The sequence below is a fragment of the Hyla sarda genome, chromosome 1, assembly GCF_029499605.1.
Source record: "Hyla sarda isolate aHylSar1 chromosome 1, aHylSar1.hap1, whole genome shotgun sequence".
In the NCBI taxonomy this organism is placed as follows: Eukaryota; Metazoa; Chordata; class Amphibia; order Anura; family Hylidae; genus Hyla; species Hyla sarda.
In genome coordinates, this window is record NC_079189.1 from 401,064,159 (window position 1) to 401,136,247 (window position 72,089).

General features: G+C 42.4%; 1 protein-coding gene across 3 annotated transcripts; it reads left to right on the forward strand.

Annotated features, from left to right (window-relative positions):
- Nucleotides 1-5,017: 5,017 nt before the first annotated feature.
- Nucleotides 5,018-55,990, forward strand: SALL2 (spalt like transcription factor 2). 3 transcript variants are annotated; one of them, XM_056527730.1, is made up of 3 exons: nucleotides 5,018-5,087; nucleotides 50,055-52,921; nucleotides 53,884-55,990. In XM_056527730.1, the coding sequence occupies exons 2-3, from the start codon at nucleotides 50,282-50,284 to the stop codon at nucleotides 54,259-54,261; spliced, it is 3,018 nt and encodes a 1,005-aa protein (XP_056383705.1). In that variant the 5' UTR covers nucleotides 5,018-5,087; nucleotides 50,055-50,281; the 3' UTR covers nucleotides 54,262-55,990. The 3 variants fall into 3 exon arrangements, with proteins under 3 accessions (XP_056383705.1, XP_056383695.1, XP_056383715.1); XM_056527720.1 differs by lacking the exon at nucleotides 5,018-5,087 and adding an exon at nucleotides 15,217-15,606; XM_056527740.1 differs by lacking the exon at nucleotides 5,018-5,087 and adding an exon at nucleotides 15,223-15,606 and having other exon boundaries at nucleotides 50,055-52,585.
- The last annotated feature ends 16,099 nt before the right edge of the window (nucleotides 55,991-72,089 follow it).

The window sequence follows — 72,089 nt, forward strand, 5'->3', positions numbered from 1 at the left end:
GCTTATTGATGGTTATAGGAAGCGATTGACTTCAGTTATTTTTTCCAAAGGGTGTTCAACCAAATATTAAGTTAAGGGTGCCAATAATTTTGTCCAGCCCTTTTTTGGAGTTTGGTGTGACATTATGTCCAATTTGCTTTTTTTCCTTCCTTTTTAGGTTAAGTTCCAATACACACAAAGGGAATAAACATGTGTATAGCAAAACATGTGTTACTGCAATCCTTTTCTGTGAGAAATACTTAATTTTCTAGAAAAATTTCAGGGGTGCCAACATGAGATGAGATACCCACTGTCCTTCCATTTTGTATTTAGGGTGTGGGAGTTCATCTCAGTAACCTTGGCTGTATATAGGAAAAGTGAGCTGCACCCACTTTATATACGTTTGATTTAGCTTTACTTCTCTTAAAAAATTATAACTTTTTGTGCGAAAATTTATACATTTAAAATGGTCCTCTTCTGACTCCTATAACATTTTTTTTCTGTATATGGGGATGGGTGAGGGCTCATTATTTGCACCATTATCTGTAGTTTTTATCGGTAGTATTTTTGTTTTTATGGGACTTTTTGATTGCTTATTATAATTTTTTTTAGGGTATACAAAATGAGCAAAAATACACAATTTGGGACTTTGGTATGTTTTTTACGTATACGCCATTGACCGTGTATACGCAACTTTTTTAGTTCGGACATTTATGCACGTGGCAATACCAGATATGTTTATTTATTATTATGTTTACATATTATTTTTATTTATTTTTTATTGGAAAAGGGGGGTGATTCAAACTTTTATTAGGGAAGGGGTTCATTCATATTTATAAACTTTTTTTTTTACTTCTATTACGAAATTTTTTAGTCCCCATAGAGGACTATTACATGCAATCTTTGGATTGCACACACTGTCCAATGCTAGGCCATAGCATAGCACTGATCATTGTTATCGCTGCTTGATTGATCAAGGCTGCTGAGGAATCAAGGAGCATCAAAGCACCGATCAGATGGGGAGGTAAGGGACCTCCCTCCACCCCCTGTGCTGATTGTGACACTGCGGTTTTACCGCGGTGAACCTGATTAGCTCCGCTGAGCTGCTGGGAATGTTTTTTTTTCTATTTTAGACTGCACCATCAACTTTAAAGGAAAACTGTCACTTGTTTGCTCCCTCACTAACCACAGGTACTGATAAATAGTGCGGGAGACGCTGATTCCTATGATCCCTACCTTGGCCGGATCCGTTCGGCCGTTCGCCCGCAATCTTAGTTTTATTATATCTGGAAATGTGGCTGTAACTGGCACGGGTGGGGTTTCTGTAGCTTAACTGGCACTGACGTCAGCGCCGCCCGCGCTGTGGTTAGTACGGGAGCAAATATGTGACAGTTTTCCTTTAATTGCGGCGTCTAAGGGGTTAAAGGGGTATTCCAGGCAAAACCTTTTTTTATATATATCAACTGGCTCCGGAAAGTTAAACATATTTGTAAATTACTTCTATTAAAAAATCTTAATCCTTCCAATAGTTATTAGCTTCTGAAGTTTTCTGTCTAACTGCTCAATGATGATGTCACGTCCCGGGAGCTGTGCATGATGGGAGAATATCCCCATAGGAACTGCACAGCTGCCAGGACGTGATTCATCAGAGAGCAGTTAGACAGAAAACAACAACTCAACTTCAGAAGCTAATAACTATTGGAAGGATTAAGATTTTTTAATAGAAGTAATTTACAAATCTGTTTAACTTTCCCGAGCCAGTTGATATATAAAAAAAATAAAAAGTTTTGGCCTGGAATACCCCTTTAATGTCAGGCATTACCACGATCGGCTATGATGCAGGGCAGCTCCTGAGCCTGCCTCATAGAAAGGGAGCAAGCACAGGACGTACAGGTATGCCCTGCATCCTTTAGAGATTAATGGCATAGTTTTGACATTTATATATCTTGGTAACATATCATTTATAATATATATAATTTAATATACACTCATCAGGGGTGTGAAAATTTAATTTAAAATAAACTACTTTTACAATGGACTAAAACGGAGCAAAATCTACTTGTCCCAGATGACTATCCACTTGTCCTGGTACACAAGATAATTTTAACTTTTTCAAATTTTAAATTAATAGTCTGAAAAAAAAAAAGGTCTTTATTAGTTTGTTTATTTATTTAGTTTTTGCACTTTCGTTTTTTCCTCCTCACCATATACAGTAATAGCCATAACTCCTATTTTTTCCATCTCCAGTCCCATATGAGAGATTGTTTTTTGTAGGACCACTTGTGCTTTGTAATGACACCTTTCATGTTTCCATAACATATACTCCAAAACAAAGAAAAAATTATTTGTGAGGTGAAATTAAAAAGAAAAATGCAATTTTGCAAATTTGGGGTTTTTATTTTTTACTTAATTCACCTTGTGGTCACCTTTTTTTTTTGTTTTGTTTCCGTCATGTTTTACCAATTTAAAATTCTGAACTTTTTAGAATCTTTTTTAAATTGCCATTTTCTTACCCCTATAACATTTTTATTTTTCTGTATACCAGGCTGTATGAGGGCAATTTTTTTTGCGCCGTAATCTTCTGTTTTATTGGTACAATTTTGGTATTGATCTGATTTTTGATCGCTTTTTACTTTATTTTTTCTGGATATGATGCTTCTGTAGAAAAACATGTCGTTTTGATTGGTATCATTTTCAGGTACAAATTCCTTTTTTTATTTTGGGGGGAGGCAGATGAACAAAATATCCCCATTATTTTTCCACCATGGGGGATGAGTATTGATATACTTTTAGATTATTGTATTTATTTATTTGGGGGGGAGGGGGGTTCTTTTTATTAAGCTTTATACTTTTTACTTATTCCCAGAAGGGGATTTTCAACAGTGACCTTTGAAAATATTGCTGATATTATACACTATAGAACAGTGTTATGCATTATGCTTAGAGGCAATGTATACTTACATACATACATGGCAGGCCTTGTGCCTTCATAAGGACCCCGGCTGCCATGAAAACACATTGGCACCTGGTGATCATGTTTTCGGGCTGCCGATGGAGTAACAGAGCCCACAAATCCATTACATGCAATGGTCATGATTTGACCGGACATGTAAGGGTAGGGTCACACGGAACAGATCTCGCAGAGTATTTTACGTTGCAGGTCTGCCAATGACCGATCCTACAGTGTGCCCCCAGCTGTGCCTGCTTGTAGAGGCAATCCACCACTTTGAGCAGACACTAAGTGCTCTGCGAGTCGCCGCGCATATGTGTAGTGTACTTGCACACATCGCGGCTGCTCTCTGCCTAGCTCAGCAAGCAGGGGGAGCGGTCGCGATGTCTGCCAGTACACTGTGCATGCTCGCGGCAACTCGCAGATCACTGTGTGTCGGCTCGTTGCAGCGGATTGCCATAAAAAGATAGCAGCCTAGCCCAAATGCCCTTTGTGATCGCTGTTAAAACATGTATGGGCACCACTAAAGGGTTAATGTTCATTGATCTTATTCATGGAATGTTTACAATCATGGTTTGATATTATTTTCTGTATTGAACTAGCCCTGGCCAAATGTAACTTCAGATGATATTCTGTACTAGGTTATGTGCATTGATTCTCTTGAACAATGATTTTATTAGTGTGTCTTTAGAATTTCATGTCTTAGGTATATACTTATGAGTGGCATTAGTCCAGGGTGTGGGGTATAAATAGAGTGGGTGTTGCATGTGCTTGTGGTACTTGTACAGCACGTGTGCGTGGCATGTGTAAATTGTGGGTCTATCATATTGTTGAACACACAACATTTCCCAGAATAGCAATCACCAAAACAAGCTGTATGCAGACAATGAGCCAGTACGATGCTGAAAGGGAAACTCCAGGGAACGCAACTTATGCCTTATCCTTTGTATAGGGGATAAGTATCTGATCATAGGGGGTCTGACACCTTGTGAATGACTGAGTGGGCATTAACTTCTGGTCCTCTTGGAAGGTGAAGGCCAGAGCACACAGAGGACGGGTAAGTTACAGGGCCTTGCACAGGGGATCGTGGGGGTCTGACGGCCGGATCGGGGATAATCTTGGTTCCCCGGACTACCCCTTTAACAATAAGGGTATGTTCACACTGAAGGTTTGGAGAGGAATTTCTGCGAGTAATTCTGCTTGCTTATTCCTCTCCAAATCATTCAACAGTGAAAAACCCCATAATATGTAATGAAATTTCTTCTCCTCAGTTCACACTGAGGAATTTCCGCTAGTGGAATTCTGTCACTGAATTCCGTTCCGCATGAAGAATGAACATGTTCTTTCTTCATGCAGAATTCACGTCCTAACCCCATAGAAGTCAATGTAAAAAAAATGTTCAGGCCGCCACACTTCCGCGTGGAATTCACGCGGAAATTGCACGGATTCCGCGCGGAAAAAAACTGTCATTTCTGAGAGGATTTGTTCAGCGCAAATTCCTCGCACATATTTGTCAGTGTGAATGTACCCTAAGAGGAACATAAAGTGCAACCTCCTTCCTCCTTTAACTCAGAACTCCCTAATAGGGAATAACATTTTTTTTTAACATACAACCTTTTTAGGCATTTTGTACGCATAGTTTTTTTTTCCCTGTAAAGAGGTCCATTGAAAAACACCTTTTGAAAACTAGCCAAAAACATTACAATCGCCAAAAGCACAACACAAAAACCTCACCAGGAAAAAATATTTTGGCAGTAGTTTGTTTAAAAAAATTCCTCTAGACTGCTGGAAAAACCTTCAAAGCAAAGAAATGTGGCTGCTTTTCTCCAGAAACAGCTCTAGTCCATTGAAATAAAATGACGTGGGCTGTAATGGCAAAAACAACAACCTGCAAATTGGTGTGCCACTAGGAGAAAGTAGACTTTTATACTCCCTAGATAGTCCTTGTAGTACCAAAGTAGACAAAATTGAATGCAATGTAATGTGTAGAGTGTTCACAAGGTGGAGCCAAAAGCTCTATATTAAACCTATGCTGCAGAATACTGATACCAGCAATGAGTACTTCATTCCATACAAGTAGACAGCTTACAGCCATACAATGCAGGATACCGTATGCAGTAAATAAAGGCCCACAATCTGCAGGACTCACAGGAAAAAGGTAAGAAATACGTTTAATGTTAATAAATATATATTAGAAAAATTGATTATGCTTTTATTTCTTATATTTGAGCTTCAAAGAGGAAGAAGTAGAATAAAACACAATCCCAGCCATCTAATGGTAATACATTCTATCCATTTTGCCAGTGCTGATCCTACTCTCCATGCTTACCATAATGTTATGTAGTATACAAAGCTGGCATACCATTGTGCTTCTTTCCTGTTGTGTGTCTTCTTTTAGGCTATGTTCACACAACGGAATGTCCGCACGGAGAATCTCCGTACAGACATTCCGCAAGCTGCCAGCAACGGCATAAGCATGCCAGCGCTGGGACAGCACCGATATGTGCCGTCTCATAGATGGCTAAGCATTCCGTGCGGAGTCCGCAGAAACAAGGAATTTGTTCATTCTTTCTGCGGACACGGAAATCGTAATTTCCATGTCGGAAACATCTGGCACAGAAATTCCGCCATGTACACAGTGCAGCAGAATCCCGTTGAATTCAATAGGACTCTGCAGCAGAATCTCCGTGCCGAATTCCAATGCGGAATCCGGCATGTAAATTCAAACATGTTAACATGGCCGTACATTGTCCCCCCTTCCCTAACTTGTTCAGAGGAGCACATGAACCACACCAGATGACAGACCAGCTTTCAAGTTCAAAGATGTTGGCCCCCATTGAGTGGAGTGTAGTTTTCTTTGTGATTTTTTTCCTGACAGGTATTTTTCCATGGTATTTACTAATTTTCATATGTTTTGCTTAATTTGTACACATGAACAACAACAACATACGTGGTCTCAAATGGCTGGAGATGCTCAACCCCAAATGTGGTTGTGCATTTATACTGGGGGAGCAGATCCTGCCCTTGTAGTCCGTTGCTAGGGGCGATCCCCAGCATAATAGTGCATACAATGGAGGATGCCTGCAGCGGACTACAAGTGCCACAATAGAATCCTACACCAGATAGACGGTGTGGATGTGTAACAATTAGAACAATACAATACAGGAATATGGGTGCACTACTGTGGTAGATGTATACAATGACATTGGCTATCCCTCAACACTGATGTTAAAATTGAGACATTCGCCAGTATATCCTTATATGAAGGACACACCAGAGCCCGCACACCAACGCCAAGATTTCTCAGATGGCACTTAATTTGTACACATGCTCTGATCTGTGGGGTTTTCCAGAGCTCAAATCCACCACATTTTATGTGGCAACATTAGTAAATATGTTGGGATTTTTTGAAACTATTGGGAACATGCCCCTTTTTCCTGTCAGTCACACCTCTTTTTGGGGGTTTCTTTGGGGTTTCTTAGTTAAATGTAGAGTTGATCGGGCTTTTTGGTCACAAATTGTGGCTCACGAAGCGTGCAACACAAATTGGGGACAAAACCCAAGAAAAAACACTCGGGATCACATTAGTAAATAACCCCTTTATCCTAATTTTTCATTATGTGACTAGTTCATTTCTGTAAAACGCCCTTTATTATCAGCCATAGGGCCAGGACCTCTGACCTTTTTCTAAACTGTAAGAATAAGTTCACCTATCGTAAAATTTACCAACATAATTTTATTTTACGTGTGTGTTTTCATCCATAATCGACAAAAAAAATATACAGCCATGAGTAAAATAAAATATGTTAGTAAACTTCTCAATGTGTGAATTTCCTGCTTAGTTGGTATTATGTTATTATTTCGGTGTTGTTGTATTTTGTAATGCATGGTAATGTAATATAGTGATAATAACTATGAAGTTAATATTATTAATATAAATATTGTTATGTAGGTCATGTAACACGGGCCCAAATACTAAACATTATCCCACTCTCCTATTGGCAGGAAACGTATGGGATTACAGCTTTACAGGGATATTCCATTTTTTGAAATGATGTCACAAATAGGTCTAAAGGACTTTGGGGGAGATTTATCAAAACCTGTGCAGAGGAAAAGTTGCTGAGCTGGTAATTGTAGTTTTGCAACAGCTGGAGGCACACTTGTTGGGAAACACTGGTCTAAGGTGCTCCATGAGTTGCGCTTTGAGGACTAGCCTGAAGAATACCTGGTATCATTTTCATGCTGCCTGAGCATGCGATAGGGAATTCTGCTGCAAACCATGAGTAGAGTCTTTAAGAGTTTGCACCTTTCTGAACTAACCTGTGTAGGCCCTCTACAGTAGAGTATAACTTCATTAGGCTAAATATCTCTACTAGCAACATATCCTTAACCCCTTAAATGAAATCTGTCAGCAGTATCACCCGCACTAAAGCTGTCACACAGGCTTGTAGTGCGGTTGATGCTGATCAAAACAAAACTCACATCGTCCAGATTCGCCCAGCCGTTCCGACGCAATTCGCCTTTTTCTTTTATGCAAATGAGGGCCTTGGGGCATGGGCGGAGCTCCGAATCGAGCTAGGGGCACGCTGACATCATCTTTGCCGGGCAAGCCCTCCGCCCAGCTCATCAATATTCATAACCCCCCTCCCTGCTCTAGTGCCCCGTGTTAGTGTACGGCCCATGCGCCGTACACAAACACGGGCGCAAGAGCAGGGAGGGAAGCGGCGCATACGCTGTACACTAACACAGGACGCAAGGGCAGAAAAAGGTGAATTGCGGCGTAACGGATGGGCGACTCTGTACGCCATGAGTATCGTTTTGATCAGCATCACCCGCACGACAGGCCTGTGTGACAGTGTTAGTGCGGGTGATACTGCTGACAGATTTCCTTTAAGGGGTTAAATGGGCACTGTCACCAACATTATTTTTTGATATGTTGTAGTACTTATGTACTACAACATATCTCTAATATACTTTTATTATTATTTTTTTTCATTAAAAAGGTTTAATTTACATTTAAAAACTGGCTACTGAAAAAGGACTGATTTTGGAGTGGCAATCAGTCCTTTTTCAGTTAGGCTGCACTCACTCCCTGCCTGTCAATCAGACAGGCGGGAGCGAGTGCATTGGCTCTCCAGCCACTGGCTGGGAGGCCACTCCTCCCGTACATCGCCACCGGCGCCTCGTTGCCGCCGCTGTCCCTGCACGCCCGCTGCCGGAATCTGCAGTAACTGCAAGTGTAATGAGGGAGCGGGGTATGCGTGGCGGGGGGGGGGGAAGGATGGAACGGGCTAGTGCCGTAGCGGTGGGGGGGAATGGGCTAGCAAAAAAATGGGCTAGCAAAAAATAAAAAAATTGGATGGTGGGAGCTACCCTTTAAGGATATGTTGCTACTACAGATGTTTAGTCTAAGGAAGTTATACTCTACTGTAAAGGGCCTACACAGGTTAATTCAGAGTGGTGCAAACTCTTAAAGACTCTACTCATAGTTTGCACCATCCCCCGCACTACAAGCCTGCTGACAGATTTCTTTTAAGGACTCAAGGTTTTTCCATTTTTGCACTTTCCTTTTTTCCTCCTCACCTTTTAAAAATCATAACCCTTTCAATTTTGCACCTACAGACCCATATGAGGCTTATTTTTTGCATCACCAATTCTACTTTTTAATGACATCAGTCATTTCACCCAAAAATCTATGGCAGAACCAAAAAAAAATCAATCATTGTAAATATTGGGCGCTTCCGTTTCTAAACAGTGCATTTTTCGGTAAAAATTACACCTTCACTTTATTCTGTAGGTAAATATGATTAAAATGATACCCTACTTATATAGGTTTGATTTTGTCGTACTTCTGGAAAAAATCATAACTACATGCACGAAAAAGGATATGTTTAAAAATGTCATCTCCTGATCCCTATAACTTTTGTATTTTTCCGCATACAGGGATGTGATCTGAAGGTTTTAAAGGTACCATTTTTGTTTTGATCTGACTCTTTGATTGATTTTATTAATTTTTTTTATGGTATGAAAAGTGATGAAAAATACCCTATTTTGGACTTTGGAATTTTTATACGTGTACGCCATTGACCATTCAGTTTAATTAACAATATATTTTTAGAGTTTGGACATTTACGCATGTGGCGATAATGTTTCTATTTGTTTTTATTTACATAGTTTCTTTTTTTTATTAGAAAAGGGGGTTGATTCAAACTTTTATTAGGGAAGGGGTTAAAGGGGTACTCCGGTGAAAACCTTTTTTCTTTTAAATCAACTGGTGGCAGAAAGTTAAAGGGTAGCTCCCACCATCCTATTTTTTTTTTTTGCTAGCCTGTATCCCAGCCCAACCCCCCCGCTACGGCACTAGCCCGTTTTTAATAGAAGTAATTTACAAATATGTTTAAAGGAGTACTCTAATGCAGAGTACTCCTGCTCCATCCTGCCCGGGCTGCAAAATAAATGAAAATGAACCATCACTCACCTCCCTGGGTTACCGTGGAGCGCCACTACAGCTGATCAGTACTCCGGTCCATCCTCTTCATACTTTCGGGTGTAACGAAGTGTCACATGGCGCTCAGCCTATCGCCGGCCGCCGCGATGTTCAGCCTCGGCCAGCGATAGGCTGAGCGCCATGTGACGCTTCGTTACACCCGGAAGTATGAAGGAGATGCACCGGAGGACCGATCAGCTGTAGGGAGGTGAGTGATGGTTCATTTTCATTTATTTTGCAGCCCGGGCAGGACGGAGCAGTAATACTCTGCACTAGAGTACTCTTTTAACTTTCTGCCACCAGTTGATTTAAAAGAAAAAAGTTTTTCACCGGAGTACCCCTTTAAATCACATTTATAAAAAATTTTTTACACTTTTCTTTTGCAGTGTTATAGCCCCCATAGGGGACTATAACATGCAATACATTGATTGCATACACTGATCAATGCTATGCCATAGCATTGCATTGATCAGTGTTATCGCCGCTCCACTGCTCCTGCCTGGATCTCAGCGACGACGATCATGTCCATACAGATGATCGGGACACCGCGTTTCACTGCGGTTGTCCCGTTCAGCCCGGCTGAGCTGCCGGAAAGGTTAACCTTACCTTTAGACACGACCTTCAACTTTGATCATCGCATCTGAAGGGTTAATACCAGGCGGTGATGTCCGGTATTAGCCGTGGGTCCCGGCCACTCGTTAGCCACCGGGACCGACCTGATATGATGCGGGGTTACCGCGTGACCTCGAGTTATATCGCGGATGCCGGTGCAGGACATAAATATAGGTCCTGCATTGTTAAGGGGTTAAAGTGTACCTGTCAGATCCCACAAAAATGAATAAAATAATATGTTACTCACTACCTAATCCTGACCATCTACACATAATTTATATGTCTCAAAGTGTTAGAAATCCTTTCTGGGGAAGAGGGAGTTTACATCCCTTGTGGTGGTGGGAGGTGATTGGTGTGTCTTCTCATGCAGCCTTGTTCAGGAGTCATCTCTTGTCCATGATTCATGGACACGCCTAATACTGCTGCAGGACTGGTTAGTGTCCCAGTATGTAACTTCTTCATGACACAGCGATTTTTCAGTTTTTGCGGTTTCATTTTTTCCTCCTAGTATTTTAAAATCCATAACTCTTCCAATTTTTCATAAGTTTTTCATCAATAGGGCTTGTTATTTGTAGTATAGAAGGAATGAGTCGCACTCACCCGACTGTAGTGAAGTTCCAATACATAGCTTTATTCAAAGTGTGTGTGCAGATGTACACATATTGCACATGCGGGGAGGGAGAGGAGACACTCTCAGACATGGGGATATACCACAGAATGCTACTAGTTTCACGTCATAAAGAAGCTTCTTCCAGCCCAGGTACCTGGTTGGTTGGTGTACCTGGGCCGGAAGAAGCGTCTTTATGACGTGAAACTAGTAGCATTCTGTGGCATACCCCCTTATGTGCAATATTGTACATCTGCACACACGCTTTGAATAAAGCTACAAATTGGAATTTCACTACAGTCGGTGAGTGCGACTTATTTCTTCTATACTTTGAAGTCATCTTGTTTATCCACGTTTGGTCTGCATCCTCGAGAAGACTCTTGTTGTTAGTCTAGTGTGATGGAGGTTTAACCCTTTGGCTAGTGGAGCGCAGCAGTGTCTGATTGCCTTTGTTTCTGCATGCTTGTTGTTTGCAGGACTTATTGTACTTTGCAATGACATCACTCATTTTACCACAAAATGTATGGAGAAGCCAAAAAAAAGATTATTTATGTGGCAAAATTGGGGGGGGGAAATGCCATTATGCTTTTAGGGGTTTGCGTTTCTACGTAGTGCAGTTTTCAGTAAAAATGACACATTGGCCCAGATTTATCAAACTGTGTGAGAGAAAAAGTGGAGAGATTTTTCCACAGCAACCAATCACAGCTCAACTAACGAGCTCTGGTAAAGTGAAAGCGGAGCTGTGATTGGTCCTGGGGGAATATCACTCCACTTTTTCTCTCACACAGTTTTATAAATTGGGCCTTTATCTTTATTCTGTAGGTTCATACAATTACAACGATACCCAATTTATATAGGTTTTGTTTAATTTTGAAGGTGAAAAAAGTACCATTTTTCTTTTTAATTGACTTTTTAATCACTTTTTATGGATTTTTATAGTTATAATAAGTGACCAAAAATGCGCATTTCTGGACTTTGGGATTTTTTTTTACATTTACGCCATATACCGTGCGGTTTAATTTACATAATATTATAGTAATCCAGACATTTACGTGCGTGGCGATACTACATATGTTTATTTATTTTTTTCACATTATTTTATTTATAAAATGGGAAAAGGGGGGGGGTGATTCAAACCTTCAATAGGGGGAGGGGTTATACACATTTATTACTTTAATTTTTTATTTATTTTTTACTTTTTTTGTCTCTATAGGAGACTATTACATGGAATCTTTTGATTCCTAACACTGATCAATGCTGGGCTATTACACAGCATTGATCAGTGTTATCTGCGGTCTGTTGCCAAAGCAGGCTAGAGCAACACACAGAAGATCCAATGGCATGGAGGAAGGTAGGGACCATCCGGTCATCAGTTAAGGTGATTGCCCCTCAGTGGTCCCGATCTCCCAGAACAACCAGCCTCGTGGTACAGAGCAAGATGACATCACAATCCCGCTCCATAGCTGCTCCCCCCTTCCAAGGACACACTCATACATCCTGGGGAAGGAAGGGGTTAAACACCCATATTAAAAAAGGTCTTTAATTTTCATCAGTAACAACATATAAAAAGTTTTTGGATCTGAAAGTGCCCATTTAAGGGCTTCAGAGAATATTAGTCTCTACAACTACCAAGTAAACTGTGACCAAATTCTATTTATTCATCCTAAAGTCCTGTAACTTTCCACCCTGTGCTATAAAGTGACTGTAATACTTGAATTTTGCACAGAGTATTTTTAGTACAGCCATATTCGGTATCTACATTACAACCTTGTCTTGTAATTTTTGCTACATACAACATCACAGGTAGACCCCACAGACACTACACCAAGGGTAGCATGGGGCTAAAGGACTTCTTATATTGTGTAGATCACTGTTTCCAAAACGTAGCACACATGAGGTTAGCCAAACCACTTTGCCATACATGATATCACATATCATATATACTTCACATACTTCACCCTAGCGACTACTACCCTTTGCTAGCCTGGACTATTACATTCATCCTTGTCATAGGTACTGCACTTATCTCTTTAAAGGAAAATGATTTATGTTTCATAAGCTGTAGGACCCATGGGTTATTTGGATGCATGATCCATATTCTTAAAAAAAAAATCTGTGATATAAGACACTGGTAAACAACTAGTGCTGTGAAACAAAGGAAAATGTTGTATGTCCACAAAGTTCACAAAGTTAAAAATGTCCTTCCCTTTTAGTCACCTTAAGGGTGATGAAAGTAAACAATTTCAACCAAAACGATCATTTGTAAAGTAAAATTTAGGGAGGAACTATCATTTTAGCCAACCAATGACAAACTGTTATCTTCCGAAAAAAGTAATCCGTAATGGAAATGGTATCGTTCAACCATCAAGTTCCATTTATCTACTGTATAAGACCCCCTTTAGTCTCTTTTTTTCATAATATAGTGAGTTGTGTAGGTTGAGACTGTATAGCTAGTTGAGTACAGTATAGTATAAGGTTATTGTTATTAGGGAATGTTCTCTGCGGATCACTTTTAAGTTTATTGTCTATATAGATAATAATATCAAAAATATCCAACAAATATGGGCAGGAAAGTTTTAGGCAATGACACTTCCGGTACAATGCCCTTTTTGGTCTTTTGTTTATAAACCAGTCATGGTAACAACTGGAATCAATAAAAAAATATTTACTACATGTAAATATTAAAAAAATTTAAACCACTGCCTGATAACTTTAAAAATTGCCATTGAAGAACTGTTTGGCCAACTTATATCTTACATGTATGGCCAGTTCCTTGGCTTATACTGTACTAAAAACAATTCCTGTTAAAAGAGGCTTTGCAAAAGAGGGAAGGGTTGTGAAATGGTTTGAGGGCAGTTACCATCCGTAATTTACAATTTCTTAGTCTTGTTTACATCACTATATTTCATAATAAAACCATTTCATGTATGTTACATCTTCATTACTTTTTGTTGCACTGGCAACTTATGAGGCTTCCCGCTGCCCCACTGTTTTTGCTTCGCTCCTCCTTGGCTACCTTTTTCTTAGCTCATGACAGTTAACGGCAATCTTCCTATTTCTAGGACACACTTTTGGCCCCTCCAGTATCAAAATGCTTAAGGTCACAGGATTTCCTGCGGCACTACAAATTGGTTGAACACATATCCCTTAACATCCTGTTGAGGCTGCGTATGTGACAACACTTTCAAATTATACATCTAGAGGACATCTGCTGTGTGGCTTCATAGTCACTTTCATTGATTCTCCTCCCAATCCCTTCTTCCCCTCACTGTCCCTTTTTTCCCCTCATTTCTCCTCCGCCCCCGTTTTCCCCTGCAGAGATATTGTTCACTGCTAGAACTTCATGATATGCTGAATGAGAGGGGGATCAAAGAAACACAAAAGAATGGAAAGCTCAGTGCTACATTCCAAACTTGTCTTACAGGTTTTACAACCAAGTTAATAAAACAGTTCACTGTTTATCTAGGGGGGAATATATAACATTTTCTATACATTTACTTCTTTTCAGACGTACAGTAAATGTGTAAACTGTCTTACAGCAAACGTTTAATGCGGAGTAAATTTAACTACAAAAATGTGACTTTACAAATATGGCTTGTATCATTTTATGTTCCAATTCAGCTTAAAAACATTTATTTAAGTGTAAATTAGAATTAATTTGAAATATTATTTGCAATTAAATATTTATTTCCAGTAAGAACAGATGTAGCGTCAATGCAGATGCAGCAGACCTGAGCGTGTCATTTTTTTTTCTTTTTTCAAGTTTGTGGTATTCCATAAGACACAAGGGATTGGATAAAAGGTAAAACAGTTGCAAAACAATGTCAAATTTTTTAAACGCCGGAAACACGTGTCAATGTATTTTCCTGGGGGGGGGACTCCTGTGTGTCATGGCTGTACCCCTGCATAGAATTTGTTTGATATTGTTTTCATAGCACTGGTTTGTCTTGGGGAGTATAGTGTACCTGTCCTTGTGTTTGGTAGTAGCTTCAGGTCTTTATGCTTCTACCTGAAATTCCTGGTAGTTATAATCTAAGATACTAATCTAATAATACCATGTTTAACTGTACAAAATGGAGAGTAGAGCGAATTTTGTATGCTGTTTTATCCTTGTTGTGATTGATACTGTAATAATAAAATCTGAATACAATTTAAGAAAGAAGATCATAGGTGCTTAGACTAAAGTTGAATAAATGGAAACAGAAGTTGAAGCGGCAAATACAATCTAGGAGAAGATTTACATACAGCACAATTTTTCTTGCATATAAAGAGTGTAAACAATATTAATATTTTGGCTTTCCGCCCCGGTCTTTCAGTCAGATGTCAAATCTTGGAGTAACTGCGACATTGTCTACAACCTAACCATGAAAAGTCATTAAAGGCTGAATAGTTATCAAATAGAACTTCCACAAAGCAACATTCTTCAAAGTGTCCCCTTTGGTAAGAATAAAAGAAGGTGACTCGGGAGGGAAGGCACCCATCTCAGAGGGGCAATCAGTCAATTTCATGGAATTCTTGCCTTATTTGTCACAATAAGTGGGAGTTGGAGAAAGTAGGAGTGTCTGATCAGTAGCTGACCAACTGTGATGTGCCTAAGAGTTTGGGACAGGGGCTTCAGATAAAGCAAACACTGGGGGAGATTAAATATGCTACAGGGAGACAGACAAAGAAACTTACTAGCACATTTCTGAAGGGTGGATAGATGGATGTATGATAGATAGATAGGTAGATAGATAGGTAGATAGATAAAGATAGAGCGGTATGAAAGAAAGAGACTACATATGTTAAGTACCATCCAGAACTAAGCAGGAAAGGGAACAAAGGAGGGTCTCATCTATTGTGAAGGAGCAGGCACAGATCAGGTTCTGCACTTGTTCTGTGGACGTGGTGTGGCTGATATGTCACGCAGAAAACAGAGGAAACCTCAGCAGCTCATCTCTGACTGTGACAACTCGACCTCTTCAGAGAATGGTAAGGACAGCGAATGTAGATAGAAAGAATGCAATGTAAGGAGGGGACAATTGCCTGTATGTCCTACTTCCCGTCTTATTACTCTCATGGGAAAAGTTTTTCAACTTATATTGAAATTAGAAATAACAACTCTTTTGAGCCTTGGACTAAGCTCCTCTGATTTTCTTCCTTATAACAGCAATATACACGAGGCAGGCATCAGCCATCTAACACTCTGTGCTATTATATATTTCCTTTATTATTATAATATATATATATATATATACCTTAAATGTATGTTTAGGAAATGTGTTGCTTTTTTTCATGGAATTGTCCAAAGGTAATCATCAAACACAATGAGCTGTGAGGCAGGAATCCAGCTGTTCACTCTTCTTGTTGGTTGAGTTCATACAGCAGAGTTTGATGCACTTTTTGTTGTGTTTTATATTTGCCAAAACAAGCAATAAGTCTTAAAGGGAGGAAAATTATAAAACAAAGACATTAACATTTCTACTTTTTGCTTCCACTTGTTGTAGCTAAAAGACAATTTAGAAACTAAGTACAAATTTCCATGTGATCCTGGCCTAATAGACATATAAGCAGAATAGTGGAGAAATATATATATATATATATATATATATATATATATATATGTATATATTATTACGTGCCTACCATGCAGTACACACTAGAACTATGTATTTGTATTCTCACACCAACTAGTTATAAAGAACTTTATCATTGATATCACCACGATGGTCCATTAGAACTACATGGTAATGAATTCTAGTTTGTACGTATCATTATGATCTATTTATCATTTTAAAAGTACTTACTTAACAAAGAATTAGAGACAGCTAAAAAAAATATTAAAAAAGGATAAGAATATTTGAAGTAACTCCCATTTTTTTGTCATAATGGTCACTTTCATAAATGTGCCAACACTGTCCAATAATTTGTCAGAAATATAAGTATTATGTCTATTTGCAGGAAAAGCCCTGACACATTCAGAGTCACTGTTACATGAACAGATACAATAGAGAGAAGTTTATAGGCCTCCTTTAGAGATCTCGTTGGGATCCGTTCTTGCTTTTCTTTGAAACACAATAGCCAACCACAGCATAATAGCCTTAAGAAAGCCCTGAACAATCCCCATCATATAATGTAGATTTGGTGGCATTGTTTTTTCCAGAATGTCGTTAACTTCTAGATAAAAGAACGAATGATCATTTAAAAAAACAAAAAAACAAAACAGACAACTGCACATTGCTATTTCCTGACTCTCTAAATACAATGTCCATATTTATATTACACATAATGGAAGATTTACAACATATTTTTTGCTTCCAAGTACATTCAGAATTATCAAATGAAATGATGTCCAATAGTGCGAGAACACATAGATACTACCAGATAATATACTTGGTTCTAAAATCTTGCCTTGTAGGGAACTAGGAGTTATTTTGAAGGCACTTATGTACTTTGAGCATTGTTCGCACTACACATCTTTCCCCTCCCCTTATACCCAGTACCTGCTAGAGCCATCACAGTTTCAGCACTGCATTTAAAGGGTTATCCAATATTCAAAGTTTTAAAATAAAGTAATATATATTTGATGTCTTCACTATATTGTATCCATGAGCCTAAAGCAAACTAGACTTTTGGAGGAATTTACCAAGACTGGAATATCCATACACCAGTCTTAACCCCTTAAGGACCAAGCCCATTTTGACCTTAAGGACCAGGCCAATTTTATTTTTGCATTTTAATTTTTTCCTCCTCGCCTTCTAAAAATCGTAACTTTATATTTTTATCCACAGACTGGCATGAGGGCTTGTTTTTTGCGCAACCAGTTTTCCTTTGTAATGACATCACTCATTTTACCGTAAAATGTATGGCGCAACCCAAAAAAATTAAATTTGTGTGGGGAAATTAAAAAGATTTTATTCTGTGGGTCAATACGATTAAAATGATACCCATGATTACATACTTTTCTGTTATTGTTGCGCTTAAAAAAAAATCGCAAACTTTTTAACCAAAGTAGTACATTTGAAATCCCCCTATTTTGACGACATATAACTTTTTAATTTTTCTGTAGAAGCGGCGGTATGAGGGCTCATTTTTTGCACCGTGCTCTTTACTTTTTATTGATACCACATTTGAGTATATAAAACTTTGATTCATCTTTTTATTAATTTTTGTTTAAATAAAATTTGACAAAAAGCTGCAATTTTGGACTTTTTTTTTATTTTTACGTTCACGTTGTTCACCGTACGGGATCATGAACATTATATTTTAATAGTTGAGACATTTACGCACGTGGCAATACCAAATGTGTTTATAAAAAAATTATTTTTCCACTTTTTGGGGGAAAATGGGAAATAGGGACAATTTACATTTGTGTGGAGGAGGGGATCTTTCAAATTTTTTTTAACTTAAAAAAAAAAAATTTTTACTTCATTTTTTAGTCCCCATAGGGGACCATTTATAGCAATCAGTTGATTGCTAATACTGTTCAGTGTTATGCATAGGGCATCGCACCGATCAGTATGATCAGTTATCTTCTGCTCTGGTCTGCTCGATCTCAGACCAGAGCAGAAGAAGCTGGGAAGGCGGCAGAGGCAGTTGAGGGGACCTCCATCCGCCATGTTAACTGATCCAATCCCCACGGCCATGCCGCGGGTGATCAAATCAGCATAAAATGTAGCCGCACTGCTGCAGATGCCGTGATCTGTATTGATCACGGCATCTGAGGGGATAATGGCAGACATCCGCGCGATCGCGGATGTCTGCCATTACCAGCGGGTCCCTGGCTGCTATCAGCAGCTGGGACCTGCCGCACATGACCTGATGATCGCTCCGATGCTCGCGGTCATGTACAGGACGTAAATGTACGTCCTGGTACGTGAAGTACCACCGCACCAGGATATACATTTACGTCCGTGCTTATTAAGGGGTTAAGTAAAGTGTTGTCCCTCACATCCACATTGGATTTATTACAAGGTACCGGAGCTAGAGATGATTTTTTCCACAATTTATGCCTGCTTGCGGTCAATTAGGCGCAGGGAGATGTCACATACCCTTCCAGCTATGCTGCGTTCCAGACACAAAAAAAATGATTGCACAAACAAATGCAATTTTTTGCCAGGTCTGCACCTGGCACAGCCTTCATAAAGGTGGGCTATTGCATTCAGCTTGCCTAACTAGCTCTGGCTCCATACTGTAAAGTTACAGGGAACCAGTGTGATCCAGGCCCATTCCTTGAAGCTACTTACTGTAAGACCTATCTGACAGCTTCTTCTGCTCAATGGATTTCTGGACTTCTAACGTGTTATGAACTTTTCTGTAGATGGTTGACTGTCTGCCCTTTCCCATCCTCTACAAGATTTTGACATTTCTATTCAATTATTGCTGCCATTGTTCGCTGACAGGAAGCCGGTTGTCACTTTTCAGTAAGCTCCACCTGATGATATAAGTCACTTTGCGGTTGATAGAACAGGCCGACAGAGCAGGTTTCTGAAAAGTTGATTTAAAAGAGACACCCAACATGGCTACACATTCTGATGTAATAGTGGCTACATTAACTGAGGAGAAATAGACTCTCTGCAAGTATGAAAAGATCACTGTCAAACTATGGTGCATAAGGTATATTGTATATAGTTAGAAGAAAAGAAAGCAATTACATAGCTGAACTCTAATTTTACATAGCAGACCAAAGTACAAACCAAGTTTTTGTGTTTTTTACAAAAAGGCCGACAACAGAAAAAAACACTTGGTTGATCTATTCTGCCCTTTATTTCCTTTATTTCTATCTCAGGATGGATATATGTTCGTTACAAGCAGGTGTACATTACTTACTGAAAGTTTGTTTCAAGCTGCTACTCATTTAGTAAAATGGTATTTTCTCACTTTGCTTCTGATCTTCCTCCCAACTAATCTCAGATTAACCCCTTAAGGACTGAGCCCTTTTTTGCATTTCTGACAAGTGTCACTATAAGCACTAATAACTCTGGGATTCTTTTACCTTTTATTCTGATTCCGAGATAGTTTTTTCGTGACATATTCTACTTTAACATAGTGGTAAATGTTCGTCGTTACTTGCATCCTTTTTTTTTTTGGTGAAAAATCCCAAAATGTCATTAAAATTTAGAAAATTTAGAATTTTTCTAACTTTGAAGCTCTCTGCTTGTAAGGAAAATGGATATTCCAAATAAATGATATATTGATTCACATATACAATATGTCTTCATATTTGCATCATAAAGTTGACATGTTTTTACTTTTGTAAGACATCAGAGGGCTTCAAAGTTCAGCAGCAATTTTCCAATTTTCGCGAAAATGTTTTAATTCGGAATTCTTCAGGGACCAGTTCCGTTTGAAGTGGATTTGAGGGGCTTTCCTGTAAGAAATACCCCCTAAATTACCCCATTCTAAAAACTGCACCCCTCAAAGTATTCAAAAGAGTATTTCACAGAGATAGCAGCAAAGTGAAGGAGAAAATTCTAAATCTTCATTTTTACACTCGCATGTTCTTATAGAGCCATTTATTTTGTATTTTTACAAGGCGTAAAAGGAGAGTAATCACCCCAAAATTTTTAACCACATTTCTCTCAAGTAAGGAAATACCTCATATGTAGATGTAAAGTGCTCTGTGGGTTCACTAGAGGGCTCAGAAGGGAAAGAGCGACAATGGGATTTTGGAGAGTGTATTTTGCTGAAAAGTTGTTGTTTTTTTTTTTTTGTGGGGGGGGGGGGGGGGGGGGGCATGTCACATTTAGGAAGCCCCTATGGTGCCAGAACAGCAAAAAAAACACATGGCATACTATTTTGGAAAATACACCCCTCGAGGAACATAACAAGGGGTACAATTTGTAACGCAATTGCTCCCGAGTACGGAAATATCCCATATGTGTCCCTAAACTGTTTCCTTGAAATATGACGGCTCCAAAGTGAGAGAGCGCCATGAGCATTTGAGGACTACATTAGGGATATTTGCATAGGGATGGACATAGGGGTATTTTACGCCAATGATTCCCAAACAGGGTGCCTCCAGCTGTTGCTAAACTCCCAGCATGCCTGGACAGTCAGTGGCTGTACGGAAATGCTGGGAGTTGTTATTTTGCAACTACTGGAGGCTCCATTTTGGAAACACTGCCGTACGATTCGTTTTTCATTTTTATTAGGAGGACAGTGTAAGGGGGTGTATATATAGTGTTTTACCCTTAATTTTGTGTTAGTGTAGTGCAGTGTAGTGTTTTTAGGGTACATTCACACAGGCGGGGGTTTACTGTGAGTTTCCCGCTTGGAGTGTGAGCTGCGGCGGAAAATTTGCAGCAGCTCAAACTTGAAGCAGGAAACTCACTGTAAACCTGCCCGTGTGAATGTACCCAGTGCATGGGGGGGGCAAACCTCCAGCTGTTTCAACACTACAACTCCCAGCTGGGAGTTGTACTTTTGCAACAGCTGGAGGCACACTGGTTGGAAAACCTGAAGTTGTAGTTTTGCAAGATTTAGAGGGCCACAGTTGAGAAACCACCGCACAGTGATCTCCAAACTGTGGCCCTCCAGATGTTGCAAAACTACAAATCCCAGCATGCCCAGACAGCAAACTTGCAACATTTGGAGTGCTACAGTAGAGATCACTGTATAATGGTCTCCAAACTGTAGCCCTCCAGGAGTTGTTAGGCAACTCACCGGCTACCATAGTCTGAAGCACGCTGCACCACTGAGCCAGCCGCACGTCATCGCTGGCCACTTCCGCCACCGATGCCGATGGTAAGTGACCTCCAGCGCTGGTCACAGGACAGTTCCCCCATTCTGCCCGGACTACTGTGGGTGGGCAGAATGGGGGAACCGAACTTTAACCCCCCCCCCCCCCGCTCCCGATCTGCTATTGGTCTGTAGCTTCTGACCAACCAATAGCAGGGATAGCACTCCTATCCCTTTAGGGGGATCGTGGGTGTCTTGGACACCCTCGATCCCCCATATTTTCCGGGTCACCGGAGACTCGTATGACCTGGAATCGCCACAGATCTGCGGAGATCGCCGACATGGGGGGGGGCTGAATGATTTCAGCAGTCTTCCTGGTACGGTCCTCGACCGGCTAACGGCGGAGACCGGAATTCCCACGGGCGTACCCATATGCCCTCAGTCCTTAAGGACTCTATATGGGTATGCCCTCAGTCCTTAAGGGGTTAAGGGGGTATTCCAGGGAAAACTTTTTTTTTATATATCAGATTACTTCTATTAAAAAATCCTTCCAATAATTATCAGCTGCTGAAGTTGAGTTGTTCTTTCTGCTGATATCCCTGCTTGTCTCTGGAACTGCACAGAGTAGAAGCGGTTTGCTATGGGGATTTGTTTCTACTCTAAACTGTTCCAGAGCACTTAGACAGAAAAGAACAACTCAACTTCAGAAGCTCATATGTACAAATCTGTTAATTACTTCTATTAAAAAATCTTAATCCTTCCAGTACTTATTACTGAATACTACAGTGGAAATTATTTACTTTTTTTGGAACACAGAGCTCTCTGCTGACATCACGAGCACAGTGCTCTCTGCTGACATCTCTGTCCATTTTAGGAACTGTCCAGAGTAGGAGAAAATCCCAATAGCAAACATATGCTGCTCTGGATAGTTCCTAAAATGGACAGAGATGTCAGCAGAGAGCACTGTGCTCGTGATTCAGCAGAGAGCTCTGTGTTCCAAAAAGAAAAGAATGTCCTCTGTAGTATTCAGCAGCTAATAAGTACTGGAAGGATTAAGATTTTTTAATAGAAGTAATTTACAAATCTGTTTAACTTTCTTGCACCAGTTGATTTAAAAAAGAAAAACTTTTCTGTTAGAAATACCTCATGTTCTTGAAAAATTTCAGGGGGGCCAACATTTACGGCCATGACTGTATATGGACCCAAAATTTTCTTTAAATCAAACAAAAGGAAAGGTGTGCCACCTACACCACCAAGTATTGATGTGATGTAAAGACTTCTAAAAGGTGGAAGGAAACAAGGTATGGTCCATTGTAACCGATAGGGGGTAAAAACTCCTCCCTGTAAGGCCCTACTCGCGCATTATTAATTCCCTTCTTGGCAAGTGTTACTCACTCTAAAAAGGGCAGCCCCACACAGGAACCTCTCCTTATTTCCCTCTACAAACACTTCCCAGGGTTTTTAGGTGGAAATAAAGAGTTTCCTGTGCAGGGCCGCTCGTTTTAGGGTGAGTAACACTTGCCAAGAAGGGAATTGCCAAGAAGGGAAGTTTTTACCCCCACCTACTACAATGGATAGTAAGTTGTTTCCTTCCACCTTTTCGAGGAAAGTGTTACTTGTCTTAAAAAGTGCTGCTCTACACAGCAACCAATCCCTATTTCCACCTAAAAACCCTGCGAAATGGCAGTGTTTGTAGGTGGAAATAGGGAGAGGTTCCTGTGTGGGGCCGCCCTTTTTAGGGAGGTTAACACTTGCCAGAGGGATTTAATAATGCGAGAGTAGGGCCTTACAGAAGTTTTTACCCTCTCCGCTTACAATGCACCATGCGTTGTTACCTTCCACCTTTTAGAGGTCTTTGCATCACATCAATACTTGGTGGTATAGGTGACACATGTTGTTTTTTGAACACCTTTACTTTTGTTTGATTTAAAAATAATTTGGGGGTCCATATATTTTATCCTAAGCATATTATTAAAAGTTAAGTTTTACGTAATGAATATCCTCAATACTTACTTGTACACACTAAGACTTTTACAGAAGAGACCGTTTTCTTCTGCCTACCTGCCTCAGCTATTATTCTGATCCTGCCACCCGCCTGATGCCACAAGTCTGATGCCAAGTTCTCCATTTTTCATCCACCTTCATAACCAAGTACTGGTATTGCCACCCACCGCACCACTCTGTTACCGGGTCACTTTCAGAACTCCTTATGCTGCTGCTGCCACTTCCAGGCTGTCTCATTCTGCCACCATATGTTCTCCTCATGCTGATGCCAGCTCCAGGCTGTCTCATTCTGCCACCATATATTCTCCTCATGCTGATGCAAGCTCAAAGCTGTCTCATACTGCCACCATATGTTCTCCTCATGCTGCTGCCACCTCCACGCTGTGTCATTCAGCCACTACAGTATATGGTCTCCTCATGCTGCCGCCACCTCCACACTGCGTCATTCAGCTACTATATGGTCTCCTCATGCTGCTGCCAACTCCAGGCTGTGTCATTCAGCCACTATATGGTCATCTCATGCTTCCGCCACCTCCAGGCAGTGCCATTCAGCCACTATACATTCTCCTCATGCTGCTGCCAACTCCAGGCAGTGTCATTCAGCCACTATTTTGTCTCCTCCTGCTGCCGCCACCTCCACACTGTGTCATTTAGCCACTATATGGTCTCCTCATGCTGCCGCCACCTCCACACTGTGTCATTAAGCTACTATATGGTCTCCTCATGCTGCCGCCAACTCCAGGCTGTGTCATTCAGCCACTATATGGTCTCCTCATGCTTCTGCCACCTCCAGGCAGTGTCATTCAGCCACTATATATTCTCCTCATGCTGCCATCACCTCCATGCTGTGTCATTCAGGTACTATATGGTCTCCTCATGCTGCCACCACCTCCACGCTGTGTCAGTAAGGCACTATTTGGTCTCCTCATGCTGCCGCCACCTCCACGCTGTGACATTCAGCCACTATGTGTTCTCCTCATGCTACCGCCAACTCCACGCTGTGTCATTACACCACTATATGGTCTCCTAATGCTGCTGCAAACTCCAGGCTGTGTCGTTCAGCCACTATGTTCTCTTCCTGCTGCCGCCACGTCCATGCTGTGTCATTCTGGCACTATATGTCTCCTCATGCTTCCGCCACCTCCAGGCTGTGTCTTTCAGCCACTATATGTTCTCCTCATGCTGCTGCCAACTCCAGGCTGTCTCATTAAGCCACTATATCATCTCTTCATGCTGCCGCCACCTCCACACTGTGTCTTTAAGCTACTATATGGTCTCCTCATACTGCTGCCAACTCCAGGCTGTGTCATTCAGCCACTATATGGTCTCCTCATGCTTCTGCCACCTCCAGGCAGTGTCATTCAGCCACTATATATTTTCCTTATTCTGCCACCACCTCCACGCTGTGTAATTTAGCCACTATATGGTCTCCTCATGCTGCCGCCACCTCCACGCTGTGTCATTGAGGCACTATATGGTCTCCTCATGCTGCCGCCACCTCCACGCTGTGACATTCAGCCACTATATGGTCTCTTCATGCTGCTGCCAACTCCAGGCTGTGTCATTCAGCCACTAAAATGTTCTTCTCATGCTGCCGCCACCTCCACGCTGTCTCATTCAGCCACTATATGGTCTCTTCATGCTGCTGCCAACTCCACGCTGTGTCATTCAGCCACTATACGGTCTCCTAATGCTGCCACCACTTCCAGGCTTTGTCATTCAGCCACTATATGTTCTCCTCATGCTGCGGACAACTCCAGGCTGTGTCATTCATCCACTATATGTTCTTCTCGTGCTGCCGCCACCTCCACCCTGTGTCATTCAGGCACTATATGGTCTCCTCATGCTTCTGTCACCTCCAGGCTGTGTCATTCAGCCACTATATGTTCTCCTCATACTGCCGCCAACTCCAGGCTGTGTCATTAAGCCACTATATGTTCTTCTCATGCTGCCACCACCTCCAGGCTGTCATTCAGCCACTATATGTTCTCCTCATGCTGCTGCAAACTCCAGGCTGTGTCATTCAGCCCCTATATGCTGCCGCCAACTCCACGCTGTGTCATTCAGGCACTATATGGTCTCCTCATTCTGCCACCATCTCTATACTGTTTCATTAAAGGGGTACTCCGGGGCTAAGACATCTTATCCCCTAATTTTGATTGCGGTATCTAAAGCAAGGTCATCACTCCCTGGCATCAGAGGGGAGTCCTGGCTGCTTATGGTGGCCATTTCTTACCATCTCTGAAGTGAGTACTGCTCCTGTGCTTGCTTCAAAGACTGGTGACGTATAATTACATAAATGTACATCATTTCATGTTAATGTATTCCCACCCATGACTTAACTATTCATCATAGGGCTGCAATAGGTTAATAAAATTGAAGATGCAATCTGCTTGATTGCTATGAGCAACTTCTCCACTTTTCCTCTGTACAGGTTTACTTCCCTATATTTATACATGTAGATGTCTTCCCTATATTTATACATGTAGATGTAGTCCCTGCCAAACACAAGAGTGCTTGTTCTTGGACACAGATAGGCAAATGATACAGTGCCACATCCATCACCACACACTTATTACATTTGCATTATTGTGTACTTTGCACCAGGCTCAGCAAATGTCCATGGTGGCTAGGGTGAGTGTGCGATGCTGCATGCATCACCACCCACTCTCAACATTGTCTGGGCCAGGCTCTTTGCAACAAGCTGCGTAAATGTCTCTGGTGATCAGGAAGTGAGTTTCTACTGTTTTCATTGCCAGCTACATTTGCTGGGTGCTATGGTTTCAGTGATAGTCTGTGGTGGCCAGAAGGTTAGTGCCAACATTGTTTGCATTGCTGCCCACCTCAACATTCACTAGGCCAGGAGCCTATGCATTTGGGCCAGAGAATGTCTATAGTGGCCAGGAGGGGAGTGTTGACTATCTATGCATCATTGCTTAGGATGGGTTTACATTGCATTTGTTATTGTTGATTTTACAAGGCAATTCTTATATATTTTTGACTGCTTTGTAAAATCTGCAACTGTGGAGTTTACCACTGCAGATCCACTATTGCAATTGCAAACCTGGTGTACAGGTGCATGTATGAGCAAGATGTAGAAGACTGTATTTGTCTACCATCTGCGTTGACTTATTCAGGTCTGCTACATCCGCCTCATATAAGTGCACCCGTGAAGAACATTCCTTCTGGTCCATGCTTGTAATATATTACAAATACCTAAAGAAATGTTCCTCACAGGTGAGTGTATATAAGGCAAGTGTACAGTGAAGGAAAAAAAATATTTGATCCCCTGCTGATTTTGTAGCTTTGCCTGATGACAAAGAAACGATCGGACTATAATTTGAATGGTAGGTTTATTTGAACAGAGAATAATGAAATAAGTATTTGATTCTCTATCAATCAGCAAGATTTCTGGCTCCCAAGTGGTTTTTATAAATGTAACGAGCTGAGATTAGGAGCACTCTCTTAAAGGGAATGCTACTAATCTCAGCTTTTTAACTGTATAAAAGACACCTTTTTTACTAGGAATACCATTTTAACTCTGAGAACCATATATTCAAAAGAAGAGAGAGAAAAAAAAAAGGGACTGTGGAAAAGTGTCATGTAAAATAGGCCTTGTTCATACACGTCCAGGAGGAGTAACAGAGGAATATCACTAACTTCTAAGTAAATATGTTCTAGAAATGTTATCTTTTTGCTAAAACAACTATTTTCTGTAACAGACAAGTCTGAAGGGTTAACAGCTTCTTTATAAACCCAATGACTCACAGGTGACATCTTCTCTTAAAGGAGTAGTCTAGTGCAGACTATTCCAACTCCATTGTGCCCGGTCTGAAAAAAAATGAAAACAAACTTTCACTCACCTTCCTGCGTTCCCCCGAAGTGCTGCTAAAGGTGATCGGTCTTCCGGTCTTGTCTTCTGCTTTCTTCCTGTGCACGGATCGTGACACGGTGTTCAGCCTATCACCGGCCGATGTGGGACATTGCTGCGGCCGGTGACAGGCTGAGCACAGTGTGACGATCCGGGCACAGGAAGAAGACAGAAGACGGGACCGGAGGACCGATCAGCTGTAGCGGCGCTCTGGGAGAACGCAGGAAGGTGAGTGAAAGTTTGTTTTCATTTTTTTTTTCAGCCTGGGCACAACGGAGTGGGAATAGTCTGCACTAGACTACTCCTTTAATAGAGTTACTCTCTTTCCACACTTCCCAGAGAGAGAGAAAAAAAGGAAGATACGCGACCCTGGTGAAGTACATCAAGGTAACAATATGGTGGTAGATGGAAAACCACTTACCGAGTAGTGTTGCTCTCAGAGCACAACACCTAAGAAGACATCTAGAATATGGTCAGGGACCCGCAGCCTCAGCTCATCTGGTATTAGCCTCGCTAGTCCGGTGGGAAGACGATTATAGCAGAACAAATTTCGAGCTTTTTCTTAGCACTGGTCCAACAGAGTAGGAACTTGAACACAGTTAATGTCCAAAAAGGTTTTTATTGGCACTTAAAACAATGCGTTTCTGGTCCAAAAAGGACCTTTCCTCAGATAAGGTGCTTACAGGTAGCAGACAATGAAGTACCCTTGAAGTGTCTAGGTAAAGGTCACGTCAATTAGGGTATTCAAAAAGGTTAAAGCAGTAGATGCAGTAAAAACATATAAGAATTTATAAAAACATATAGTAACAGTGAGGACACATTAAAAAGGGTTAGCATAACTTCTAAAAAACATAAATTTACCATTATGAATGGACCAGTGTATTTGTCATTGTTAGGTGCTTGTGTAAGTCCCTTAGGTTCCTATAAGGCTGTATTACCAGTACAAACTTGGAGTAGCGCATCCTGCGCTGCTGGCATAAGCGCTATTGTATCAGGATAGCTATATAATAGGGTCACAAACTTTGCCCCCAGGATATAATAGTGCCCCACACTGTGCCAATGCAAAAATATTCAATGGAAAAACTAGAAAACCATGCAAAGGTGGAGTGTAATACAAAGCTGCATGCTTTCTTCTTCATCTCCAAAGTCTAATGCACTGCTATGCAAGACCACACACTGTACCCCCTGCCACACACTGTGCCCCAATGATAAAATATTGCAATACACTGGGTCCACTGGATGCAAGTATTGTCACTTACTGTGCCTCCTAGATATTATATTGCCACTCACTGCGCCCCCTAGATATATTGCCTCTCACTGTGTCCACTGGATATAAGTATTGCCACTCACTGTGCCCACTGGATATAATATTCCCACTTACTGTGCCCTCTGGATATAATACTGCCAAACACTGTGCCCCCTTAACATATTACCGTCATACATTGTGGGGGAGATTCATCAAAATCAGTGTAGAGGTAGAGTTGTGCAGTTTTGAAAAGGCCTCTGAAAAACGAAGGAAGCAATCTGGTTGGTTGCTATGGGCAACTCAGAAACTTTTCCTCTGGACAGGTTTTGATAAATCTCCCTCTGTGTCCCTGGATATAATATTGTCACACACTAGCCCTGATTTACTAAGAGTGTCGGATTATTTTCTGAGTGTTATTTTTTTTCCCAGACTACTTTTTCTCATACGTGTTTCGCACATGTCGAGAAAATTCTGTTGTACGATATTTAATTCTGTTGCACAGGGGAAAAAGTGTCGCACAGGAAAAATAAAGCGTAGAGCAAATAAAGCAAAGTAACTCTGCACCAGGACATAACTTTACATTTATGGTCGTTAATGTGTTAACAAACAAAAAGTTAAAAAAATTTAAAAAAAGGAAGCCAAGATTTAAAAAAAAGAGAGAGAAATTCCAAAAAAACTAAAAAAAAAAAAATGAAAAATGTAATATAAAAAGCTACTAAGGATTTTCAAAATACCTGCACTATTTAGCAGATTCCCCACACCTCAAGGCAGTCGGGTTTTCAAGTTCAGTAATTCACAATTTTTCTGGTGGGTTTTTAAATACAACTGTCGGGTTTTCAGGAACATGTCGGGATCACCGTCAGGTTTTTACTAGTAAAATGTGTCGCACAAAGTGTCGCAGAGGAAGTGCAACACAAATTGTGTCGTATAAGCCGATAAAAAGAGTCGGGATCATGTTAGTAAATTAGGGCTACTGTGCACACTGGATATAATATTTCCTATCTCCTATCTTCTTCCCAGAACACACACATAGACAAGGTCACAAAATCTCACATGATCACTGACAGAGCTGGGAAGATGTAGACATCTAATTTATAGGTTTTTGTGTTGTCTACTCTTTGGGGGAGATTTATCAAAACCTGTGCTGAGGAAAAGTTGACCAGTTGCCCATAGCAACCAATCAGATCACTTCTTTCATTTTTTAGAGGCCTTGTTAAAAATTTGTGAAGCTGTATGATTGGTTGCTATGGGCAACTGGTCAAATTTTCCTCAGCACCGGTTTTAATAAATCTTTCCCTTTGAGTATTAAATGTAATTTTTGAAACTTGGTTAACCCTTTTAATGGTATCTGACAGAAATGACTTTTATGCCTTTGAAATAACCTGAAGGCATATGGCGGTACAGTAGTCCACTTAGGTCAATGGGTGTGCAGGAATATTAAATATGTCTCCATTCACTTCATAGCTTGTGTTTATGACGACTAAGGCGGGGTTCACACTACGGATCTCCAAGTGTGTCCGGTGCCAACTAAATCAAGTGCAAAGACTGTGCAGAAATTGCCATCCTCATACATGGCAATGTCTTCCACATGGATTCTGCCAAAAGAATGAGCAAGATCATTCTTTTCGGGTGCGGAATTTCCGCCGCTTACGCCGCTGAAATTCTGTTGTGTGCACTGTGCAGTGGAATCCCATTGCCAGCAATGTGATTCTGTTGCACCAAAAATTTTTAATAGAATTTTTAAGCGGAATTCCCTTTGGAAACAATTGTTGGTGTCCCATTCAGTGCATTCTGGACGTTTTCAGACCCTTTCACTTTTTCATATTTTGTTATGCTGTGGCCTTATTAAAATAAAATAAAAATCAAGTTTTACCCCAACACTCTGCACTCAATACCCGATAATGATAGTCATAATAGAATGTTAGAAATCTTTTCTGATTTATTAATGTGAAAAAAACTAAATATTGCACTGACAAGTACTTTACTCAGTATTAAAGGGGTATTCCAGGAATTTCTTTTATTTGACTATAATACAGGGGCTGTAAAGTTAGTGCAGTTCATAATATAGTGTCTATACCTGTGTGTGACGGTTTTCTCACAATTCTTCAGGGATTTTCACCCCACTATTTATTTTTAACAGCATACAAAATGACAAAAATGACAAAAAGATTTTTCCCAGCTTGCAATGCGGCCGAGACTTGACTCACTAGTCAGCTGATGACAGGGAGCCTATCTGCTTCAATGGGTGGAGGGATCACTTGGTGGGAGAGAGATCAAACTGCAACTACTGCAACAGCTTTAGGCACCCTGATTGAAAACCACAGGTCTTTTGTTTCAATGGGTGGGTGGCTGATGTGTGGGAGGGAGGAAAATGAAATTGTGGGATTTGTAGTAAAAAAAAAAAAAAAGAAAAGTCAAACAGGAAATACCAGTTCTCAAAAATCTAGCCGCAGTGTTATGGTAATCTCATGACATAGCTATTTAGCCCCAAGACAAGCGCAGATCCTTCCTAAGCATGTCCATTACTGTCTGCCAGGTACGTACTAAAATCACCTTATGGTGGATAACCCCTTTAAGTTGAAGCACCTCTGGCAGAGACTTCAGCCTCCAGTATGATTCTGCAAGGTTTACACATATGGATTTGGGGAATTTCTGCTTCACTGTAGAGATGGTATGAGGCAGGTGATGTGCAGTGCCTGGGTTCTTCCAGACATGACACATAGAATTGAGGCCAAAAACGTCAATCTTGGTTTCATTAGAACAGAGAATCTTGTTCTCACAGTCTGAGAGTCTTTTAGGGATTTCATCTGTGTTTTACTGAGAAGAGTCTTCTTTCTGGCCACTCTTCCTTAAAGGGGTATTCCTGCTTTAGACATCTTATCCCCTATCCAAAGGATAGGGGATAAGATGTCTGATCACAGGGGTCCTGCTGCTGGGACCCCTGCAATCTCTGTGCCACCCCCAGCATTCTGTACCGGGCGCTGCTCCCGAGCCTGAGACATGACGGCCGTTACACCCCTTCCCATAGACATGAATGGAACGGGTGTGGCGTGACATCACATCATGTCTTGGGAGCAGGGCCAGGCAAAGAATGCCGGGGGCTGCATGGAGATTGCGGGGGTCCCAGCGGCGGGACCCCTGTGATCAGACATCTTATTCCCTATCCATTGGATAGGGGATAAGATGTCTAAGGCTGAATACCGCTTTAAAGACCAGATTGATAAAATGCTGCGGTGATGATTGACCTTTCTCTTCCATCTGCACACAGAAACTTTGGAGTACAGCCAGAGTGACCATTGGGTTCTAGGTCATCTCTCCCACCAAGGCCCTTCTTCTCCTGATTACTTACTTAGGTGGGGGGAGGCAGCTCTAGGGAGAGTCCTGGTTGTTCCAACCATTTAAACATTATGGAGGCCACTGTGCTCGTGTGAACTTTCAGCAGTGCAGCAGAGAATTTTTTGAATCACGCAATCTTATCTCTGAGCTATACAGGCAGTTCTTTCCCCCTCCTCATTTGGGTTTGCTCTGATAGTTATTGTCAGCTGTAAGACCTTATATAGACAGGGGTGTGTCCTTCATGTCCATCAACCGAATTTACCACAGGTGACTCCGATCAAGGTGAAGAAACATCTCAGAGATGATGAAGAGAAATGGGAGGCTCCCAGAGCTAAATATCAAGTGCCATAGCAAAGGGTATGAATACTTACATCCATGCAAAACTTTAAAATTTTATCCCTTTCAATTTTGTACCTACAGACCTATATGATGGCTTATTTTTTGTGCCACCAAATCTACTTTTTAATGACGTCAGTCATTTTACCCAAAAATCTATGGTGAAACAAAAAACAAAATCATTGTGTGACGAAATTGAAAAGAAAAAACGCCACTTTGTAACTTTTGGGGGTTTCCGTTTCTGCGCAGACCATTTTTCGATAAACATGACACCTTATCTTTATTCTGTAGGTCCATACAATTAAAATGATACCCTACTTATATAGGTTTGATTTTGTATTACGGTACTTCTGAAAAAAATCATAACTACATGTAGGAAAATTTAGATGTTTAAAATTGTCATCTTCTGACCCCTATAACTTTTTTATTTTTCTGCGAACAGGACGGTATGAGGTACGTGATCTGAAGTTTTTATCGGTATCATATTTGTTTTGATCAGACTTTTTGATTGCTTTTTATTAATTTTTTATGATGTAAAAATATTCCAAAATGCAAAATAGCGTATTTTTGGTAACTTTTTATATGTACGCCATTGACCGTGCGGTTTAATTAACAATATATTTTTATAGTTCGGATATTTACACACGCGGCGATACTACATAAGTTTATATTTATTTTTATTTACATGCTTTTTTTTCAATGGGAAAAGGGGGGTGATTTGAACTTTTATTAGGGAAGGGGATATAACATGCAATACACTGATTGCCAGCACTGTTCAATGCTATGCCATAGCATTGCATTGATCAGTGTTATCGGCGGTTGATTGCTCAAGCCTGGATCTCAGGCTTGGAGCAGTCAATCTTCGATCGGACATGCCGGAGGCAGGTAAGGGATCCTTCTGCTGCCTCCTAGCTGATCGGGACACTGCGGTTTCACCGCGGTGATCCCGATCAGCCTGACTGAGCTGCTGGGAATGCCTTTTTAACATTTTAGATGTGGCGATCAACTTTGATCAGTGCTTCTAAAGGGTTAATAGCGTCACCGCGATCACTATTAGCCCCGGGTCCCGGTTACCATTAGCCGCTGGGACCTGCCCGATATGATGCGGGTTGACCCGTGACCCCACATTATATTGCGGGAGCAGGTGCAGGATGTACAGGTACACCCTGCATCCCCAAGAGGTTAAATACATTTGAATAAAATTCTAAAAGTCTGTTTTAATATTTTCATTTTGAGGTACTAAGTGCATAATGATGGTAAACATTTTTCTTTTTTTTTAACAGACATTTGATTTTAAGCAGCCATTTTCACTAACTGATACATCCAAATTCAATATAAGTAATATAAGCTAAACAAAAAGCAGCTACCTATGATAATGACATGACAAAAACATTGGAACATAAATATGTATAATGTAGTAAACCCCTTAAGGACGCAAAGATTTTTCATTTTTGCACTTTCATTTTTTCTTCCTTCTCTTCTAATAATTATAACACTTTTCAATTTTCTACTTACAAACCCATATGGGGCTTAATTTTTGCGCCACTAATTGTACTTTGTAATGACATCACTCATTTTACCATAAAATGCACGGTGAAACAAAAATAATTATTTGTGTGGTAAAATTGAAAAACAGACCCCCCATTTTGTAATTTTGGTCAGTTTGTATTTAAATTTCTACACAATGCAATTTTTGGTAAAAATGACACTTTATATTTATTCTTTAGGTCCATATGATTACAATGATACCCAATTTATATAGATTTTATTTTATTTTTCTATTTTAAAAAAAAATTATTGCTTTTTGTATAAAAATTGCTTAAAATTGTCCCCTGACCCCTATAACTCTTATTTTACATATACAGAGCTGTATGGAGGGCTCATTATTTTGCACTGTGAGCTGTAGTATAGCACAGCGTTGATCAGTGTTATAGGCGCTCCATTGCTTCAGGCTGCCATGGCTTCCTGTAGCACCAATCGGATTGACCACTTCTCTATTTAGATAGGAGCTTGGGGAGTCCAGTTGTTCAAATCATTAGGTTCCCAGTTCATATATATGATCATGACCCCCCATGATCATATATCCCCTATTGTATGCATATCGAGGATGAAAGAATATAGCAACAAAACCCCTTTAACTTAAAGATCTTACATTTCCTGATATACTTAGTGGATTTCTCACAGTTTTGCTTGCAGTTACTCCAGCATGATGATTATATGGGTGTATGGAACCAAAAAAGAAGAAACGGTCAACATGAAATGCACACCAAGAAAAATATGTGCACATGCAAAAATAGTATATAATAGTAAATTTTACTCAACAAGACTTAAAGACTATTTAAGATCAAACAACAGATTACCAAAAATTACATGTTCAATGCTGCAGCATAATAAGATACATGGTAAAGGGTTGAAATTACATCATGTAAACACATAACAAAATTCATAGTATGCAACTTTACAATTTTTTTCACGTTAACCCATTAAGGACCCAGCCAATTTTCACTGTAGGACCTTGCCATTTTTAGCACATCTGACCACTGTCACTTTAACCCCTTAATGACGCCGGACATAAATGTACGTCCTGGTGAGCTGGTACTTAATGCACCAGGACGTACATTTAAGTCCTATACATAACCGCAAGCATCAGAGCGATGCTCGGGTCATGCGCGGCAGGTCCCGGCTGCTGATAGCAGCCAGGGACCCGCCGATGATGGCGGACATCCGCGGTCACACGGATGTCCGCCATTAACCCCTCAGATTCCGTGATCAATACAGATCAAGGCATCTGCAGAATTGCGGTCACTAAAATGGATGATTGGATCGCCCGCAGCGCTGCCGCGGCGATCCAATCATCCAGCATGGCAGACGGAGGTCCCCTCACCTGCCTCCGCTGCCTTCCATGGGTCTTCTGCTCTGGTCTGCGACGAGAGCAGAAGCAGAGATCACTGATAATATTGATCAGTGCTATGTCCTATGCATAGCACTGAACAGTATTAGCAATTGAATGATTGCTATAACCCCCTCCCCCAATAAAAACGTAAATTGTCCCATTTTCCCTATTTCATGCCTAAAAAGTGTAAAAAAATATATTTTATATACATATTTGGTATCATCGCATGCGTAAATATCTGATCTAATAATATAAAATGTTAATGACACCGTACGGTGAACGGCGTGAACGTAAAAAAAAAGTCCAAATAGCTGCTTTTTTTTATAACATTTTATTCCCCAAAAAATTAATAAAAAATGTATTAAAAGTTTTATATAAGCAAATAAGGTATCAATAAAAAGTAAAGATCACGGTGCAAAAAATGAGCCCTCATACCGCCGCTTATACGGAAAAATGAAAAAGTTATAGGTCTTCAAAATAGGCTGATTTTAAACGTACTAATTTGGTTAAACAGTTTGCGATTTTTTTTAAAGCGCAACAGTAATAGAAAAGTATGTTATCATGGTATAATTTTAATCATATTGACCCAAAGAATAAATAAGACATGTAATTTTTACGAAACCTTCCAAAATTAGCAAAATTGCGGTTTTCTTTTTAATTTCCCTACACAAATAGTATTTTTTTGGTTGTGCCATACATTTTATGGTAAAGTGAGTGATGGCATTACAACAAACAACTGGTTGCGCAAAAAAAAGCCGTCATTCTAGTCTGTGGATGAAAATATAAAAGAGTTATGATTTTTTGAAGGCGAGGAGGAAAAAACAAAAACGTAAAAATAAAAAGTCCTTAAGGCTCAAATGGGCCGAGTCCTTAAGGGGTTAAGCATTAAAAACTCTGGGATGCTTTTACTTTTCATTCTGATTCCGAGATTGTTTTTTCGTGACATATTCTACTTTATGTTAGTGGTAAAATGTTGTCGATACTTTTTTTACTTTGAAGCTTTCTGCTTATAAGGAAAATAAACAATATTGATTCACATATACAATATGTCTACTTTATATTTCCATCATAAAGTTGACATGTCTTTACTTTTGGAAGACATCAGAGGGCTTCAAAGTTCAGCAGCAATTTTCCAATTTTTCACAAAAATTTTTACATCGAAATTTTTCAGGGACCAGTTAAGTTTTGAAGTGGATTTGAAGGGCCTTCTCATTAGAAATACCCCCACAAAAGACCCTATTATAAAAACTGCACCCTCAAAGTATTCAAAATGACATTCAAAAGGTTTGTTAACCCTTTAGGTGTTTCACAGGAATAGCAGAAAATTGAAGGAGAAAATTCAAAATCTTCCTTTTTTACACTGGCATTTTCGTGTAGACCCATTTTGTGAATTTTTGCAAGGGGTAAAAGGAGAGAAATCTTCCTAAAATGTGTAACCCAATATCTCTAGAGTAAGGCAATACCTCATATGTGTATGTCAAGTGCTCGGCGGGCGCAGTAGAGGGCTCAGAAGGGAAGGAGCGACAATGGGATTTTGGAGAGTGAGTTTTTCTGAAATGGTTTTTGGGGGGCATGTCACATTTGAGAAGCCTCTATGGTGCCAGAACAGCATAACAAACCCCACATGGCATACTATCTTGGAAACTACACCCCTCAAGGAACGTAACAAGGGGTACAGTGAGTCTTAACACCCCACAGGTGTTTGACGACTTTTTGTTAAAGTTGGATGTGTAAATTATTTTGTTTTGTTTTTTTCATAAAAATGCTAGTTTTCCCCAAAATTTTAAATTTTTACAAGGGGTAATAGGAGAAAATGTGTAAGCCCATCTCTTCTGAGTATGGAAATACCCCATGTGTGGATGTCAAATGCTTTGCTGGCGCACTACAATGCTCAAAAGAGAAGGAGTCAAATTTGCTAATTTTGCTGAAATGGGGGGGCATGTCGCATTAAGGAAGCCCCTATGGTGCCAGAACGGCAAAAAAACTGTCACGGAAGAGCAGGTGCCCAGTCAAGGGCGTTGAGCGTCTACATAGCTGCCTATGGAGCCAGAAGAGTGGGACCCTGCTTAAGGAGCATTATATAGGGTAAATTACTAAAATGGGGCACACCAAGTTACTAAAGTGGGGTACAGTGGGACGTAAAATAATAAAAAAAAGGTTATGTTCCCAGAATGATGACCCAGAGCATAACCAAAACTAAAAAACATGCCCGCCCCAAACCCTATGCTCTAAGTCATCATTCTGGGAATGTGATGTGTGTGGCCGTCCCTAACCTGTTGCCTCAAATGCGCACCCCGCTCAGGTGGAGAGAGAGCGCTACGCATTTGAGACAGCATAAAAAAGTCCCCGATGATAGTGACTCAGTGACCCATGACCCATTTTTGGAAAAAAAATACCCCCAGAGGTCTTATCGCATTTAGGAAGCCCCTATGGTGCCAGAACAGCAAAAAAAAAACACATGGCATACTATTTTGGAAACTACACCCCTCAAGGAACGTAACAAGGGGTCCAGTGAGCCTTAACACCCCACAGGTGTTTGACGACTTTGGATGTGTAAATTATTTTTTATTACATTTTTTCACTAAAATGCTGGTTTTTCCCCAAATTTTACATTTTTACAAGGGGTAATAGGAGAAATGCCCCAAAATGTGTAACTCCATCTTTTCTGAGTATGGAAATACCCCATGTGTGGACGTCAAGTGCACTGTGGGCACACTACAATGCTCAGAAGAGAAGGAGTCATATTTGCAAATTTTGCTAAAATGGGGGGGGGGGGGGCATGTTGCATTTAGAGAGCCCCTCTGGTGCCATAACAGCAAAAAAAAAAGAAAAAAAACACGGCACACTGTTTTGAAAACGACACCCCTCAAGGCAGGTAACAAGGGGTACAGTGAGCCTTAACACCCCACAGGTGTTTGATAAATGTTCATTATAGTGGGATGTGAAAAGGAAAAAATTGATTTTTTTACACTAAAATGCTGGGGTTACCCCAAATTTTTCATTTTTACAAGTGGTAACAGGAGAAAATGTCACCATAAACTTGTAAGTTCATTTCTTTGGAGTAAGAACATACCTCATATCTGGGCGTAAACAGCTCTACGGGTGCACACCGATCACGGAAGAGCAGGAGCGCAGTCAGGGGCCTTGAGCGTCTACATAGCTGCCTATGGAGCCAGAACAATGGGACCCCCCCTCAAGGAGTGTTACATAGGGTAAAATACTAAAATGGGGTACACTAAGTTACTAAAATGGAGTACAGTGGGACATAAAATAATAAAATAGGTTATGTTCCCAGAATGATGACCCAAAGCCTAGCAAAAACTAAAAAAATATGCCCACCCCAAACCCTATGCTCTGAATCATCATTCTGGGAGTGTGATGTGTGTGGCCGGCCCTAACCTGTTGCCTCAAATGCGCACCCGCTCAGGTGGAGAGAGAGCGCTGTGGAGAAAAAATACCCCCAGTGGTCTTATCAGGTATTTTTTTTATTTTTTATAAAAGAGTTTTTGGGGCACTTTAGTGGTTTTATGGGGTTAAGATTTGGAATGTACTCTGGACTTGGTACGTTGGGGTCAAATTATGGGAAATTAAAATGAATAGGGAGAATGTAGCACTCCATGGAAGTGGGATACTCCCTGAAGCAATCCTTAATGCAGAGGCCCGGATGATCGGGACAAGTGTCACATTGAGTGATGGTGTCCTACCGAATCCCCCTCTTGTAACACACTCTGCATCTTTTCTGGGGTGACCTTAAGTACCAGGGTGTCAGGGCGTACCTGTACGCCCTGGGTCTTCAACTGGTTAAAAGGGGGTACTTCGGTGGAAAATATATGAAAAACAAATGTTTTTAAATCAACTGGTGCCAGAAATCCTTCCAGTACTTATCAGCTGTTATATGCTTGTCACGCTCTGAGCGGGATGCTTCCGCATGCGAATCCCAGCCCGTCACTCACCTCACTCTGCTGCCTCTGTGTCTCACCTCCGGCACGCGCGTCCCTGTCTCCGAGGGCACGTGCGCCAGAGCTCTGAAATTTAAAGGGCCAGTGCGCCCATAATTTGTGTTTGTACCTGACACCACATTATAAGTCCCTGCACCTCCCACACTTCACTGCCGGATCTTCATTGCCCCTAGCCTGAGATTACGCATTCCATTTTGCCTGTTGCCTTACCCATGTAGCCAGACCTTCCCGCTATGTTATTGGACTCCGCACTTTTGCCGCCTGCCTTGACCTTCTGCTATGTTTGACTACACTACTTCTTTACCCTCTGGTACCTCGCCTTGCCCAGCTACCTGTGTGGTCGAGCAGTGTCGGGGGTAGTGACGTGGGTGTCGCCTGCCTTGCGGCGGGATCTGGAGAAGGCCAGCGGCACCTTAGACTCCGCTCCCCGATACGGTCCGTGTCATCAGCCACACAGGTTAGAGGATCCACATCCAGCTCCGTGACAATGCTCCACAGGAAGTTGTGAAGTTTCTTCCAGTCTGACCACAGTGCTCTCTGCTGACACCTCTATCTGTGTCAGGAACTGTCCAGAGTAGAAGCAAATCCCCACAGAAAATTACTTGTACTCTGGACAGTTCCTGACACGGACACTGGTGTCAGCAGAGAGCACTGTGGTCAGACTGAAAAGAACTATACAACTTCCTCTGAAGCATACAGCAGCTGATAAGTACAGGAGGGATTAAGATTTTTTTTTTGAAATAATTTACAAATCTGTATAACTTTTTGGCATCAGTTGATTTGAAAAAAAAAATTCCACCGGAGTACCCCTTTAATGTTGTAAATGCATAAAGTTAGCCTAAAAAAATTACTAAATTCCTCCAAAGAAAAACTTACGGATGACTTCCATTATTTTCCACAAGTGACAAAACTACTTGATACTGATTCAGTATTTTCATAACTTATATAAGATAAGTGCATAGAAACAAAAATATCAAATTCATAATGCAATGATAAATAGTCCACTAAAAAAAAAAAAAAAAAAATAAATAAAGTATACACATATGTAGAGAAAACAAGTCATGGCTAATGAACCGGAACTCTGCCCCTCCCTCAAAGGTACCGAATAGTTATCAAAGCTCTCACTTAAGCCAGACCAGTCATCTCGTGACCATGAAAGTGAACATTTAAACTTCTCTAATGTATGACAGCAAGCAGAGATCTTAAAAATAAGTAAATAATGCCCTACGGATGTATGAAAATTGTATCACTTTCTATTGAACAAGTAATAAACCTGGGAACCTTTAAATCTAGAAAAATCCACTAGCTTTATTTTATTTTATTAAGTTTGAGCTACTTTTATGTTAAAGTGGACCCTTAATCACTTTGATATTTCTAGCAGAACATAAAGAGAGTGGATTTGGACGGGCTTAGGATATTCTAATATATACATTTCCATAAAGGTCTAAAAAGTGTCCAAGACAACATTGTTAATAGCCTCTTACAAGGTACTGTGGAACATGTTGGCATCCCACAAATACGTAATATTAATGCAAGGCCACACACAGTGTGGATGAGATAAAGCCTTTCTGGCTTGTAGAGTCAGCAGCAAAGCTCAGATGGGAATTCAGGGGGGTTGGCTCCATTCTCAGCTCATTGAGTTGGGACACTTTCTTTGCATTGTCCCTGGGATGAGAGGGGGCTTTTGTGACTCACAACCTTAGTTCAGCCAGCTGCAAAATCTTTTTCCCAGGATCTGAATAGAAGAAAAAGTGCAAGTAAAGGAGGGGTAGAAGAGCAGGAGAAGAGGGGGGAATGAAGTAAGAGCATGCAACTATGCACGGGGCTTCCTCCGCTCATCTTAGAAGGGTGGGCTACCTCACCTGGCCAACTTCTGAACTTAGGGGAAATGTGTGGTTATTTTAATAGGGTTACATATTATGTAATATATACCAAGTAGAAATAAACCTTTGCATAGGTAGCAATTGTGAAATGTTTGGACAGATTGTATCGACCAATAGTGTGACACAAATAAATTCATATAAATATAATGGCTGTTGCTTTTACATTGACTGATAAGACAACCTGTTTAAACATTACTTTTACCTACAACTTGAGTGAAGGTCTACTAACTCCCATATACAACTAGTGTGATCCATTAAAGAGGTTGTCCTAGCAGATAGAAAGTTATCCCCTGCCGTCCCTGCTTTCCACCTTCCGGGTGTGTGCCAACACAACGATATATACTTTATTCTGCGGTGCCTAATGGTCTTATGATGTTGCCACAACATCGGCCATATTGTTTTGCCACTGACCACTGCATGTGGGCATGATTTTACTAAAAAAATCCAAAGCAAAATACTGAAAACTAGAGTTCTTAAAGGGATTTCAGTCAAAATATTTGACTGGAATAAAAAAAAAAAAACTGTGAAACTGTGGCACATATAAATTCAGTCAAGTATACAGCACTTGATCACGTGAGGTGCCATGCCATGTAGGTACATGCTGCTCATTTGCAGTTCCCACACAAAAGGTACATCTGTGAAGGGGCTTTTAACTGGGGGTGTACTCAGGATTTTCTCAAGGGGAGGGGGCAATACAAAATAATAATACCGCCACTCTATAACATCATACCACCCCAGAAACAAATATTACCATCATATAGTGACTATACAGTGGTAGATACCAATCCTTCACAGACATTTGCAGCCCATATAAGTGATTACAGTGCAGTTACACCATACATTTTTTTTAAATTGGATTCTCTCACTTTGCCTTTAATTCTATGTCCGGCACCCTTCCCACCTACTCTTCATGCTCAAACTTTCCATTATGCTGTCCCTTAAACAATAACATCCTGTGATTGCTGCCCCAGTACTCTCACAACAATAGTTATCTCCAATAACACAGTGCCCCAGATAGAAATTGTGAGAGAAAAAAGTATTTCAATGATCTTGTAGTGTCAATAAAACCTATATATTAGATTATAAATCTATATTAGATTATAAATATGAACCATAGTCAGCATTATGCGTTTCGTGGTTGCCCACATTGTCAAAAGCTTTTGACAAAGTGGGCAACCATGAAACGTGTAAAGCTGACCTTGGTTTTTGTTTATTATCTAATATATACCGTTTTTTAATGGACTAAATAAAAGTCAAAGTTTTATCGACATTATGAGATTGCTGAACTACTTTTTCTTCTCATGTCAATGCCACTCAGGTGACCTTAATATTTGTTACATGTGATCAGATAGAAATCGTGTTCTATACAATAGGGCCTCACTTTGTGCCCCACACAGTCACAGTGCTCCTGTAGTGACACAGTAATAGCACACATTAATACAGCTCCCAACCCAGTCAAAGTGCCCTTCAATCAGTCATGATGCCTACTTAGTGCTCCTAATGTACTGATGTCCCCTTAGTACCCTCCACTTACTAAAGATGCTCCCTTTATTGCCCCCTTAGTAATAATGCTGATCTTAGTGACCTCCACAGTGATGATGCCCCTACTTTAGTCATAATGACACCTTTAGTGCCCCACCAAGTAATGATATCCCCCTTAGTGCCAACCACTTAGTTGTAATCCCCCCTTAGTAATACCATGCCCCTCCTATTAATTATGCCCCACTTATTGTCCCTCACCTATTCCCACAACAAATAGAGCTAATCACTGTCATCAGGGCTGCAACCTATGAGTTCAGTTTCCCAGGTAGGCACAATGACGTCACACCATCGGGCCAACCTGTGCCAGGATCCTACCATGGCAGCTCATAGTCTTCAGGCCTGACCATTGTATTCATCTGGGGGGCACAGACACAGCTAAAGGTGATGGTTCCAAGATATACAGGGCAACCAGCCAGTTTATGTGACACCCCTTACATACCTGTTGTCTACCAGAATGTATAGAAGAGCAGGAAGCTGGTGGCTCTGTGCTTTGTCATAGTATTCAACTATATTACATCCAGTGACCCCTATATCAAGTGCTGTTATTAGTGATACAATTTTGAACCATTTGACAGATTCATTTTAAACTGTAAACATTATAGAAAAAAATTTTTTTGTAAGGGCACAGGCATGATTTTATTATGTAGACTGGTTTCACAAAGGTTTTTCATGGTTTTTTTCTTTAGCATTTCAAGGAGCTACGACATTGCAGCCAGATGTTAGCTAAAAGTATATGAGAATGTCTACATAAACGATGTTTTGGTTTGCAGCATTCTAAAGGCACTGTCTCATTAGAGACAACACCTACAGAAAGTGACCTCTGGGACAACCAAATTATTGTGGTGGGCATTCCGATGAATGGCCCTTGATGTAATATAAGAAAAGTTTAAGTAGACCAAAACAGTGGGCACTCTGTACTGACTCTATATTGTCCTAATAACATGTACAGACAAACATTAAGTTGTCTTCATGTAATAACCTCCTTAAAGGGGTACTCCGGCTCTAAGACATCTTATCCCCTATCCAATGGATAGGGGATAAGATGTCTGATTGTGGGGGTCCTGATGCTGGGGACCCCAGCAAACTCTCATGCAGACACCCACCTATGGCATCTGCACAGAGCGATGTTTGCTCCGTGTCTGAAGGGTCATGACTACGGGGCTGGAGTTTTGTGATGTCACGACCCCACCCCCATGTGACATCATGCCCTGCCCTCTCAATGCAAATCTATGGGAGGGGGTGTGACAGCCCCCCCCCCCCCCCCTCCCTGCAATCTCCTGCCTGGTGCCCAGCTCTCCTCCTGAAAGGGGCAATCTCCAGTTGGACTGCCACGATCAGACACTTATCCCCTATCCTTTAAATAGGGGATAAATTGTCCTACACCACAGTATTACTTTAAAGCCATTTTATGTGTTTTCTCCATAGAGTTTCAAATATGACTGTAAATACACATGGAAACATGATTGTAACAGCAAGACACTGACAAACATCACTACAAAAAGCACATGTAATGCTTCAGTGATGTGTACAGGGCCTAAGAGTTCAATCATATATACATGTGTATACAAAGCTACACAACTTGGCTGTGTTAATAAATGTGGTTCAAGCTACAAATAATCCCAGATCAGATAAATTCCAGGGTTTGGGATTGTTAATAAAAAATCTAGGTAAGCATATTCTACATACAAGACAGTATGTCATGGCAAGGGTGAGAAATGACTGGGGGCCTACCGTTATCCAAGGGCCCACACAGGGCCAGATTAAGGCTGCCTGGAAGACGGAGCACTTCATTATGATGGCACCCCCCCGACAGTTCCCTCACATTAGGTGCAGTATAGTTCCCCTACATTAGGTGCAGTATAGTTCCCCCACATTAGGTACAGTATAGTTCCCCCGCATTAGGTGCAGTATAGTTCCCCTGCATTAGGTGCAGTATAGTTCCCCCACATTAGGTTGGCAGTATAGTTCCCCTGCATTAGGTTGTAATTCCCCCACATTAGGTTTGCAGTATAGGTCCCCGCACATTAGGTTGCCAGTATAGGTCCCCACACATTAGGTTGGCAGTACAGTTCCCCCACATTAGGTTGGCAGTACAGTTCCCCCACATTAGGTTGGCAGTATAGTTCCCCACATTAGGTGCAGTACAGTTCTCCACATTAGGTGCAGTATAGTTCCCCCACATTAGGTGCAGTATAGTTCTCCACATTAGGTGCAGTATAGTTCCCCCACATTTGGTGCAGTATAGTTCCCCACATTAGGTGCAGTATAGTTCCCCACATTAGGTGCAGTACAGTTTCCCCCACAGACATACAGCCTTCAGCCATATACAGTTTATGGCTGGAGGCTGTATGCCTGTTTACTGCCCCACTTCAGTGTTCCGACTATCGCTCCTCTGGTCCGGGGACCCGGGGACCAGGGTCACGATCTACTGCTATGGCTTATGGGCCATAGCAGTAGGTCCCGGGACCGTAGGAATGGAGGTCTGAACACTGAAGATGGCATGCCGATGGCAACTTACCATACGCGCACGTCCTCCTCGATGCTCCGCTCCACTTTTCTCCTATGGGCGCACGCACAGGACGTCAGTGACGTCCCTGCGTGCGCTACCTCCCGGCGGCCCCTGCGTTTTTAAAGTAAATGCAGGGGCCGCCGCAGAGAGGTTACCGCCGGGACATCCTAGTATCCTGAAAAGATTTTTTGGGACACAGGGATGTCCCGAGTGTGACGGGGGCCCCCTGCTGGCACGGGGCCCGGAGCAAGCGCTCCATGAGCGCCAATGATGATCCGGCCCTGGGCACACACACAAAACATATTGTACAATATTAAACAAGCTATAATAAAATTGTGGACTCACTAAAGGATGTATACAACAATTTAATCCTATAAACACAATTCTGCTAAAATCCTAAAACATGATTTGGTATTGAGCACAATATTTGTCCATTCCAGTGAAATCAGTGATTTGTTGTAATTAGTCCATGATGTAGTCAGTAATTCGCAGGTGGCATCAGATGGGAACTTCTGACTTCTGGTTCCCACTGAGATTTTTGGTTCACACAGTTTTTATTCAATGCTTTCCTGTCTGTCAATCATTGTACAATTGTGTGGTGTGTGTGTAAAGGAGCAAGAAATAGCTTGCTGACAAAAAATTGCATCTGATGTCATCACAATGGGCATGGGGTTGAAAAACATAATGTGAAATGATGCTGGGAGGATTACCCAGGCAGAAAAGCTGCAATGTACTGTTTATTGTATTTAATGCAGACAATACTCACACAGCACAGTTTTGTCCTAGTTTTTAACAGGTAAATTTTCTTGGAAAAATCTAGGGGATCGCAGGGAAAGACGAAGTATATAAGAATCCAACTTTTTTTTACCCTATTAATATTATGGCTAAAACAATGACCATAACTGCACTATAAGCACTAGCCTCAAATATAGTTTTTTGTGCTACACTCTTCCCTGTCCCCTATTAAATTCAACGAGCAAGAATTACATAAAACCATGACAGACATAAAATGTAATAGATTAAACAATTCACAAGGCCTAAAATACTTCTGTATATTTGTTTTTGAATATATCTAATTCAGCATTCCCTAATATTAGTGTCATTTTATTTTACAATCTTGCACCTGCCTAAGAGAGGTACAAGTGGCACACAGGCTGGTACAGGGAAAAAAACACCTCACAAGTGTAATAATATTAAGCACGCCATCAAAAATGCTAGAAAAAAACATTTAAATTGTGTTATTTATTAAAAAAAAAAAACATTAAAATTGCATCCATTGTTTTTGCAAAAAAAAAAAAACATGTACAGGACTTCCCAACCATGTAGTGAAATGAGCTATAAGTTAGTTGAAAAAAATTACAATGATGTCGGACTTGAGGTCACAAAGCAACCAACATTAAAAAATTGTGCAGGACTTGTGCCTAGGACATTTTTTATTTAAGTTGTGTGCTGTATTTTTAAAGTCAATTATTATTTTAGTTTTTATTCTTACAGAGCATTGTACCTTTATGGCTGCATGTTATACTGGTATGGGACACTGTGAAAGCAGCTAGGGGTCAGCAGTGAGTTCTAGAACATGTGGATGTAGATGTCGGTAATGGTGTTGTCCTGTCAATCAGGAAGAGAAGAGAATATGTAAAACACAAGGGCTGTTTTGGCACCAAAAAGTGTTTGGTGTGTGACAGTAACCACTGAAATGAGCTGCCTTAGGCCAAGTTCACATGGCGGAAATTCTGTGTGGAATTCCACCTAAATGTATTGGCTATTAACTTTAGAGGGATTCAGCACTGTCAATTATACAGCAGAATTTCCGCATGTGGAAATTCGCTGCTGAAATTCTGTTTTCCACAGTCCGGAAAAATATAAATCTGGTCTTATATTTTTCCGGACTTCGGCTGCAGAATCCCATTGAAGTCAATGAGGCTGCCTTTCTGATGAATTTGTGCGGAATTCACACGGAATCCACACAAACTATCACTGTTCAAAGATGAGGAATCATGCCTAATCCCTTCGGAAATTTCTGCATGGATTCTGCATGAATTCTGCACCGATTCCGCATGTGTTTAACCCCTTAAGGACCAGGCCCATTTTGGCCTTAAGGACCAGACCAATTTTATTTTTGCATTTGCGTTTTTTCCTCCTCGCCTTCTAAAAATCATAACTCTCTTATATTTCCATCCACAGACTATATGAGGGCTTGTTTTTTGCGTCACCAATTGTACTTTGTAATTACATCACTTATTGTACCATAAAATGTACGGCGCAACCAAACAAATATTATTTATGTGGGAAAATTGAAAAGAAAACCGCAATTTAGCAAATTTTGGAAGGTTTTGTTTTCACGCTGTACACTTTCCGGTAAAAATGTTTTCTTTCCGGTAAAACATGTTTTCTTTATTCTGTGGGTCAATATAATTAAAATGATACCCATGATTATATTCTTTTCTACAATTGTACCGCTTAAAAAAAATCTCAAACCATTTAAACAAAATTAGTGTGTTTGAAATTGCCCTATTTTGACCACCTATAGCTTTCTCATTTTTCTGTATATGGGGCGATATGAGGGCTCATTTTTTGCGCCATGATCTGTAGATTTTATCAGTATCACTTTTGCTTAAGTTTTACTTTTTATTAATTTTTAATACATTTTTTTATGGAATAAAATGTGACAAAAAAAGCAGCAATTTTGGCCTTTTTTTTTTATGTTTACGCCGTTTACCGTACAGGATAATTAACAATATATTTTAATAGTTCAGACTTTTTTATTGGGGAGGGGATTTTTCAAATTTTTTAACATTTTTTGACTTTTTTTTTTTTTCTTTTTTACACTTTTCATGTCCCCATAGGGGACTATTCATTGCAATCAGTTGATTGCTAATACTGTGCAGTGCTATGTATAGGACACAGCACTGCTCAGTATTATCGGTGATGTTCTGCTCTGGTCTGCTCGATCTCAGACCAGAGCAGAAGACCCCGGGAGACGGCCGGAGCCAGGTGAGGGGACCTCCAGCCACCATGCTGGATGATTGGATCCCCGCGGCAGCGCTGCGGGTGATCCGATCATCCGTGCAAAGTACCGCACTGCCGCAGATGCCGTGATCTGTATTGATCACGGCATCGGAGGGGTTAATGGCGGACATCCGCGCGATCGCGGATGTCCGCCATTATCGGCGGGTCCCTGGCTCCTGATAGCAGCCGGGACCTGCCGGGCATGAAGCGAGCACCGCTCCGGTGTTCGCGATCATGTCGGCGCGTAAATGTACGTCATGGTGCGCTAAGTACCACGTCACCATGACGTACATTTACGTCCATTGTCGTTAAGGGGTTAAAAACTGCAGAATTCAGCCCCAAACCAATGTGGATGCAGAATTCATATAGATAGGCAGAATTTCAGTTGTGTGAATGTGGCCTTATAGTATGAGGGGCAAAGGAGAAAAGTTGTGGGTTCTATTGAAAAGGGTTGGGTCAAGAAGGCAATGAGAGCTTAACAAGGTGTAAACTGTTGTTTAACTGGGCAAGACATGAGCTGGCAGACAACCAACCAGGGCAAAAACTACTGTTGCCAAGCAAGGTGAATGCTGCTCTAAGAGGAGCTGAGTAGGGTAAGAGCGCATTGTATAGGTTGAGTATCCCTATAGACTATGACTCGTGACTATCACAGCTAGAACTCACAAAGAACTAAGCCTCTAATAAGAAACATTAAGATTCTGCCTCACTGTGAGCAAAGTTTGGGTTTTGCACCAGTCGGTGCACTTTTTGGCATGAATCATGTGACATAGCTGGGCAGGACAATTCATACAACCCTACCCATCTGCATTTCAATCTGCCCATCTCAAGTGCATGTACCGGTAAAGACCTAAACCTATTCTGCACGTACACATAGGACTCCATGCAACTCCCACAGGTTAAAATTTACAATCTAGCGTTATATAGAACATATGAATCTGGTACATGTTATCATGCATGCCTTTATTTATTGCTTACCTGCAGTGGTGAATAGCAAGAAAGCCAAAACAGCATGGAGCAGAAATGGGGCACAAGTTATAATCTTAGCATGCTCTAGGCATAGTGCATTCGGTGGTGTTTGTCTCCATAGTTTATGCCATAAAAGTTAGTCAATTCTAGAAATAGCATTATCTTAGGTGTCATTGTTTATTGTCAATTGAAAATGTGTGCTACAGGTAATTTATATGCACGATAATGTTATTTCAGTCAATAGGACTAGATAAAAAAAAACATAACATGTATGAGTTTTCTATTTTACGGTCAGTCTTTAGGTCAGTATTTTAAAAAAGTCAAAATCATGAGTGTAACTTAAAGAAAGACTGTATTTGAAGGATTTGCACAGGCTTCTGTGTTTTGGAGCCATTCCTAGTTTTGTCTTACTGATGCAAAATACTAACCAAAATGTGGCCTAACAGAGAGTCGCATGCCAAGTGGAGCCCAATCCAATAGTCAGACAGATGCTAAGAGAACTTATTTTTTTGAACTAAAAGCACATACAGTACATACAGGTACAGCTTGTATAATGTACAATAATTTAGCCATATAGAAGATGAAAGCAAATTCCAAGAAGCAGTAACTTGGTGCTGTGTACTCTCTCTTCCAAAGCTGTATCTGAAAGACCTGGTACCCCCAGTCAATTCAACAAGTTTAATTAAGCTCGAAGAACCCGGGAGTAAATTAGCCAGAACAAGGGACAGTTACCATGAAAGGATTACCATATCAATGCTTGGAAGTCGGTCCCCTTGGCTCTTATGTGAATACAAATCAATTACCAGGAGCTGTGAAGCTGGCTTTTCTCTCCAGAGTATTAATGCTTGACAAAAGCAGGGATACAAAGAGAGCCCTGTTAAATGAAGAGAGAGTGTGTGTGTTTATGTGGGGGCGGAGGAAGATCGAAATGGGGGCTTCATGAAAAATAAAGGCCAGCAATGTTCTAGGTTAGACATTATTATATTAATTTTATTGTCTGAAAATCAAAATGTATAATGTAGTACTATTTACTCACCAATCAACATCAGGATAACAATAGTGTACTTGTAGTCATCTTGTTGTACATAGGGAGTGAGAGCATTTAACTTTTCCTTAAAAAGTTGTTTTTAACAATCCAAACAATGTATGTCAACCCTATTCTTATATGTGAGCCTTTACCAAATTTAATTTTTAATGTTTTCACAGGGGACACAGGAGAAGAAGTTCAAGTATGCAGGAAATGTTGTGCCCAGTTTGATGAACCTTCGGATTATGCCAGGCACAGGGAATGCTGCCCACTTAACAACCATGTAGTAGTAATTGTAGAGAATCAAGGGGAATCCAATAGGAAAAACCAACAAACCAACATAACTGAGGAGTCTTCTTCACAACCTAGCTCTCCAAAAAGTGTTGGGTCTGGAAAACAAACAGTGATGACTGAACAAGATGAAAGATTAGTATGTACTCAAATGATGGACTGTATGAAACCAGAAATGGACAAAAAAGGTGTTGGCCCATCTCAGCGATTTCTCATTCCTAATGGAGGTCTGATCATGGAAGGTCTTTTGGGGCCAAAAGCAGGTCTAGCACCTATGAGTCAGGAGGCTGTTCCTGGAGGTCAGACTGCTGCAGCTCCCATTAACATTCCTATGATCTTGGAAGAATTAAGAGTTCTACAGCAGAGACAGATACACCAAATGCAAATAACAGAGCAAATATGCCAACAGGTACTCATGCTTGGATCTCTTTCCACTCCACCAACATCTCCACCGGAAAAAAACACAACTACAAAATCGTTACCTATTTTTAGTCCAACTAAGCAATCTGAATCTGTGCCTGACTCAACAAAAATATTTTGCAGAGATGAAACATTTAAACAGTCCTTCCTTCATCTCTACAATCCAATAGGACAGTCATTTGGAGCAAGGAGTATTGCCAACTTGAAAGACAAATTCATGGATGGGTTTTGTGATAAACCTGCTGCAGGGCAGGCAACTATTCCGAACTCCTCGCCAAGCCAACTCATTACACCACATGCAATTTTTCCTCCAGGTTTACCAAATTTACCTACTGGATTATTTTTAGGTGCACGAGTACTGGAGAATGCCCCAAGCCTTTTAAAACAGAAAAACAATGAATCTCTACGTGGTGAAAGCCAACAAGAAAGAACATCAGGAAAACACAAGTGTCGTTTTTGTGCAAAGGTTTTCGGTAGTGACAGTGCCCTTCAAATTCACCTACGGTCCCATACTGGTGAAAGACCATACAAATGCAACATATGTGGAAACCGTTTTACTACTAGAGGCAATCTGAAAGTACATTTCCATCGGCATAAGGAAAAGTACCCTCACATACAAATGAATCCACATCCAGTTCCTGAGCATTTAGATTATGTTTTGACCAGTAATGGACTCCCATATGGCATGTCAGTACCTCCAGAGAAAATGGAAGAGGAGACAATCGAAAAGAAGCCAGTAATACCTCCAATAATGACCACTGATGGCTTAAATCTGTTTTCCAGCTCAGGTACTCAAGGAATGCCTCCAGTAAACAAACTGGTACTTATGAAATCTGGAGATGTTTCTTCTGCACTTAAGGGTCCCAGTGCTTGTCCAAAGGTAAAGTCTGATGAAAACACACCTCCAGCAGAAAGAACAGTCACTGGAGGAACCAACACCGCTGGAAGGATGCAAATTAGCAAGTTGGTTACCTCTCTTCCTAGTTGGGCATTGCTTGCAAGCCATTTTAAGTCTGGAAACTTTCCTTTTTCATGTGCTGTAGATTCATTGGGATACTCAGAGACTTCAAAATTGCAACAACTGGTAGAAAAAATTGATAAACAAGTAACAACACCAAATCAGTGTGTCATCTGTTTAAGAGTATTAAGCTGTCCCAGAGCTCTAAGACTCCATTACAATCAACATGGAGGGGAGAGGCCATTTAAATGTAAGATATGTGGCCGAGCTTTCTCAACTAAGGGGAATTTAAAAGCCCACTATGTAGGTCATAAATCAAGTTTATCTTCAAAACTTCAAAATTCATGTCCAATTTGCCAGAAAAAGTTTACTAATGCAGTCACTCTCCAACAACATATACGGATGCATCTAGATGGGCAGATTCCTAATGGAGACACTGCCCATGGGGATAATAACAAAGCAGAATCAATAGAAGACAAGAGTATGCCAGAATTTTCAGATGAAATGAGTACCGACGAAGACTCATTGGATGCTAGTGAATCAGAAAGTGAGAAAGCTGCATTAGGAGAATCAGAAATATCAAGTATGGATGATGATGCTACAGCCTCTGTTATGCCTAAGAATGAGACATCCACCAATAACAGTGCTGAAACCGTTACTGAGTCAGAGCAAAGCACAGCTCCAGAACCAGGTTCTCAAGAAAATAAGGAACCAGCTTGTGAAGAGCTAAAAAATGATTTAGAAAAAGAAATTGAAGTGGAAAAAACAGTAGAAGAGGCGAATGAGAAGTCTGAAGCTGTTAAAAGCAGCAATGAAGAGAAACAAAATTCGGAGGCAGATACCAGTGATATATCAGAGCAAAGTCCAAAAAAGGATGACATGCATGTATGTATTATTTGTTCAGAAAAACTGTCCAGCAAGGAGTCACTGGAGGACCATATGAAAAGCCACACCAAAGATGGGCTGTTCCATTGCTTAGTTTGCAAGCAGAGCTTCCTGGAGACATCCATACTGACGAAGCATATGCTCCAAGCACACCAGGTGAGCCAAAACTTCTCTCCTCAGCCAATCTGCAGCCCCAAACACCCAAGTGCAGATTTGCCAACTCCAGCCCAAACATTTCTGGTGAGCGCAGTGAAGAGTGAAGTATTAAGCCCAACCCAGACACTGGCATTGGTCCAGCTTCCACGGCTGACGGTGCCCTCTTCCCTGTCCCCTCCTTTGAGACGCAGCCCTAAGCAGCATCTGTGCATAGTATGTAAGAAGACGTTCTCCTCGGCCAGTGCATTGCAGATACATGAGAGGATACATACAGGAGAGAAGCCTTTTTCCTGCAATATGTGTGGAAGGGCGTTCACCACACGGGGGAACCTAAAGGTAGGCTCTCCATCTAAATTAACTATTCAGTGAAATTCAAACTTGTAACAATCACTGAATGACACAACACTGAAGTATACTGCACAAGTAAAAATATTCACATATGAGCAATGTTTATGGAAGCACACAATATAACCAAATGCACTGTGTTAGGTTTTAGTGTATCGTAAACCACAAAGCACCATTATTTTTATTCTTATTAGCAAGGACTTCAGGGAAGTATCAATAATAGCTTGTAATAAATTAACTAGAAGTTTCTTCTTCGAAACACAGGCCACATTTATATTGTAGCTAGGTAGCTTAAACTGAGCTTTGTCCCAATGGTAGATTCAATTTATTGTTTTAAAGGGGTACTCCACCCCTAGACATCTTATCCCCTATCCAAAGGATAGGGGATAAGATGTCTGATCACGGGGGTCCCGCCGCTGGGGCCCCCCGCAATATAGCATGCGGCACCCACCTGTTTCTTGTCCGGAAGCGCTGGAGGGTCTTGGTTCCGTCCACGGGAACGGAAGTTCGTGACGTCACGACTCCGCCCCGTGTGACGTCACATGCCGTCCCCTCAATGCAAGTCTATGGGAGGGAGCGCCGCGATCAGACATCTTATCCCCTATCCTTTGGATAGGGGATAAGATCGGGGGGGAGGACCCCCGTGATCAGACATCTTATCCCCTATCCTTTGGATAGGGGATAAAATGTCTAGGGATGGAGTACCCCTTTAATTGTGGTAGACCATCTAGGCTGACTGCCTGCATGACTCCACACTATAGACTTCCACATCTGGACATAAATAGGCTACGAGCTGCCTCTATGTGCAGTGCAATATTTTATGTATTTTAACATTGAAAATGTGAAAGCCCACTAACTTGGATTTAAAAAAATGCTTCAATATGAGAGCTCAAAAAGTTCTACATATATTTTAGTATAATTTAACATTTTGCAACCTTTCTTTTCAACTGCAGGTCCATATGAGTACACATGTATGGAATGGTAGCTCTTCTAGAAGAGGAAGGCGTCTCTCTCTGGATAATCTTGGTCCCTTGCTCTCAAAAACCCCAGTGAAGCTGCAAGACTTCTTGTCCAGAGATATTCCTACACAACTGGTTGGCGTTAGTCCATTATCATTCTGGAACCAATATACCGCATATCTTACCAGTGGCCCTCCATCATCAAACGGCAGCATTACCTCTCCAACCGCTGTCATCACACCACCAGCTTTAATTGGTTTGCGAGCAGCTAAAATTGGGCACATTCCTGCTGGAGGGCTTCTTGAAGCAAAAGAAAAAAATCCAGCTGGTACAGAGGTTCTATATGAGAGCTCAGGAAAAGAAGAGAAATAGAAGGCTGATGTCAAAATAATGGTGTAGGACTGTTATATATATATATATATATATATATATATATATATATATATATATATATATATATATATATAGATCCTACATAATGATGGGCTTTAATACAATACAGTTTTGAAAAAAACAAATTCCTAAATTTTAGACCACAAAAACACAAATACTTAGGTGATTGAAAAGAGACTGAGAATCGAAAACCAGGTATTGAACTAGAACCATCTTTCAACTTTCAAGGACATTGAAGGATGAAATAAATGGAAAGTCCAAGTATTGAAGACGAAAAATAAATATGTAAAACTACCCACTGGGGAACCACAAGGCATGAAATATTCCACTGGAACTCCAAACCCATAAACAGACTGGTCTACAAAGACCAGTAAAACTTACCTAATGATCTGTGCAAAGTTATCCATTTCATAGATAGTAGAAATTGCCATAGCTTTCCTGTTACGCACTCTACAAGATGTCTGAGAGTGCCTTCTACAAGTATGATTGATAAAATATTTTCTGAAATGACAGTAAAAGTAAAAGCAGGACCTGGCAGCCTGAGGAGGCCCAAAAGGTTCCGCCTCCCCATATGAGGAAACAAGTACTTTCAATGATGCATCATAGTTTGTGCCCATGTTGATCATTTGGATTTGTGCCCAAAAGGTCAAGCTGCTCCTCTGTGCATACTTGCCTGATAATACCAATGCCATAATGGAAGCTAATCTGCCATCCCTAGCCAGGACAATGGCAACGGATACATGCCATGCTCGGAAAGGAGGAAGAACTATGGGTCAGATTTGTCAATAATATTGCTGGGGTGTTACACAACTCTTGAGAACATTTATTATTAGGACAAACTGTTATAAACAGAATGAAGCTCTAGATCACAACAGGACTGTTTTACATGTATTCCATTTCTAGAAGACTCAATCTGTCATACTCTCTGTGATGAGAATACTCCATAGAAGACTTGAAGGAAACCCGTTACTAGTGGTTTTGGCAGCATGACACACTGACAGGATGACTACACACATGGATGACTGTCTTAGGAATGATAATCATAAGCATTATTCTGTCTTCCTAATAGCACCATCATAAACTCATAACTGCCATTAATAACAATGCTGACTTGTTTCCACACTTTTAATGGATTTTTATGGCTCTATGTAAATAAAGTTTAATCCCTGTATAGTGAAGTTAAGCAACCTTCATATATAATATGTGCAAAAAATAGGAAAATTTAAGCTTTCGCACTCACCATGAGATGAAGCCTTTACAATTCACCGGCAACCGGCATGGAAAAGAGAAAAAAATGCACAGCCGAGGCTATGCGGACAAGGGGCAACAAGCCTTGTTTCCCGGTCTTCCCGCTTCCTCTGGCCTCCTTTCTTCATATATAATATATTTCTGCTAGCTGATGCGTGGAAACATCCTTGATTACATCCAATGTTTAAAAAGCAGTCCTGATCATATTTAAAGAGCTGTCTGGTGAAAATGATCCTATCACCTATCCACAGGGCATAAGTATCTGATGGCGGGGAAGTCCGGAAGATGGGACCCCCGCGATCTCTGGAACGGGACCCCAGCTCTCACTTAGAGTGCCTGCTGTAGAGGGCACATGCTCTATTCATTTGTATAGGAGCGCCAGAGATGCTTAAGTCCAGCACACGAAATGGTGAGAAGAAATGTAAATTATATAATGACGTCTCCTCGCTCCCCCCCCCCCCCCCCCCCCCCCCCCAATAAAAGTCTGTGCTTGATAGACAGTCAGCTGGAATCCGGGCTCTTTTTCCAAATCTTGTTCCAGCACAAGAAATTGTGTGCAGTATTTGGAAACAGGGCTTGGATTCCAGCTTACTTTCAATCAAGCAGAGACATGAATGTGAGGGGGAGTGAGGAGCCCTCCAGTATTTCAAGGGCTTGGAAACATCTCTTTGATACTTGGCATAAAGGAATAAAAGTATTTTTCTACATTATGAAACCACAGACAAGATATATAAAAAAGTTACCAATTGCGCCCTTGCTCTAACAGCTATCTAACAGTGTCAGCAGTTTGGAACGCAAATTGCAGCTGACGGATTCCCTATAAAACGTATCATATATCCATAGGATTTACCCAAGTATAAGGAGAGGCAGCACACATGCTCAATTTCTGCTTAATTCCCTCTCAATGGGACTTCTGAAGATAGCTAAGCGCAGTACTCGAATAGTGTAGAAAAACAGCACATCCTTTTTTCTTTAAATAGGTGTTAAAGGGGTTCTCCACCCCTAGACATCTTATCCCCTATCCAAAGGATAGGGGATAAGATGTCTGATCGCGGGGGTCCTGCCGCTTGGGACCTCCGCAATAGAACACCCATCTGTTTCTGCTCCGGAAGCGCTGGAGGGTCTGGGTCCCGACCACAGGAACGGAAGTCCGTGACGTCAGGACTCCGCCCTCGTGTGACGTCACGCCCCATCCCCTCAATGCAAGTCTATGGGAGGGGGTGTGACGGCCGTCACGCCCCCTCCCATAGACTTGCATTGAGGGGCGGGATGTGACATCACACGGGGGCGGAGTCGTGACGTCACGCTCTTCCGCTCGCGTGGTCGGGATCCGAAGCCTCCAGCATTGCCGGAAGCCAATGAGGTGGGTGCTGCAGCCGAGATCCCGGGGGTCCCCAGCAGCGGGACCCCTGTGATCTGACATCTTATCCCCTATCCTTTGGATAGGGGATAAGATGTCTAGGGGTGGAGTACCCCTTTAATGGTGCATGTAGGTTCTGGAGCCTGGTTTAGGGGTCCTCCACATCAGATCTTCCCACAGCACACAAAATTGGTGAAAAAATCTTGGGTGTTTATTCCATGACAAAAACAGTGTCTAACAGCAAGCTACGTTTCGAGCACAGTACTCGGCTATCCAGAAGTCCCATAGAATGTTAATCTAGGGGAGGTTGAGCATGAAAGCTGCCACTCCATTCATTTGGGCACAAGGTGACCTCCCCTCCTTTGATCAGTACAGGTTACAGTGATTGGTTTCCCATGATCTGATACTTATAATCTATCCTGTGGATTGGTCATAAGCTAAATCTTAGGATAACCCTTTAAAGCTTCACAGACATAAAACCAGAAAACCCCTTTAAATAGTCCTAGTTTCCAGCTGTGTAACTGTACCTGCTTTGTACATTGCGTTGTACCCCTTTTGAAAGCAAATGTCTACATTGTAAATACATTTAGTTACCCGTATTTTTACTGGTCCTGAATTGCAGCCTTTATTCTGTTGGTGGCTAATAAAGCTTGTCATCAGTGTGAAGAAAGACAAATCCCTAAGCTCCTAGAACAGTGGTCTCCAACCTGCAGACCTCCAGATGTTGCAAAACTACAACTCCCAGCATGCCCGGACAGCCAACGGCTGTCCGGGCATGCTGGGAGTTGTAGTTTTGCAACATCTGGCGGTCCGCAGGTTGGAGACCACTGTCCTAGAATATAACGTTGCCATGAATTCTGGTAGCATTTTGTAAACCAAATGACTGTATATTTCACTTTGTAAGGGCCACAATACAGAGGACGTAATGTTCAGCTATGGAGCCAGCAGGGGCTGCAGGAATAGGTTAGCTTCGTAGATGTAACTTTGGATGCAAATAGACAACAATAAAGGCCTTAACTGAGGACCAGCGCAAGAAAAGTAAAACAATGTATTTGCAGTTCATGTAGTTTAATCTATATGTACACTTTTACATGGTGATTAAAGATGGGCGTGCACTGTAAACTCTAGGGAATATATAGTAAACTGATGATTTTGTTAGAGCAAAAGACATATTATGCGAACATAGTTTTTTACTATAGTTTCCACATGAAATGTGTTTGTTTAATAAAGGTAATCTCTCCGACACAAAGACTGTTCATTTTTATTTTACAAGCATGTATTCGAATATAGCAGAGACATTCAGCGTACTTCCACCCAGAGCGAAATGCTGCAGATTTTCGACAGTAAAAAATCCTGAAGCATTTCTGAAGGTAATAACTGTATTGGCAAATCCATGCCTCATCCTATGGATATGGGTACAGATCTGTTGTAAATCTGCCACTGTGGATTTTAGTGCCGAAAATGTAATTCTTAAGAGGGTAAAATACATAGTTGTGGATTTTGCAACAAATCTTCTGAATTTTCCCAACCAAATCCACAACAATAACATTAAAGGGGTACTCCCGTGGAAAACTTTTCTTTTTAAATCAACTGGTGCCAGAAAGTTAAACAGATTTGTAAATCACTTCTATTAAAAAATCTTAATCCTTTCAGTACTTTTTATGGGCTGTATACTAAAGAGAAATCCAAAAAAGAAATGTATTTCATCTGATGTCATGACCACAGTGCTCTCTGCGGCCCTCTGCTGTCCATTTTAGGAACTGACCAGAGCAGGAGAAAATCCTCATAGCAAACATATGCTGCTCTGAACAGTCCTAAAATGGACAGAGGTGACAGCAGAGAGCACTGTGGTCATGACATCAGAGGAAATGCATTTCTTTTCTGGATTTCTCTTTAGTATACAGCCCATAAAAAGTACTGGAAGGATTTAGATTTTTTTAATAGAAGTGATTTACAAATCTGTTTAAGTTTCTGGCACCAGTTGATTTAAAAAAAAAAGTTTTCCACAGGAGTACCCCTTTAAATTGTCTGTTTGTTGCAGATTTCTCACTGAAGTCAGTTGTGAACATTGGCAACAAATATATGTGCAATATTAATGGACATTCTACTGACGAAGTGTCATTGACATTTATAAAACTTTTGACATGTCATAGGTCCCACAGATCGCTACAAGTTGGGAAACGGGTTGGAGAGAAGCACACGGCTGAGCGCTTCTCCCTTCTCGTTCTAGTGATCAGTGGGATTCTTAGAACCAACACCAACACCTATTAATACTTTTGAAACATCACATGTCAAAGGTAGTTATACATGACAATAACACTTTAAAAACAGCGCTGCAGGTTAAAATCCATGCTTATGTGTTACGCATTGCATGGATGAAATTTATTTAAAATCTCATTCACGCTGCTGCTACTGTAAATACTGTGAATTTTAAATATCAAAATTCTAAGTGAAAAATCTGCTACAAGTGCACACATCCCTATAGAAACTGGAGTACAGGTACGGTATGAAAATCTGTAAAAAACAAAGGGTTGTTAACTATTAACTAGCGGAGGTAAGGAGGTTGTACATCTACACCAGGTGTTATAAATTTAAAGCAATATTTTCAAACAGTAACCAACCCCTCAAGACTTGTATCAGTTACCTGATACATAGATGAAATAGTATATATAATAATAATAAATAGCTGGATCGTGCTTCAATTATAAGATACAATTTTATTAAAATATCTAAAATAAAATATCAATTGTTGCAACTTGACCTCATATCACAGGGCCCTTGTGCCGAGGAAAAGAGATATACGTGCTTGAACATACAAATGCAATAAAACACCGATATTTAGCATTAATATAAAAATATAAAAATAAATAAAATTGGTTTTACTTTCAATAATCCGGCAACTCATAGTCCAGATATGTACTAAAGTCCCATAAATAGTATGGGATCCTGATATATTGAGAAGGATGAATAGGTTATAGTAACCAACCTGATATAAGTCCCACTGTATCGTCACCTGAGGATAAATGGTGAGGTCCGCAAGTCTCGGGTGATGGAAGACGCTGGCATGCGTCACCGCGGCGGTCTGCCTGCCACAGACCAGTTTGAATGGAAGACGCTCCCGGGATCTCTAACTTAAATTGGCATCTAGCGGTGAACAAGTGCAGACCTCGTGGTATCGTGATGGCGTGTGACATCTCAGGCGCTTGGCAATGCTGCCTGGATGTTGGACTTGGATGATAATGCTGGTTTAACCCAAAGTCAATCCTTCAAAATAGGTGAGTAATTTGATATCGGTGATGTAGTCATACGATACGATACCACGAGGTCTGCACTTGTTCACCGCTAGATGCCAACTTCAGCGAGAGATCCCGGGAGCGGCTTCCATTCAAACTGGTCTGTGGCATGCAGACCACCGCGGTGACGCATGCCAGCGTCTTCCACCACCCGAGACTTGCGGACCTCACCATTTATCCTCAGGTGACGATACAGTGGGACTTATATCAGGCTGGTAACTATAACCTACTCATCCTTCTCAATATATCAGGATCCCATACTATTTATGGGACTTTAGTACATTTCTGGACTATTAGTTGCCGGATTATTGAAAGTAACACCAATTTTATTTATTTTTTATATTTTTCTATTAATGCTAAATATCTGTGTGTGTTTTATTGCATTTATATGTTCAAGCACGTATATCTCTTATCCTCGGTACAAGGGCCCTGTGCCATGAGGTCAAGTTGCAACAATTGATATTTTATTTTAGATATTGTAATAAAATTGTATCTTATAATTGAAGCACGATCCAGCTATTTATTATTATTATTATATATACTATTTCATCTATGTGTCAGGTAACTGATACTAGTCTTGAGGGGTTGATTACGTTATGAAAATCTATCATATATCTATTACATCTGGATTTTTATTTAACTCATTGGATTCTAAGTACAGTGTAAAATTAAGCAGAACCTGTTGGTTTGTCACCGTGGGTCAGATTCATCGCTTGTTGTACAAGACACCTTACGAAGCAGGTTTCTGTCCCTGTTCCCTTTTTCCACATAATTCGGTTGGCTGACAAATGGCTTACTTTATTGGAGGCTGACCCTTTTATAATGTTACCATTTCTCCTAAATAAAGAGCAGCTGCAACTGTAATAAACCCCAATGGGACAATACTGTGCTTTAAATAACTAACCACATAGCTGGGCTGGGCCATAAAAAAGAGAATATTGTAGCCTTGCATTGCCATTATGCTGTGCTTCTGTAAGTATTTACATCTTAATGTCACCACACAAGACAGAGCGGAGAATCGGTAGCCGATGCTGCATATTAAAAGGTGCTGTGTTTCCATGGCTCCTGTCTTCTTAATTTTCAGCCGGTGAAGCAGCTGAGCATAGGCCTAACGTTCATTCTTCTCACGAATTGCAAGAAGAAGGGATCAAGAGGTCCTGGTTACAGATAATATTATTTAAGCGATTATGTTTGACTTGCCAGGCTCACGGTGCAGATATCCCCCACTGTTAGACCAGCTGGCCTCCCCTTCTCTATTCAACCAAACTTCCTGCCAACTGAGCCCAGCTTTAATCCCTTTAAAGCACTTGGGTGAACATTTCCTATTTATCTCTGGTTTTATTTTACCCCCCACCCCCTTCTTGCCTGGCATTTTTCCATATTTTTTTTCTTTGTACCACATACATAAATACGTTTTCTTCAGGAGATGTAGAATCAAAGAGGAGCATTTTTCTATGCGCTTGAACATCTATATTATAATATATTATATATAATATTACTATCACTTCACTAGAAGAGTAAGGATACAGGGTAGGTAAACAGTAGCCCTCTGTTCAGCACTTTTATTGAAATGTACAGTGGTCCCTCAACATACGATGGTAATCCGTTCCAAATGGACCATCGTTTGTTGAAACCGTTGTATGTTGAGGGATCCGTGCAATGTAATGTATAGGACAGTGGTCTACAACCTGCAGACCTCCAGATGTTTCAAAACTACAAATCCCAGCATGCCCGGACAGCCAACGGCTGTCCGGGCATGCTGGGAGTTATAGTTTTGCAACATCTGGAGGTCCGCAGGTTGAAGACCACAGGTATTGGAGGTTATACTCACGTGTCCCCGCCGCACCGGACCATCATCGCTGCCCTGGATGTCGCCATCCATCACTGTCGCCGCATCCCCGGGGTGTCCCCGACACTCTGGGAAGGTCTCTGCTGCCTGAGAATGTCGCTCTCCGTCGCCGCCATCACGTCGCTACGCACGCCGCTCCTATTGGATGACGGGACGGCGTGCGCGACGATGTCATGACGACGAAGGAGAGCGCCGGCGATGCAGGGGATCCCGGAGAGTACGCTACAGAGCCCCGAGGACAGGTGAGTGATCGTCAGCAGACCACACGGGGCACCGTAAACAGCTATCTGGCAGCATGTGAAGCAGTCTGCGCTGCCAGATAGCCGTTTATGCGATGGCCCGACATAAAAAAGCATCGTATGTTGATGCTGCCTTCAACATGCGATGGCCTCTGATTGTATGTCGGGCCATCGTAGGTCGGGGGGGTCACTGTATAAATAGGGCTGAAAGGGATGGGCACAACCATATTGCAGAGAACATGCAGAGAACATACCTTTTTGGTAGCACTGTCTAAGCATTTTGCCAGAGAGAAACCATAAATTGGGCCCCATGCCACTTGGCACAGAAAATAACACTTAATCTCCATTGAATATAAACATAGAAACATAGAATGTGTCGGCAGATAAGAACCTTTTGGCCCATCTAGTCTGCCCAACACAGAGCGTAGCATTGGGCACCAGTGAGTTGTTTTAGCGGCTTCTGTATGATATGTGTGAATAATGGCTAAGCTGACACATAGTAATGTTGTGAATTATCTACACACTGGGGTAGAGAACATACAGCTAAGGAATAGCTTGAGTCACCACTGCTTGCAGTAGGCTGATTTGGAGAAAAAAAAAGTGGAACTTCACCTAGTAATTTAAGGAGTATGTAACAACCAAAGATGACTATACACAGTAGATTAATGTTGGATGAACCAGACGATTGCGTCAGGATAAACTGACCATCTAATGTGTATGAGGCCTCCCAACTCTTCCCAATGGCAAAAGTCAGGGGAGAGAATAGTTGAGAATGCTGGACTTCAGCATTCCTGATCCAATTGTTCTCAGAGAGATAAACTGCGATAAATAGAGGAATCTGCCTCTAGTGGAGGTAATGTAGCTTTTTCCTTCTTCCCATTGGAAGAGATAGCTGAACATGGTATGATGATATTTGAGGGACATCAGGAACAGCACATAAGCAAAAGACACAACTTGTACCTGTCATTTAAAAAACTTATGACGTGTCACAGAGCAGAGAACCCCACCAATTAGAACGAGCAGGGACAGCCGTGCATTAACACAATTTACCCCCACACCCCTTTTCTCAGTAATCTTTGTCTTGCTGCCCCACAGACATATAAAAGAGCAGCAAGACCAGGGTCGCTGAGAGCCAGGATGTTTACCCTTGCGCATCCTCTTGATTGGTGCAACTCTCAGCACTGAGATCCCGACTAACAAAAACATTTGACGTGTCAAAATGATCACAATGTTTTTTTTTAAAATAAAGTTTAATGCCCAAGATGCCATGAATAGCACCTGCAACATCTTGGTGGTTTATAGGGTGCTCCCTCCCATGCCCCATTGGCCCACTGTGCCAACTAAACCACTTCACCCCGCCCCCCTGCCCACAGAGAGCTGTTAGCAGGCTAGTATAACAGCTGCCAATCAGGGCCGTTTGAAGGAATTTGGGGGCCCCAAGCAAAATAGACATGGAGCCCCCCCCCCCTTCCCCACCTTACACACGCAAAGCCTGTACACAGGATAAATACCATATAAGTGATTATATACAGGACCATATAGTGATTATATGCAGGACCATATAGAGGTATATACCAGCTGTACACAGGATATATACCCCATATAAGTGATTACAGCTACATGAAGGAACTTACAGGTCACGTCTTTTCTGATTAGCGTCGTCCTCTTTCCTCTTCTTCCCCGTCTGACTCAGACCGCCATGATTTTTTCCTCCATCTCTCTTCACCTGCAGAACAAACATCTTAGACTCTGCATTTTTCTAGTGCTCTCCTTAACACTACACAATGTCCTCATCTATAGGCCTGTATTAATGCCCCCTTGGTGTCCCACTCAGTAATGGAGCAGGTTCCCAGATATGTAGGTAGGTCACCATTTCCCAATCAGTTGCAAAACTACAGCGCCCAAACGACCTCTGGATTTCCGGGCATGCTGGGAGTCATAGTTTTGCACCCTAGTTGGGAAAAACTGATGTAGGTAGTTAGGTAGCCAGGTACATAGCTAGTAGGGTTGCACGATATGGGGAAACTGTGCGATTGCGATTATGGACCCAGATTAACCCCAAGTAGGCAGGTAGTACCCCCATATTACCCCCTTCCCCCCCCCCAGTAGGCAGGTAGTAGCCCCATATTAGAAGCCCCCTAGTAGGCAGATAGCCCCATATTAGAAGCCCCCTAGTAGGCAGATAGCCCCATATTAGAACCCCCCCCAGTAGGCAGGTAGTACCCCCAGATTTACCCCTCCCCCAGTAGGCAGGTAGTACCCCCAGATTAACCCCCTCCCCCCAGTAGGCAGGTAGCAGCCCCATATTAGAACCCCCCAGTAGGCAGGTAGTAGCCCCATATTAGAACCCCCCAGTAGGATGGTAGTACCCCCAGATTAACCCCCTCCCCCCCAGTAGGCATGTAGTACCCCCAGATTAACTCCCTCCCCCCAGTAGGCAGGTAGTAGCCCCATATTAGAAGCCCCCTAGTAGGCAGATAGCCCCATATTAGAACCCCCCCCCCAGTAGGCAGGTAGTAGCCCCAGATTTACCCCTCCCCCAGTAGGCAGGTAGTACCCCCAGATTAACCCCCTCCCCCAGTAGGCAGGTAGCAGCCTCATATTAGAACCCCCCAGTAGGCAGGTAGTAGCCCCATATTAGAACCCCCCAGTAGGATGGTAGTACCCCCAGATTAACCCCCTCCCCCCCCCAGTAGGCATGTAGTACCCCCAGATTAACTCCCTCCCCCCAGTAGGCAGGTAGTAGCACCATATTAGAAACCCTCCCCGTATGCAGGTAGTACCCCCAGATTAACCCCCTCCCCTCAGTAGGCATGTAGTACCCCCAATTAGCCGCCTCCCCGACCAGTATGCAGGTGGTACCCTCAGATTAACCCCCTCACTCCAGTATGCAGGTAGTACCCCCAGATTAACATCCTCCCCCTGTAGGAAGGTAGTACCTCTAGATTAACCCCCCACCCCAGTAGGCAGGTGTCACGATGCCGGCTGGCAGGAGGTGGATCCTCTGTGCCAGAGAGGGATTGGCGTGGACCGTGCTAGTGGACCGGTTCTAAGTCACTACTGGTTTTCACCAGAGCCCGCCGCAAAGCGGGATGGTCTTGCTGCGGCGGTAGTGACCAGGTCGTATCCACTAGCAACGGCTCAACCTCTCTGACTGCTAAAGATAGGCGCGGTACAAGGGAGTAGACAGAAGCAAGGTCGGACGTAGCAGAAGGTCGGGGCAGGCAGCAAGGATCGTAGTCAGGGGCAACGGCAGGAGGTCTGGAACACAGGCTAGGAACACACAAGGAAACGCTTTCACTGGCACAATGGCAACAAGATCCGGCGAGGGAGTGCAGGGGAAGTGAGGCATACATAGGGAGTGCACAGGTGAACACACTAATTAGAACCACTTGCGCCAATCAGCGGCGCAGTGGCCCTTTAAATCGCAGAGACCCGGCGCGCGCGCGCCCTAGGGAGCGGGGCCGCGCGCGCCGGGACAGGACCGACGGAGAGCGAGTCAGGTACGGGAGCCGGGGTGCGCATCGCGAGCGGGCGCCACCCGCATCGCGAATCGCATCCCGGCTGGAGGCGGTATCGCAGCGCACCAGGTCAGTGGATCTGACCGGAGCGCTGCAGTAGCGAGAGTGTAGCGAGCGCTCCGGGGAGGAGCGGGGACCCGGAGCGCTCGGCGTAACAGTACCCCCCCCTTGGGTCTCCCCCTCTTCTTAGAGCCTGAGAACCTGAGGAGCAGACTTTTGTCTAGGATATTGTCCTCAGGTTCCCAGGATCTCTCTTCAGGACCACAACCCTCCCAATCGACCAAAAAAAAAGTTTTCCCTCTGACCTTCTTGGAGGCCAGTATCTCCTTTACGGAGAAGATGTCCGAGGAGCCGGAAACAGGAGTGGGAGAAACAAGTTTGGGAGAGAAACGGTTGATGATGAGTGGTTTAAGAAGAGAAACGTGAAAGGCATTAGGAATACGAAGAGAAGGAGGAAGAAGAAGTTTGTAAGAGACAGGATTAATCTGGCACAAAATTTTGAAAGGACCAAGATAGCGTGGTCCCAATTTGTAGCTAGGGACACGGAAGCGGACATATTTAGCGGAGAGCCATACCTTGTCTCCAGGAGAAAAAATGGGGGGAGCTCTTCTTTTCTTATCAGCAAACTTCTTCATGCGTGATGAAGCCTGTAAGAGAGAATTTTGGGTCTCTTTCCATATGGTGGAAAGATCACGAGATATTTCATCCACAGCGGGCAAACCAGAGGGCAAGGGAGTAGGGAGGGGGGGAAGAGGGTGACGGCCGTACACCACAAAAAATGAGGATTTGGAGGAAGATTCAGAGACTCTGAAGTTATACGAGAATTCGGCCCATGGTAGAAGATCTGCCCAGTCATCCTGGCGGGAGGAAACAAAATGCCGTAAATAATCACCCAGGACCTGGTTAATTCTTTCTACTTGCCCATTGGATTGAGGATGATAGGCAGAAGAAAAGTTTAATTTAATCTTGAGTTGTTTACAGAGAGCCCTCCAGAATTTTGACACGAATTGGACGCCTCTGTCCGAGACGATCTGCGTGGGCAACCCGTGAAGACGAAAAATGTGTACAAAAAATTGTTTTGCCAACTGAGGCGCTGAAGGGAGACCAGGAAGAGGGATGAAATGTGCCATCTTGGAGAATCGATCAACGACCACCCAAACAACAGTGTTGCCACGGGATGGGGGTAAGTCTGTAATAAAGTCCATACCAATCAGAGACCAAGGCTGTTCGGGGACAGGCAGAGGATGAAGAAGACCAGCGGGCTTCTGGCGAGGAGTCTTATCCCGGGCACAGACAGTGCAGGCTCGCACAAAATCCACAACATCCGTCTCCAGAGTCGGCCACCAATAGAAACGAGAGATGAGTTGCACGGATTTCTTGATGCCCGCATGACCTGCGAGATGGGAGGAGTGACCCCATTTGAGGATTCCGAGGCATTGGCGTGGAGAGACGAAGGTCTTCCCTGGAGGAGTTTGCCTGATGGAGGCTGGAGAAGTGGAGATCAGGCAGTCAGGAGGAATGATGTGTTGCGGAGAGAGCTCTACTTCCGAGGCATCCGAGGAACGAGAGAGAGCATCGGCCCTAATGTTCTTATCGGCAGGCCGAAAGTGAATTTCAAAATTAAATCGGGCAAAGAACAGAGACCACCTGGCCTGGCGAGGATTCAGCCGTTGGGCAGACTGGAGATAGGAGAGGTTCTTGTGATCGGTGTAAATAATAACTGGAAATCTTGATCCCTCCAGCAGATGCCTCCATTCCTCAAGTGCTAATTTAATGGCTAGTAGCTCTCGATCCCCGATGGAGTAGTTCCTCTCCGCCGGAGAGAAGGTCCTAGAAAAAAAACCACAAGTAACAGCATGCCCGGAAGAATTTTTTTGTAGAAGGACCGCTCCAGCTCCTACTGAGGAGGCATCAACCTCCAATAGGAAGGGTTTAGATGGGTCAGGTCTGGAGAGCACGGGAGCCGAAGAAAAGGCAGACTTGAGCTGTTTAAAGGCGTCTTCCGCTTGAGGAGGCCATGACTTAGGATTGGCATTCTTTTTGGTTAAAGCCACGATAGGAGCCACAATGGTAGAAAAATGTGGAATAAATTGTCTGTAATAATTGGCGAACCCCAAAAAACGTTGGATAGCACGGAGTCCGGAGGGGCGTGGCCAATCTAAGACGGCAGAGAGTTTGTCTGGATCCATTTGTAGTCCCTGGCCAGAGACCAAGTATCCTAGGAAAGGAAGAGATTGACATTCAAACAGACATTTCTCCATTTTGGCATAAAGTTGATTGTCACGAAGTCTCTGAAGAACCATGCGGACATGCTGGCGGTGTTCTTCTAGGTTGGCAGAAAAAATCAGGATATCGTCCAGATACACAACAACACAGGAATATAAGAGATCACGAAAAATTTCATTAACAAAGTCTTGGAAGACGGCAGGGGCGTTGCACAGGCCAAAGGGCATGACCAGATACTCAAAGTGTCCATCTCTAGTGTTAAATGCCGTTTTCCATTCATCCCCCTCTCTGATGCGGATGAGATTATAAGCACCTCTTAAGTCCAGTTTGGTAAAGATGTGGGCACCTTGGAGGCGATCAAAGAGTTCAGAGATGAGAGGTAGGGGGTAGCGGTTCTTTACCGTGATTTTATTAAGACCGCGGTAGTCAATGCAAGGACGTAGGGAGCCATCTTTTTTGGACACAAAGAAAAATCCGGCTCCGGCAGGAGAGGAGGATTTGCGGATAAAGCCCTTTTTTAAATTTTCCTGGATGTACTCAGACATAGCAAGAGTCTCTGGGGCAGAGAGAGGATAAATTCTGCCCCGGGGTGGAGTAGTGCCCGGGAGGAGGTCAATAGGACAGTCATAAGGCCTGTGAGGAGGTAGAGTCTCAGCTTGTTTTTTGCAAAAAACATCCGCAAAGTCCATATAGGCCTTAGGGAGACCGGTTACAGGGGGAACCACAGGGTCACGGCAAGGAGAACTGGGAACCGGTTTAAGGCAGTCCTTGAAACAAGAGGAACCCCAACTCTTGATCTCCCCAGTGGACCAATCCAGGGTTGGGGAATGGTGTTGAAGCCAGGGTAGTCCGAGGAGAATTTCGGAAGTGCAATTGGGGAGGACCAAAAACTCAATTTTCTCGTGATGAGGTCCGATGCACATTAGGAGGGGCTCCGTGCGGAAACGTATGGTACAGTCCAATCTTTCATTGTTAACACAATTGATGTAGAGGGGTCTGGCGAGACTGGTCACCGGGATGTTGAACCTGTTGATGAGAGAGGCCAAAATAAAATTTCCTGCAGATCCGGAATCCAAGAAGGCCATAGTAGAGAAGGAGAAGGTAGAGGCAGATATCCGCACAGGCACAGTAAGACGTGGAGAAGCAGAGTTGACATCAAGGACTGTCTCACCTTTGTGCGGAGTCAGCGTACGTCTTTCCAGGCGGGGAGGACGGATAGGACAATCCTTCAGGAAGTGTTCGGTACCGGCACAGTACAGGCAGAGATTCTCCATGCGGCGTCATGTCCTCTCTTGAGGTGTCAGGCGAGACCGGTCGACCTGCATAGCCTCCACGGCGGGAGGCACAGGAACGGATTGCAGGGGACCAGAGGAGAGAGGAGCCGGGGAGAAAAAACGCCTCGTGCGAACAAAGTCCATATCCTGGCGGAGCTCCTGACGCCTTTCGGAAAAACGCATGTCAATGCGAGTGGCTAGATGAATGAGTTCATGTAGGTTAGCAGGGATTTCTCGTGCGGCCAGAACATCTTTAATGTTGCTGGATAGGCCTTTTTTAAAGGTCGCGCAGAGGGCCTCATTATTCCAGGATAGTTCAGAAGCAAGAGTACGGAATTGTACGGCGTACTCGCCAACGGAAGAATTACCCTGGACCAGGTTCAACAGGGCAGTCTCAGCAGAAGAGGCTCGGGCAGGTTCCTCAAAGACACTTCGAATTTCCGAGAAGAAGGAGTGTACAGAGGCAGTGACGGGGTCATTGCGGTCCCAGAGCGGTGTGGCCCATGACAGAGCTTTTCCAGACAGAAGGCTGACTACGAAAGCCACCTTAGACCTTTCAGTAGGAAACTGGTCCGACATCATCTCCAAGTGCAGGGAACATTGAGAAAGAAAGCCACGGCAAAATTTAGAGTCCCCATCAAATTTATCCGGCAAGGATAGTCGTAGGCCTGAAGCGGCCACTCGCTGCGGAGGAGGTGCAGGAGCTGGCGGAGGAGATGATTGCTGAAGCTGTGGTAGTAGCTGCTGTAGCATCACGGTCAGTTGAGACAGCTGGTGGCCTTGTTGCGCTATCTGTTGTGACTGCTGGGCGACCACCGTGGTGAGGTCGGCGACAACTGGCAGAGGGACTTCAGCGGGATCCATGGCCGGATCTACTGTCACGATGCCGGCTGGCAGGAGGTGGATCCTCTGTGCCAGAGAGGGATTGGCGTGGACCGTGCTAGTGGACCGGTTCTAAGTCACTACTGGTTTTCACCAGAGCCCGCCGCAAAGCGGGATGGTCTTGCTGCGGCGGTAGTGACCAGGTCGTATCCACTAGCAACGGCTCAACCTCTCTGACTGCTAAAGATAGGCGCGGTACAAGGGAGTAGACAGAAGCAAGGTCGGACGTAGCAGAAGGTCGGGGCAGGCAGCAAGGATCGTAGTCAGGGGCAACGGCAGGAGGTCTGGAACACAGGCTAGGAACACACAAGGAAACGCTTTCACTGGCACAATGGCAACAAGATCCGGCGAGGGAGTGCAGGGGAAGTGAGGTATACATAGGGAGTGCACAGGTGAACACACTAATTAGAACCACTTGCGCCAATCAGCGGCGCAGTGGCCCTTTAAATCGCAGAGACCCGGCGCGCGCACGCCCTAGGGAGCGGGGCCGCACGCGCCGGGACAGGACCGACGGAGAGCGAGTCAGGTACGGGAGCCGGGGTGCGCATCGCGAGCGGGCGCCACCCGCATCGCGAATCGCATCCCGGCTGGAGGCGGTATCGCAGCGCACCGGGTCAGTGGATCTGACCGGAGCGCTGCAGTAGCGAGAGTGTAGCGAGCGCTCCGGGGAGGAGCGGGGACCCGGAGCGCTCGGCGTAACAGCAGGTAGTACCCTACTACACCAGGAGGGGGTTAATCTATGGGTACTACTATCTGCCTGCTGGGTCTGGGGGGAGGGGGTTAATCTGGGGGTACTACCTTCCTACTGGGGGAGGGGGTTAATTTGGGGGTACTACCTGCCTACTGGGGGGTTAATCTGGGGGCCCCAGATTACCCCCCCTCATGTAGGCAGATAGTACCCCCAAATTAACCCCCCCCCCCCAGTAGGAAGGTAGAACCCCAGATTAACCCCCTCCCCACAGACCCAGTAGGCAGGTAGTAGTACATTTTTTTGTTTTCTGTTATTTTGAAAGTGTAAATGATGGAAATAAAATCTAACTTTTGTTGACATATTGTAAGAATGTCTAATCTGTAATGTGATGCCTTTTGGAGATTTTTCCATCTTTCCTTGGCTTCTTTATGCACATTAATACAAATTTTTACATGGGATGCCCAAACTTTTGATCCCCACTGTACCCTTAGATGCACGTCACGCTCTAGGGCCGGCATCAGGACATAGTAACGCTGGCCCTTGAATTCTGGGAGTTTGACGTGAGCATCACCACATAGTTGTACGGCACTGGGGGCGGGGACATCCTCCTGAGTTCACTTCCCGGCAACTACAAGTGAGCCGGGGTGGGCACAAAAATAGGAGCTGGAGGCCGAGCGGCTTTAGTCTCAGCCTCCCGCTCCAGGCTCTCACACTGCTGGCCCGGCCGGCCGACAGGGCGAGCTACCGAACAGAACCGGGATAGGGGCAGGACGGAAAGCATCGGGTCTGCTCGGGGCCCGGGCCAGCTCAGGGCTCTGCTTGGGGCTCCGGGCCAGCTCAGGGCTCCAAGCAATTGCTTGGTTTGCCTGTCCTGTAGCGACAGGCCTGCTGCCAATCAGCGGCAGGTAGGTGGAGGTAGTGGATTCTTATGAATATTAAGGACTACTGAGAGCACTCATATAATATGAAAGACTACTTCCCTGTTCTCAGTATAAAGAAGGATATCAGGAGAAAAGCTGCATTACAAGATGTAAGTGATAAATTGCTGTAATTAGCATCTCTGTCACTAGTTAATGCTTGCCTCAGTTACTTCACTGAGGCTCCTTAAAAAGTACCTGTAACCAAATAAACTGGTCTCAACTACCTTAGGTTGTGTTCCCTAACTACTCCTAACACCCCTCCTGCCTTTAAAACAATTTCAGAGCTTTAAAAGGCTGTGTATTA

What these genes read in the sequence shown, in the direction of transcription:
- SALL2 (XM_056527720.1), top strand. Translation starts at nt 15,534, where the DNA reads ATGTCACGCAGAAAACAGAGGAAACCTCAGCAGCTCATCTCTGACTGT. An exon ending in CTCGACCTCTTCAGAGAATG is followed by an intron (nt 15,607 to 50,054) that starts GTAAGGACAGCG and finishes ATGTTTTCACAG; the next exon opens with GGGACACAGGAGAAGAAGTT. An exon ending in CCACACGGGGGAACCTAAAG is followed by an intron (nt 52,922 to 53,883) that starts GTAGGCTCTCCA and finishes TTTCAACTGCAG; the next exon opens with GTCCATATGAGTACACATGT.